This window comes from Malania oleifera, chromosome 4 (assembly GCF_029873635.1).
Source record: "Malania oleifera isolate guangnan ecotype guangnan chromosome 4, ASM2987363v1, whole genome shotgun sequence".
NCBI classification, from domain to species: Eukaryota; Viridiplantae; Streptophyta; class Magnoliopsida; order Santalales; family Ximeniaceae; genus Malania; species Malania oleifera.
Genome location: NC_080420.1, coordinates 12,135,210 through 12,207,298, shown reverse-complemented (window position 1 = coordinate 12,207,298; position 72,089 = coordinate 12,135,210). Strand labels below are relative to the sequence as shown.

General features: G+C 36.2%; 1 protein-coding gene and 1 pseudogene across 1 annotated transcript; one reads left to right on the top strand and one right to left on the bottom strand.

Moving 5' to 3' along the window:
• Positions 1 to 41,215: 41,215 nt before the first annotated feature.
• Positions 41,216 to 42,694, top strand: LOC131154139 (small ribosomal subunit protein mS79 (rPPR3b)-like). The gene has a single exon (XM_058106681.1). The coding sequence runs from the start codon at positions 41,303 to 41,305 to the stop codon at positions 42,554 to 42,556; it is 1,254 nt and encodes a 417-aa protein (XP_057962664.1). The 5' UTR covers positions 41,216 to 41,302; the 3' UTR covers positions 42,557 to 42,694.
• A 4,046-nt stretch (positions 42,695 to 46,740) lies between these two features.
• Positions 46,741 to 61,581, bottom strand: LOC131153266 (geranylgeranyl transferase type-2 subunit beta 1-like; annotated as a pseudogene).
• Between the last annotated feature and the right edge of the window lie 10,508 nt (positions 61,582 to 72,089).

The window sequence follows — 72,089 nt, the reverse complement described above, 5'->3', positions numbered from 1 at the left end:
ACGAAAAATCAAGGAAGAATAAAGAAGAAGTGATTGTCCCTTTAATTTTGGGGATTTAGACTGTAGGCAAGAGCAACTTTGTGGTTGCAATGGAGGCAGTGCCTGCCATAGTAAAAAGGGGCTTAGGTGGTGACTGGAGACTTTGTTGGTGGTTACGATAGCATGTCGAAGACAACAAGCTGAAGTGATGGCTATTGTGCGTGGGTAGCAATGGTACCATGGGTGCCTAAATGCTTGCGATAAGGAAGTCTAGTGCCCGATGCGTCATGGTTGAGCAACAACATGGTGGACGAAAAGCAAAGAGGGAGTGGTGAACTCCAACAAACAAGCATCAACTAGTCATGTTAAAGAGAGAAGCTCTCCCTTCTCTCTAGAAAGTGCATGACTACGGATTGAGATCTTGGGACTGATTTTGTTGCTCATCTCATTTTGTGATTTCTTGCAATCGGCTGTGATTGTGGGTGGATTTCTAAGGCTTTGGATTGTCTGAAGGTATTGGATTGATTGAAAGTTGTTCAGACAGATTGTGTTGTGACTGAAAAAGTGGAATGAGGTCATCTCTTCGTGAAGCTTTGAGACTCAGTAATTTATTAGGGTTGGCGATTGATTTGGACATTGATGCAATATTTGAGCTTCTTAAACTGATCAAAGAAGGAATATAGAGCTTAAATTGAATCTGGTACGGGGTCTTAATTCATCCATTTTCCCGCCCATGGTTTATTTTGAATTTTGAAGAGTTCTGGGAACTACGGGTCATCGAAATGATACCAAGGTTGCGGGTAAGGAATTCAAGGAAGTGGAGAGAAGGGAAGAAAGGGACCTTGCGCTGAAGTTCATTGATATCAAATGTGGAAATAAGAATGAGTGGAGTAAGAGGAGTCATGGTGAAATAATGGTAGAATTCAAAAGGCTGTCGAAAATAGCTTCGCAAAGGGCCAAAACACCTGTGAGTGGGTTGAAATCTTCAGAGGAGCTGTTAGGTTCTCTTCGTGCATAGGGGGCATGTAGGAGGCCCAGATTCATGAGTCAAACACAGAGATGAGATTCTAGAATCAAATAGGGGAGAGAAAGACTGGAAGTTCATTGTTGTCCAATAGAAAAATGGAGGAGGTAATGGGTTAATCTGATGCTGATAGCAACCGAAGTGAAGAAGGGGAGAGTCGTGGATTGAGTAATGGTAAGAAGATACAATGGGGTGATGAGGTTCTTTCTAAATTTGATCATGATCCTGTTGGAAACCTGTCAGCTCCTGAAGAGAATGGACAGAAGATGGCTGTTAATCATGAAGGTGATATGATTATTAGAAATAATAAAAAGGTCCCCTAGACAGAGTTGTTTTCAAATAATAAGGACCCTGCTCACTTGGTCCTTTGCCTGTGTTTACTGCTAGTGAAGACAAAGTTCGGATATCAGAGTCTGAGATGTATAGCTCTAAAGGTATTGTAAACAATCACCTTGTGGGGCTTTATGAGCAAATTCCTTCGTAAGGTGGCTTTTAATTCTCTGTTGAGAGCTTGGAATGTTAAGGTAGTTTATACACAGCATGATAAAGGCTAGATTGTCTTCAAATTCCTCAATGAAGATTATTTAAATGAGGTACTTATGAATGGGCCAAATTCAGTATATTGGAGAACTCTTATTCTAAAGAGAATGCCAAGGTATTTCTAGTTTGGAATCGAGTAGAGGATTGTAGTACCAGTATGGGTTCAACTGAAAGACGTTCCTTTCGATCTGTGGCATCCAAGTGCTATAGGAAGAATATCTTCACATATTGGGAGGCCACTATGTATGGATAAACTCACAACTAGTAAAGCTAGAATCTCCTACGCTAGAGCAATGATGGAGGTGGACTTAGCCAAAGAAATTAAATATAGAGTGAATCTTCTGCAACCAGATGATATAGAAATAGTACAGAAGGTGGTATACAAGGGATTACCAAGATTTTGTATGAAATGTAAAGCTATTGGCCACTCTTCTGCCTTCTATGACCCCAGGGAAGGCCCCAAAAAACCTGTTGGCCCTCAATATAGACCTAAAATGCCTCTGCAGATGTCAAAAAATGTGGAGGAAAAGGAACCAATCTGCAATGCAGAGGTCAATAAGGAGAATGAGGCTACTAACTTTGAAGATGACAGGGCAAAAATAGATGATGTTATTCTTGATTCTGTTGAAGAGGAACCGTCTGAAGACACTGATGTTAAAATGGACTCTGATGTAGATGCCATCAATAACAACTTGCCTGCTGTCCATAGTGGACTTGATCATGACAAAGAAGGTAGTTTCAATGCTAATAGTAGGTTCAATGAAAATCAAAGTGGAAAAGGGATTGAGGAGAGATCTGTGGGGAAAAATAGTGTTGATAGTGGCTCAGGTGTGGGAAAAGCTGGGTTAAAAGGGAATGGAAATGGTAATGATAATGTATCAAAAGATAACTTACAATTAGTACATGATGAGCAATCAGTGAAGGGGAAAGAAAAAGCTGAGGGTTTCACTACAATTTTGAAGAAGAAAAAAGGGAAGAATGCACAGTACAATCCTCTGAAAATTGGAAAGGGGTTGAAACCCCCTTCTAAACAAAAATGAAGGTGGGCAGCTGGAATATCATGGGTTTTAATAAAACCCTGAAGCATAGTGGGGTTGCTGACCTCATTAAAAAGAACTACCTAGATGTTTTTGGAATATTGGAAACAAAGTTGTCGCCTAATAAATTGGAAGAATTGATGAAAAAGAAATTTCCCAACTGGAATCAATTTGACAACTTAGGGGAGCATGCTGCTGGAAGAATTGTTGTGCTATGGAATCCACAAAAGGTAAGATTAGAGATGGTAAATAGTAATCCCCAACTAATCCACTGCTCTATCAGGTGCCTTATAGCATCAAAGTGCTTCTTTGTAAGCTTTGTGTATGGACTCCACACAATTTTTGCTTGAAGAATGCTTTGGCAATCTATCTATGATTTTTCTAGGGCTAACACAGGCCCCTGGATTCTGTTAGGTGATTTTAATAATGTACTTGACGCAACTGAAAAGAGAAATGGGAATGAAGTTACTGCATACGATATAAAGGACTTAAAAGGAATGCTTTCATGAATGTGGGCTTAGATCTTAATTCTACTAGTAGCTTCCTTACATGGTCTAATGGCAGAACATGGAGTAAACTTGACAGAGCTGTGGCAAATAGGGAATGATTTTTGACTGGCTTGTGTACTCATGTCGTGTTTCAAATGCCTGGCATTTATTTAGATCATGCATTCTGTATAGTCACTTTGTTGGATGATGAAGACATGGAAAGAAGGCCTTTCAAATACTTCAACATGTGGGGAAGTCGCAATAACTTTTAGGAAGTGATAAGAAAATTTAAACTAGATACATAAATAACAATGATAGATGCTCCAAGTTCTTCCATGCCTTACTTAAAAGGAACGCTGCTAGGAACCATATTTCAAAAGTGAAAAAGGATAATGTTGGAATTAGTGTATTCCCAAGAGGGCGGTGAATTGGATATTTAAAACTTCCTAAGTTGATTTCAGTTCCACAAGCAGTATTTTGCAACCTAGGGTTTGTCTATGCAATCCCAAATGCGCAGATAAATATAAAGTGCGAAAATTAAGTCATGTGCAACATTCATAGACTATTGAAAGTAACATACACATGCAATAAATGAAATGCAGAAATATAAATTGCACAAACGATATGTCATCAGGGTTCGGCCAATACTGCCTGTTAGCTTTACCGTGAACCCAAAAGGGGGGATGAATTGGTATTTTCAAAAATTAATGCCCTAGGTAAATCTCATAACAGCAGTATTACACAACCTTATGGTCAATTTAATGCAAATAAATTAAATCAATTTAAATATGCAAGGGAAATTAAATTGCACAATGAAATTAACCAAACATGCACCAGGAAGTGTTAAATAAGAGATGACACCCAGAAATGTTATCGAGATTCGGAAAACTGCCTACATCTCTACCTTGGCTAACAAGCACAAGGATTACCACTATAAGGCTCGCTTAAACAGGTAGAGTGACACCTAATACACCAAGTCAATTAACGGAATTGACCTCAACCAAAACAATCTTTCCAGGTTAGATTACCGCCCCCTCAGGCCACGCCTGAAATATAACAATATTTTCACAATATGACAAGGTACAGTGATTATGCTTCTTAGTAAAGCAAATATATACCAAACGTAATCAATCACAAGCACATCAACAGTATAAAATATGTAAGCTCAGTGATGTGAATATTTGTGCAAATAACACTCAACACAATGAGCACAAGAGTAGTTTGAAAGATATTATAGCTTGTAGAAAATATTTTTGGACAACAAAAACAAAGCTAAAGGAATCTTGCAATGACAATGTTAAGATCTTTAAGCTTGCTACTTTATCCCTACACAAGATTTATAAAATTCAAATCTATGAGATAAACCTTAGCCAAACTCCCCAAAATCAAATCAAATAATCAATCAATATTATGGAAGTCTTAGCAATATCTAGTCATCACAAGCACAATCAATAAGCTCTTACTACTAAGATGTATCAAAGGAATGAGTATTTGAGAGTATTTAGGCAAGGTAGGATTTTGAAAATTGAGAGAATTTTTTGCTAATGATTTTCTTAATTAATTACTAATCCACACAAATGAACCTATATATATAGATTAAGGTCAAATTATGACCGTTAAGAACATGTAGGGTATTATTAGGAAAGTTTTAAAACACATTAGGACTTTTAACCCGATTTAACCCTTTTAACCTTGGTAAATAATTAAGTAACTTGAGAAGATTCGGGCAGCTGAACTTCAGTTCGGTCGCCCAAATAGACTTAGCTGAAAAAGGCTTTTTAAATGCTTCAGGTGCCCGAAATTAAACTTGATCGGCTAAACAAAAGTCAGAAACTTTTGGTGCGCGGTTCGGGTGCCTGAGAATATGTTTGGTTAACCAAACTAAGAGATTCGGTCGCTCGAGGCCTATTTTGAACTAAAAAGTTCGACAACTTGAGTTGGTGAAAAATCACTTTCAAAGGGTTCGGTCGCCTGAGGGCGATAGGGTCATTTTAGGTTTGGTCACCTGAAGCCTGGTCAACCCATTGACATCCCAACTGTTTGGGCGGCCAAGGTGATTTGAACACCTGGGGTTCGGCCGCCCGACCTCTCTCATTTTAATGCCTATTATTTTCAATCCATTTCAATTTGATCCTATGATTAAGCAAGTTATTATGGGGAGTGCTTGTGCATTTATGTTGGGACCTAAGGTCTCAGTAGGGTCTTACTAAGCTTACAGTATATCCTATATGCATGACATGTAGGTAATTATTATAGACCTTATATCCTAATTACTATTACATACCCATATTACATAAAATGAATTACAACATGACACTAATTTTTAGGGTCTTCATGCTTTGCTTTCATGTATCATTACTTGATCTATTGAAATGAACCTGCACATACACTTGAAAGCGTTCAAATACCTGAGTATTTGTTATTATCAAAATCGGGTGTGACTTATAAGGTTAACACTGCCTACGTCCCTACCTTTTGCTCGCAAGCTCGAGGATTCCACTACGACTCACTTAACATGGTGGAGCGGCACCAATTACGACCAGGTCAAATTCAAAGGGTTGACCTCAACCTTTACACATTCTCCTTAAAGAGTGGAGAAGGCCCTATCGATCCTTACATGTTAGATCAATGCCCCATCAAGCCACGCCTGGAATACAACAGATATTCAATACAAATTTTGTGTACAAAGATATGTGCTTCTAATACAATCAGATTATGTACCAATATGCACAACCAATAATCAACGCATGTCGAATGATAGAACTATAAGCTCAATGCAGATATATGCAATAACACTCAATCTAATGTCAATAAGCAATCTAATGCAAGAGTGTATTACCAATCTATCTTTGAAACAATATTTAAATATATTTCAACCACAAGTAGGGTTTCAAAGATTTTTAGAGAATATAATCAAAATATCTCTAAGATAATTTTTTTCAAAATTCCAGCATAAGAAATATTTGAAATCAAGCTTGTTTGAAAAATATTTCACAAAGTACAAGAACAAGCCTTTGAATACTTGAAAAAATAATGCAAGATTCACAAGCTCTAGAGAGTATTCCCACTGAAGACTTATAGATTAAATCACAAGGGGACTCTCAAGCTCACTCTTAAAAAATCAACATCAAACAAATACAACAAGAGTGTGAGCTAATATAAATAATCTCAATAATACTCTTACCAAAGAATTTTAGCAATTAGGATGAGTAAGAGAAGGATTTATGGGTTGTATATGATAAAATAAGGATTTTGAAATTTAGAGAATTTTGGCTAATGATATTTGCTAATCCCTCATTAATATTTCCAAATGAACTAGTATTTTAGACATTCATAGAAATATAACCATTGAGGAATATAAGATTCTTTTTGGAAAAGATTAATGAAGTTTAGATGAAATTAACCTTGTTTTACTGTAGTTAAAAATTGACCAACCTGAGAGGTTTGATTGACCATTTTTAAGGTTCAGTCAACCTGGGTGTTTTTGAACTGAGGTGTTGGTCGACTAGACTTGAGGTGATTTTTGAACCTCTGAGGTTTGGTCGACCAGCCTAAATTCGGTTGACCGAATTTGGATGTTCGGTTGACTGGACCATTTTTCTTCTTCAAGTTCGGTCGACCAGGGCGATGGGATTTTCCCACGTGCCAGTTCGGTCGACCAAGGCGTTAACGCTCATTTTAAGCTTGGTCAAACTGATGATGGTCACATATATCATCAATTGAAGTTCACCCAAAATATTTTGGTGATGATAGTTGCCTAACTTATTAGGCAAAGGTTGTCCATCATTAAGCAACAAGATGAATAAATATAGGGCAAGCATGTTTTGACCTTTAATATTATGAAATGATTCCAATTTGTGTTAAGTTTTAAATGTTTTATAAACTTTTGTTGTTATTAGGATTTATTATTTTGAATTTATGTTTATCAATCCCTTCTTGAGTTTCATGGCTAAAAAGAACTTCTCATCATCTCCTTTCTTTGCAACGACTTGCACCATGCAAGGGTGATCTCTTATCAAACACAGGGAACTAGTAAAAAGCATCTGCACTGCCTTAGTCTCCCTTAAGAATATCCATTTCCAAAATGACTTTGAAGTCATCCAATGACACCGCTATGAAATTCGCATGACTTGCCCACTACCTATGCTTTGCAGTCATTTGCTTAGCTACTCCAGAGTTGGTTGGGCTACATAATTCACTACTTTCATGCTTTTTGGATCCTTCTCCAAGGATAAGTTGAGTCTCCCTACTTCTCCCTATGAAACAAAATTATGGGTAGCCCCAATATCCACCACAATGCGGGTACTCTTCCTATTGATCCTTAAGTCCACAAACATCAGTCTTTTCAGCTGTGTAACTTTTGGAGCTTTTGTATGCTTTTTCAATGCATTCACTAGCCACCTTGCATCCTTCTTGGGGGTATCCTCCTTTTCCTCGTCACTTTTCAATGCCCCCTCTATGAAGAAAGCTTGTAAGGCATTAAGTGATGACTTATGAGCACACTTAACAACTTTGTGAGCGCCTCAACATAAGTAGCATGAAATTTACCCTTTCTATTAGGTGTATTGAAACCTCGAAATGAAGAAGCTTCTTTTGAAGTTGATGCCTTACTGTCGGCTCTCGCACAACAGCTTGTGTGGTAGACAAGTTTTGAACTCTTTTCCCATGAAGTTTTGTCCTTGCCCATGGTTTCAACCCCTTAAGAAAATAGAGTAGTTTGTCCTTCCGACATGTCCTTAATATCCAACATCAAACTAGAAAATTTGTTGGAATTGGTGTGATCTTAAGAGGGGGGTGAATTGGAGATTTAAAATCTTTTCGACTAATTAAAACATTTTTCCGATTCACCACAAGTCATATCCCATTCAATGTACACGATTGTATGTAAAATAATTAAACTATAAGTGCAGTCATACACGTGTGGAGTATATCTCATTTAATTTTAAATGTGTGCATGCAAATAATTGTAACAGTAAATAAAGAAGCATACACATATAGAAATTTAAGTCCAGAAATTTAAATGAGATAGAGAAAGAGGAACACACAATATTTTTTATCAAGGTTTGTCCGAACCAGCCTACGTCCCTACCTTGGGCATACCCCCCAAGGATTACACTATCCCTACTCACTTAAAAGGTTGGAGCAGAAGTTACAACCTCTCCTTACGGGGCGAGGTAAACCCTAGCTCAATTATCATGTTGAGCCCAACTAGTCTCCTTTACAGGGCAGAGACTCCCCAGTTCAATTTTCGAGCTTAAGTAAATCGGTCTCACTTAAGGGACTAAGACTCTCCAGTTTAATTTCGGGCTAAACCAACCGATCTAATAAAATATTTTTGTACGTAATAATACTTCTAAAAATACAAGCAAAGATGCACACGTTTAAGCTCTACAATGCACTCTCTAATATGACATGATTTATGCTCAGGGAGTAAAGGTGTTTTACTCAAAATAATATTTTTATATCTTTAAAAAGGAATGTATATAATAAGCACATAAAGAGTTAAACCCTAATAATATTTGCTCAAACAAAATATTTTTTTAATAAAAGAATATAGGAAAACCTAGGGTTTTTGGCTCAAAAAGTGCCAATAAGCACAAGCGAGCTTATGAATCTTTGCAATGAGTTGTGCAAAGATTCACAATGCCATAAACAATTTCTCCACAAGAATATTTATCAAAGAAAATATGGGAGAAACCCTAAGTATACTCTCTAAATGATTTTAAAATAAAAGTTTGAGTGAGAGTATATGCTATGGATACAAACTATATGCCTAAAATAAAATACTCTCTAAAAAGATTTTTCAAAAGAAATATTGAAAGAGAGTATGAGAGAGTTTAAAATATTTTGTCCCAATAAAAATATTTTTAAATAAAAAATGGTATGGGGGAACTTTGATTGACAAAATAATTTGAGAGGATTTTGTAATTAATCAAAGTTGCTAATCTAAGCAAATGAATGGGTATTTATAATTTTTTCTAAAAAATATGACCGTTGGGGACACTGAGGTCATTTTTGAAAAAGATTAATAATGTTTAAATTGTTGGAATTGGTGTATTCCCAAGGGGGGGTGAATTGGAAATTTAAAACTTTCCTAAGTCAAATTCAAATCACAATCAGTATTTCCCAACCTAGGGTCTTTCTAAGTATTAACCAATTCAACAGAAATCAAACTGAGCAAAAATGTAAAGCAATTGAAGCAATCTCAGTATTTCTAAAACATTCACAACAATTAAAATAACAACTTTCAAGTGCATAAATTTAAGTACGGAAATTTAAAGTTGACGCAAGATATACTATCAAGGTTTGACCAATACTGCCTATGTCCCCACCTCAGCTTGCAAGCCCCGAGAATTATCACTATTATTCACTTAATGGGTGGAGCGGCAACGTATACAACACTAAGTCAAATTTCTAGGGCTGACCTCAACCTTTACAACAAATCCTTAATGGGTTAGATTAAAATTCCTCCAGGTCACACTTGGAATACAACAGATAATCAACACAATTTTGTGTACAATTTCAATGCTTCTAACACAAGCAGATTTGTACCAGAATAACCAATGCACTACAATATGATAGGATATTATAAGCTCAATGTAGATTAAATGACTACTCTCAAGGTAATGCATGTAGAGACTCAAAGAATTATAGTAATTAAATAATAAAAGAAAGGAGAGAAAATGACTTTTCAAAAAGGGATTTCAACAGGGTCTCGTCGACGAGTGAAGAAGTGCTCGTTGATGAGCAGGGCTTTGGGCTTGTTGACAGGGACGCATGTCTCGTCAACGAGAAGTTACCGAGAGGGTCATTTTCAGGGCCCGAATCTCATTTACGAGGAGCATGCGTTCGTCAACGAAACTATTGCTTGGATTCATCGACGAGGAGACATGGCTCGTTGACGAGGCCATGTGGACAACACTCTATATATAGCCCAAAATCGATTTCAGTGGAAAAAAATTTTATTTTTTCAATTCCTCTCTCTCTCTCTCTCTCTCTCTACACGATTTCTCTCCCTTCTCTCTAAATTTTTGGCTCTGATTCTCCTCAATTCGACGATCAGAAGCTACCACGGTGATCCTAAGCAGATTCTCTACAACATAACCGAAGTGGAAATTCAATTTAGGAAGTTTGGGAATCATCCCAAAATTTGGGTAAGTTAGTTAATTTCAATTTTATTAGGTTTTTCTTGTTTTTGGATTAAGGAGAATATGTTAGGGAAAATAATACTGAAGTTTTGTTGGGAAAAAATGTTAATTTCTGGGTGTTGTGTTGGGAACATTGCAGGTGTAGGATTGGGTGTTTTGTGGGCTTCTCAGTAAATTAGGTAAAGGGATAAATTAAGTTAGATTTTTTTCATGAATATATTTATTATTCTACAACATTAAATTTCAGGAAAATATGTATATTATAGAATTATGTTTGGGAAATACTGCTATAAACAAGGATATGATTTAAACGTGTTTTATCAGAAATTATGATTTTAGAACATATTTTATATTCAGAATGTTACCCATTTCTGTGTGGCATGAGTTTAAATTTCCATGTAATCATGTATATCAGTATAATTATATTATGATATGCCGACGTAGATGTCGTGATTCATGTTATGTTATGCCGGCGCAGATGTCGTGATTCAAGTTGGCGCAGATGCCACAATCATGTATGATAAAACAGAATTCATGAAATATTACCATGTCAGATATTATTATAATATATGAAACAGTTATGTTCAGTATATGAAACATATTATATGTTATCAGAAGCTGGATGGTATGGTTTAGTTCAGTTTTTAGGAGCACGATACTGTAGCTATATGTTCAGAATTATGATAGTGCTACCACACGACTAGTAGTATAGGAGATGACAGTCGATGTGACTTCAGTGTAGAGTGGAGTTGTTCCCATGACAGTATGGTACCAGGAGGGGCAGATCCATCATACTTACAGACTTATGTTTGATCTAGCATGGTCGGCAAACCATTGCTAGGTCCCTCCTTTGGGCTGCACAACCTAGTCATATGAGGATAAGACATGGCATCAAATAGCTATCCATCTTGGGTGTTATTTCAGTATTGTATAATTATATAAGATGATTTTCATGTATAGAAATCTAGTATGCCTTATTGTGATATGACAATTCCTGTTTTACTTAGTTTTGTTATAGACAGATTTTACCAAATATGCTTATTATACTGTTTATATGTATAACACGAAAATGCTCATAACGCTATACACTGATGTTAGTTTATTTCCCTTATTGAGAGGTGTCTCACCCTAGCATTTCATCATTTCAAGAAATTCAGGTAGAGGAGCAAACAGAGCACCGCAACAGTAAAGTCTGATCAAGCTACCCTATCAGAAGGGTGAGTTGTTGAGTTAGGGTTAGATTTATTTTTAGGAAGTGACCCTAGGTTACTTTTTGGTCTTTTGGTGGATGTTTGTATATATAACAAATTTAGTAGTACTTTGGTATTGTGATTGGTTTGATGACATGTTGTAATTATGTTTCCTGCTGTTTAGGTATCAGAGTTTAATGACAAGTTTATCCCTAGTACCTATGGGTCCAGGTTGATCATGATTACTTCAATTTAGTAGGTGTTAAGAGTTACTATGATTATTTATTATGGAAAAAAAATATATTAAAATAGACAGGTCATTACAATGCAAGTATTGCAATCAGAGTGTGAGAGTGTGCTATGATAATGTCTTTGAATCAATATATATAAATATATTAACCATAAATAGGGTTTCAAAGATTTCAAGCGTATAATTAAATATCTCAAAAAGATTTTTAAAAAATCAAGCACAAGTGATATTTAGAACACAAGCTTGTCAAAAACTATTTTCTTCAAAGAAAACACAAGACAAGGTCAAGAATCTTGCAATAAAAATGCAAAGACTCACAAGCCAATAAAAGTTTTCCCACAAAAAGGATTTATGAATTAAATCTATGGGGAAAAACTTTTCTGCTTAACTCTCAATAAAATCAGCAAGCAATCACAACAACGATAGTATAAGCTTATATGTACAATCTCTAGAAACACTCACAAAGGATATCTTACAATGGGAATGGGTGATAGCATGTTTTTGAAGCTTGTATGAGAGAAATAGGTTTTTGAAATTTAAGAGAATATTTTCCTAATGATGTTTGCTAATCAGTGCTAATCAAACCAAATGAGGGAGTATATTTAGACACTCCAAAAAATATAACCGTTCGGGACTCATCCGGTGTTTTTGAAAAAGTTTAAGTAAGGTTAATAAAAACTAAACCCTGTTTTACCACGGCAAAAATTGGGCAACCTGAAAGTTCCGGTCAAACATATTCAAGGTTCAGTCAACCGTATTGCTGAGTTCAGTTGACTATGGTCAGTTTGAACTGGAGATATGGTTTACCGTATTAAGATGATTTTGAACCGTTCAAGGTTCGGTCAACCAACAAAGAGGATGGTCAACTACTCACACAGTTCGGTCGACCGTGGCCAAATAGAACTAAAAATTTTGTCAACCGAGTGTAGGGGGTTTTAGGCACATAGAAGTTCGGTCAATCGAGGACACTGTGTTCAAACTTGGACGATCAACCGTATGAAGTCAAAATGTTGACTTCCGTACGGTTCAGTCAGCCATATCATTTATACTGCACAAGTTTGGTCAATCGAGGCTTAATCTCCTCAGCCAATAGTGGTTCGATCAACCAGTATAGTATAACTAGACTGGTTTGGTCGACCGAAGCCCTTTCAATGGTCATTTTAGGTCTTGATTTTTATTTGAATTTCACCCCTATTCACATAAGTATAACTTCTGAGTTATAGGGGACTTTTCATGTGATGTTTAGGGACCTAAGGTCAGTCTATGGCCTAGGCTTTTTAATTTAGCCTAAAGACCTGGTGTCAGTCGACCAAGCCTTTTCTATGGTCATTAATTTCCCTATGGTTATTTGAGCTTATAGTCTTACCATGCATTAATTATTACAGACCAAAGATTATTATAGATTCAAAGAAAAATAAAATGAAATACAATACAACTTGAAACAAACAAGAGACTTCATGCTCCGCTCCTCTGCAAATTCATGGATTGGCTGAATGGTGTGCTTATTTAAGTGCTATTCGGCTTCCATTGCTCATATGTCATCCGTGCTTAGAAGAATAAACCTGTTCAAACACTTAGCACATAAATGAGATACTATGGTTTTTCATAATCAAAACAGAGATCAGACTCAAAAAGTCAACATAATTAAAAATAACCTCATTTACTGAGGGTAAAAAATTGACCAACCCAAGAGGTTCGGTTGACCAAGGACAGGGTTTGGTCGACCACTTTAATAGGTTCGGTTGACCAAGGCGAATTTCAACTACAATTTTGATCGACCATCTTAGGGCGATTCTTAACCCTTCGTGGGTTCAGTCGACCAAGGACAGGGTTCGGTCGACCACTATAATAAGTTCGGTTGACCAAGGCAAATTTGAACTATAGTTTTGGTCGATCGTCTTAGGGTGATTCTGAACCCTTCGTGGGTTTGGTCAACCAAGACAAAGGTCTAGTCGGCTACTTATCTAAATCCATTCAACCAAGGCTAACTTGAACTACATATTTGGTCGACCAAATAGATGGGGAGTCGGACACTTTATGGTTCGGTCAAACTAGGGAGGTACATTCAAAACAGAACGGTCGACTGATGAAAGTCAACATGTTGACTTCTAGCATGTTCGGTCGACCAAGCCAATTTGTCCATGGTGGGTTCATTCGACCGAGGGTTCACAACACATGTCTCACGTGGCAGGTTTGGTCAATCGAGTCATTTAGTACATAAGGGGTCGGTCGACCGAGACTTTTTAACTAAGCCAAAAATCCAACGTCAGTCGACCTTCACCTAAAGTTGTTCCAAAACCTTTGTTTGATTTTAGTTTTTATGAAAAAGGTTTTTGGTTAAACTCTAGATGTGATGACTTGCTTAATTTACCACATAATCAATCGTATTGCATACCTTGATACCAATAACTAATGATATAGCAAAGTTGACCTGAACCCATGGGTAAAGGGGACACACCTGCCATACATAGCGAACACCTAAGCAGTAGTAAAAATAAAAATACATCTATAATAACAGTACCAAAGTTACTCACAATCCACAATAATTCTGTAAAAATATATATATACAAACCCCAAAACATTAAAAGATAAAAACTAGGATCACATATCAAAAACCAACTAACCCTCATTCAAAACTCACCCTCCTGGTAGGGTAGTATAAATTGCCCCTAACGGCGCGAAGCTTGGTTCGCCTGTCTCTATGGATTTCCTAAAATATTTTTTAGCTTGGGTGAGACACCTCTCAGTAAGGAAAATAAACTAAATACAGTTGTGTGTCAACATGAATATTTTCGTATTATAATAAATAAAAAGTACGTGATACATGTCTGGTAAAAAGCTGGTAATACAATAACTGAGTAATAAATAAATGATCTTAAGCATATTAAATCATACTGAATTTTTGTTATTATAAAATCATTTTCTATAACTAATAATACTAAAATATACCCAAGATGGATAGCTAGCTGATATCATGTATTACCCCCCTATGACGAGTTATGTAGCCCGAAGGCGGGACCTGACAATGACTGGCCGACCACTACCAAGTCAAGTATGTCTGTAAGTACGATGGACCCACCACCCTAGTTCGTACTGTCAGGGGGATGTCTACAACACTACACTGAAGCCACATCAACTTTCCATTTCCCACCCTCTCTACTGGCAGGGGTGGTAGCACAAGTCTGAACTGAACTGAAATGAATATCTATGGTACTATGCCCTGAATACTGATTTAAACTACCATCAGAGTTCTGATAACATATAGTATATATACATATACAAGTTTAACATGAAACTAGTTTGATAGCATTTCTTTGAATTATGACATATCATAGTAAACACGACGTTGCGCTGGATAAAGTATATAATTTTGGTATTGCGCCGGGTATCAATCACGACCTTGTGTCATACATATTATACATACTGATTTGAATAAATGTATGGTTTATCATAAATGTTGAAATCATAATTTCCTATAATGTCTTTGATTTTTTTGAAAATAACTGTAAATATGCCTCTATTATAAATCTGACTTAACACAATACAATATATGTGAAATAATATTCATGCCACACAAACTGAATAAAATCATGAATTCTGTTCTGAAATCACATTTCCTGATATTTTTATACTAAAAACATATTCCTGTGTAATAGTAGTATTTTCACAAGTACATTTTTCCAAATATACTCATACATAATACATGCTTTCTGAAAGTTAATATGCTATTAAATGATAATAATTTTCATAAAAAATTACTACTTTAGTTTATTCCCTTACCTGACCACTGGAAAGCCCCAAAAATAACTAGCCCTACACCCGTAGGGTTCTCATCTCAACACCCTAAAAATAACATTTTCCAAACAAAACTTCATTATTTCTCCAAATACTACTTTTCTATAACTTCAGAAATACCAAATATTCATTAAAAAGCTTAGGAAAACCAACTTACCCTGAATCTAGGATGGTGTCCAAGTTAGCCCTACCAACGATCTACTCTAGTAGAAATGAAGAGAAACTTCCCAGGAGTAGCGTCGCAGCTTTGGATTGTCAAATCGGTAGAAAATCGGCCCGAATTTCTAGAGAGAATGGGAGAAAACTATACAGGAAAGAGAGAGAGAGAGAGAGAGAGAGAGAGAGAGAGAGAGAGAGAGGATTTCTTTAGTAGAAAGGGTCATCTTGGCCTTATATAGACTGTTTAGCCACGTGTCTTCGTCGATGAGACACGTCACTTCGTCGACGAGGCCATGTAGGAATTTCGTCAACTAACACTTACCCTTCGTCGATGAATTTCAGGTCCAAAAATAGTCTTCTCAGTATCTTCTTGTCGACGATACACGTGTCCCCATCGCCGAGCCCAAGAAGCCCATTCATTGACGAGACCCTATTAAATTTCTTATTTCAATTTATTTTCCTCTCCTCCTCCTATTATTTAATTAATATAATTCACCGAGTCTCTAAATTCTCCCCTCCTTATAAAAATTTCGTCCCTAAAATTTACTATCTATATGTTTCACTATCCCTTAAAGAAAAGTGGTCTACTTATTTTATTACGTACCTTCACTTGTGGCGGAGGAATACCATGGTTACATTTAAGGTTATGGGAGATTACATATACATATATAATAAAATTCTCCCACAACCAAAACATTACCTACTAACAAAACTACTACATGTACTGACTAACCAGCAAAAGAAATATTACATAACCACTCACACTTTCTTGATTATAAATGAACCCCACTGAACAAATGCGGATATTTTTGCCTTATTTGATCATTGAGCTCCCAAGAAGCTTCTTCTACCATATGGTTTCTCCACAAGACTTTTACTAAAGAAATCTTCTTATTGCGCAATTCTTGTTCTTTCCTGTCCAAAATTTGTACTAGTACCTCCACATAAGTTAGTGAATCACTGATCTCTAATTCACTATAACTGATTACATGGGAGGGGTCTAGGACGTATTTTCTCAAGATGGAGACATGAAATACATCTTGTATCTTGGACAAAACAAGTGGTAAAGTTAGCCCGTAGGCAACTGGCCTAATTTTTCAAGAATTTCAAACGAACTAATAAACCTAGGGCAAAGTTTTTCTTTTCTTCCGAATCTCATAACTCCCTTTAACGGAGCTATTTTTAAAAACACATGGTTTCCAATATCGAACTCCAGTTTTCTGCGGTGAGTGTCAGCATAACTGTTCTTCTAACTCTGAGCTGCACTGATTCTATCTCTAATGAGCCAAACCTTATCATACGCCCGCTGCACTAACTCTGGCCCCACAACTCACCACTCACCCATCTCATCCTAGTATAAAGGAGAACGACATCTTCTTCCATAGAGCGCCTCAAATGGCGTCATGCCATTACTGACCTGATAACTATTATTATACACAAATTCCACCAGTGGCATGAACTGAGTCCAACTACCCCCAAAATCTAGCACGCATGCTCGAAGCTTATCTTCTAATATCTGGATCATCCTCTCAGTCTGTCCATTCGTATGAGGATGAAACACCATGCTAAAGGATAACTGAGATCCTAGAGCTTCTTGCAAACTCCTCCAAAATCATGATGTAAAATGCGGGTCTCTGACACTATAGACACTGGCACATCGTGAGAACGAACTATCTCCTGAATATAAATCTCTGCTAGTCTGTCCATGGAGTAGTTGATCTTAATGGGAAGGAAATGGGCGGTCTTAGTTAAACGATCCAAAATCACCTAGATTGCATTTTGACCATGTGATGCCGACGGCAAACCCGAAACAAAATCTATAGATATGTAATCTCACTTCCACTCTGGGATGAAAAATGGCTACAACAGCCCCGCTGGCCTCTAGTGTTTAGCTTTAATCTGCTAGCACATCGAATACTGGGCTACATATTCGGTAATCTCTTTCTTCATGCCACTCCACCAGTAAGACTCCTACAGATCTCTGTACATTTTTGTGCTACTGGGATGAACTGTGTATAAAGATCTGTGAGCTTCTTCTAGGATGGTCCTCCTAATATCAGCATCAGTAGGAACGCATAATCTAGAATGAAACCTCAAAGCTCCATCATCTAAAATACTAAACTCCTCTCCCTGACCATCCCGTATTCTGGCTATTACTTCTACTAATTCTGGGTCCTCTTCCTGAGCAACTTTTATTCTTTTCTACAATATAGGCTACACAACTAAGTTGGCAACAAATGCTTGAGGTTCACTATCTATTAATTTTATACCAAGTCTTTCCAGATCCATTAGGATCGGGTGCTGAACCTCCATAACTACCAGTGTTGGTTCCATAGATTTCCTACTCAGTGCATCAGCCACCACGTTTAGTTTTCTTAAGTGGTAACTAATAATACAATCAAAATCCTTAATAAGCTTCAACCACTTTTTCTACCTCATATTCAGTTTCTTCTGAGTGAAAATGTACTTTAAACTTTTGTGGTCGAAGAATATCTCACACCGCTCGCCATATAGATAATGCCTCCAAATATTTAATGTGTGTACTACTACAATCAATTCTAGATCGTGGGTAGGGTAGTTCTTTTCATATTCTTTCAACTGCCTGGAAGCATAAGTTACAACCCTACCATGTTGCATCAATGCATAGCCGAGCCCTTTGAAAGACGCATTACTGTAGATAACATAACCCTCACCCCCTGATGGGATGATTAACACTGGTGCCATGATAAGGCTTTGCTTCAATTCCTGGAAGCTCTGCTCACAACTATCATCCCATTCAAACCAGACATTTCTCCTAGTCAACCGTGTCAGAGGCCCTGATAATGCTGAGAATCCCTCAACAAAACGACGGGAATAACCATCTAGCCCCAAGAAACTCTTGATTTCTTAGATGTTTCTCGGTCTAGCCCAATTTACCACTGCATCAATTTTTCTGGGATCCACAGAAATTCCATCCTCTCAGATAATGTACCCCAAAAACGCAACCTTCTTAAGCTAGAATTCACACTTGCTAAACTTGGCGTACAACTTCTTCTCCCTAAGCGTCTAAAGAACCTATCTCAACTGTGCCTCATGCTCCTCATAACTCCTCGAATAGACCATCATGTCCTTAATGAAAACCATAACAAACTGGTCTAAATATTGGTGAAAAATTTTATTCATCAAATCCATAAATATTGCAAGAGCATTCGTAAGATCAAAAGGCATAACAAGAAACTCATAATGCCCATACCTGGTTCGAAAGGCTGTTTTTGATACATCTTTTGCCCTTACCTTTACTTGATGATAACCTGATCTAAGATCAATCTTGGAGTAAACCTGTGTACCTTAGAGCTGATCAAATGAATCATCTATACAAGGTTGAGGATATTTTTTCTTGATTGTTACCTTATTAATTTCCCCTGTAATCTATACACATCCTCATGGTCCCATATTTCTTCTTTACAAATAATACTGGAGCTAACCACGGAGATGCACTAGGTCGTATAAATCCCTTATCCAACAAATCTTGCAACTGATCTTTAAGCTCTCCTAATTCTACTAGCACCATTCTGTAAGGAACTTTAGAGATCGGCGTTGTCCCTAAAAGTAGATCGATGGGAACATCCACCTCACAATTAAGAGGTAAACCGGGTAGCTCGTCTAGAAAGACATTTGAAAATTCCTTCACCACTAGCGTATTAGCAAGCTTTAATTCATTCCTTGACATTTCTTTAATAAAAACCACGAATCCTTGACAACCGCTTAGAAGCAGTCTCCTCACCTGAATGGCTAATACTAATTGAGGTGGGGATTGCACTCGCGACCCTATGAACCTGAATTCTGGTCTTCGCAGAGGTCTGAAAATCACTTCTTTCAACCGGCAATCTGTACTCGGTGTCTAACAACTATGTTTCTGCCCCACATAATAATACACTCCATAGACACAAACGAGTGTGTGGTCCTTGAATCAAACAATACAATAACTTTAAATGAAAGCATGCTAAGCATACCTGTCACCACGTTGCCAGTTGTCTCAGTATCACCCGACATCAGGGCAAAAACTCTTGCCGAAACCGTATTCCTTTGCTGACCTTTACAAGGCACCTGATAACCTCCTCAAGCAAGTCTAGGAGCGAGAGCAGCACCAATCCGAGCTGACAATCTCTCATCATATGGCCTAACTCCCCACATTGGTAATAGATACCTCCCCCATTACGACATTCCCTCGGGTGCCTCTTCCCACAAGTCTGACAAAATAGGAATGACTGCATACCCTGAAACCCACGGCTCCCTGACTCCTGCTTCCAATCCCTGTAATCACGACCTCTCTTCCACGAACCCCGACAAGACCCCTGGTGAGAACTAGAAGGCATGGATTTCTTTCTCTGTTTCTGTTCCTCAGCCTCCAACCGCTTTTCAGCTTCTACCATAGCTGCTGTCTACCAGCTCGGCAAAATCTTGCAATTTCAGTATTGATACTTGCTTATGTAATTTTCACCTCAGACTTCTTTCAAACTATCTTACTTTCTTCATCTCATCCAAAATAATGTATGAGGTGAAGTGAGATAGTTCAATAAACCTCGCTATGTATTGTTGCACTGTCTGCTATCCCTACTTCAGGTTCAAGAACTCCTTTATCTTGGCTTATGTGGATGAGGCTGGAAAGTATCTATTGAAAAATACCTCCTTAAACCGATCCCATGTCATCTCTATAGGCATTGTCCTCTGTTGTTTCAGGAGTTTCACTGCCATCCACAATCTCTTGGCCTCTCCTGTCTGTTTATACATAGCAAATAACACCCTCTACTCCTTCGTACACTGGAGTACTGCAAGCACCTTTTCAATTTCCTGCACCCAGTTATCGGCGACCGTAGGATCAATTTCTCCTGAGAAAGCCAGAGGATTCATCTTGATAAACTTTTCAATCGAACTACTATGACCTGCAAATGAACCTCCCTGCTCCTTGGAGTTCCTGGCAATTTCAGTCATGACTTGTTGAGTCACGTTACATAGTACTGCATCTGAGTCGCCACCAACTACGCCTGAGGGCCCAGCACCCTCATTACCACTACCATGAGCACTACCACCTCTGGAGTCCATCATGAAAAGAAAATAAACTTAGCTTAGGACCCTATTACCATAACATATCCCACACAAATCATCTAACTAGTATATCATATCCTTAATTGGTTTATCATCCCTGATCTTAATTCAAGGTTCAATCCTGCAACCTAAATACCCAACCCGATAATATGTTGACCTTATTGGTCACGCTAGGTTTTGATTATGACAAATACTCGTTGTATCTAATGGGTATTTTGAAGTTTTGTGCAGGAACTCAAATTGGCAAGTCATAATGCACAAAAAGAAAGTGAAGTTGAAGACCTAATCTTTATTTGTACTGCCTTTTATATTTAGTCAAAGTTCTGTAGTAGTAAATAGGGTCTTTGGTTTGTAATAAGCACACACATCACATGCATGGTTTATTACGTAAGCTCAAACCAAATATAACCTAAAATGACTTTAGAAAGACCTTAGGATTTACCCTTCGGTCGACAACACTAAATTCTTTCGGTGTCTTTAAATTAGACATAAATGACCCTAGGACACACACCACTGCACCTATGAATGTTAGGCACTTGAATATGGTTTGTGTGATTCAAAATAGAACTGAAATGCACACATTGTGCACTTTTGATCTACAGGCCAAGGTAGTTCATTCTGCCCAAGTCGATCGAAACCAGCCTAGGTCAACAGTTGACCAAGGTCCTAGTCGATTGAACCAGTGTAGTTCAAATCGCCTGGTCAACCGAAACCTTTTGAGGTCAACATGTTGACTCTACGAGTCCAATCCGGTTTTGATAATGAAAAATCACTTGGTATTTGATCTGTGCATTGAGTTTGTGAATAGAACCTATATTAAGCATGTATGGAAAGATAACGAGTCATGGAAGCCATAAAGTAAAACTGATATATTTTGGAAAGCACCATGGAACTCAAAGAGTACAGGAATCAAGATGCAAGCAGCAAAGTTCAAGAATATCTTGGGAATGGGTATTTAGAACTCATGTATTAACATTTTCATATGATTTAATTTGAGGCTCATTATAACTTAAAATGGTTTTAGGATTCATGCATTTCATGTACATCATTAGGAAACTCTCATGGACCTTGAAATGTTTTCAAAATCATGAAAAATATGTTTTATGAAAAACCCAAGAAAAGAAGCCAAGCAAATTTTTTAGTTAGAAATGAAAATTTGAGAGAATGGGGAGTTCGGTCGCCTGAACTCAAACCTCAGTAGCCTGAAGAATTTCTTCGATAACCTGAAGATTAACTTCAGTCACCTGAAGAATTAAATGGAGAAAACAGAACCTAGACGAGGCTCTTCGGTCGCATGACCTTGGAACCTCAGGCGCCTGAAGTTGATACTTCAGGAGCCTGAAGTCGAGTTCGATTGCCTAAACTTGTGGGAAAGCCTAAAAATCAGCTCTTTATTAAAAAGACACACGAAGTATCTTATTGATCTAATAGCTGAGATTAATTCTAAGGGTAATATAATATATATTATGAATATGTAAACCCTAGAACATAAGCTAAGGGACACAACAAGAAAGATATACATCTCATTGCAAGATTTGAACCATAGAGACGGTTTTATGCACTTCAATCTTCTTCCATCTTCGTTTGGGAAAATCTCTACTAAAATCAAAAGGGCATTCATTCATCCAACTAAACTTTGATCCAGTATTAAGGTTTGATCTGTCAAGTTATTACTTTTCAAGAACCTCACATCTCTTTACGTGCTTATCATTAGAAAGAGTTTTTGATCTTGAGTGTGTATTCACATATAAAAACTGATTTTCGGGAAGATCATGTTTTAAGAAAAACTTGTTAGCTTGGTTGATTGATTTGGAATCAAGAGTATATAAATATATATATATATATATATATATATATATATATATATATATATATTGTTCATAGGGCTTCTTATTGAAAAACTTACTTTGATTAAAATATTGGAACTTGAAGGAAAACTTTGTGATTTTTGATTGAGTTGTATTCAAGTCAAATTTTTGTTAAATAGCTCACTTCAAATATACTTGAGCATCTTTACAAAGTGAATCAAGAGCCCTAGTGGACTCTAAAGCACTCAAAATATATTTTCACTTGGGAGTTTTTGATTAAATACAAATTTGTGTGTTGACACATATCATACATCAAATGATTGTATCGTTTTTTCATACATTCTTGAGCTTCAAGCTATATCATATGTTAATGTACTAGAAAATTGAATTGTACTCACAAACTTTTGTTAGAAGCATTGTTTTGAGTGTTATTTTCAGATTTCATAGTAAACACGGTTCTAGTTGTGAACCGGGTGTGAGGAGGAAGCTGTACCTCTTGTGAGCAATGGATAAGGGGGGAGCTGTACCTCTTGTAAGTAGCGGTTTGTAAGGGAAGCTCCATCTCACTTTAAGGAGCAGGGTTTTTAGTAAATCCTTGAGTGGTTGCTCAAGACGAGGACGTAGGCCAAGTTGGCTGAACCTTGTAAAATCGCGTTTGTCTTCTCTCTTCCTTATACTCTTTATTTTCCACGTTATATTTAAATTGAGTATATTGCATGCATAGATAGGATTGTCACACTCACACATAATTGAGCAACTAGAAGTAGTTGGTAAACTTATAAGAAGTATGTAAAAGAAAATTAAGTGAATCATTTTTTAATATCCAATTCACCCCCTCCTCTTGGGATTACACCTTAATCAACACAACAAATTGACCATCTAGTCGACTGAGCCAAATTTGTACACCAACTACCTGGTCAACTAAGGGTCCTCGGGAGAAGTCCCAACCGTCTGGTCGACCGAACCATTCAGTTCAAAATGGCTTGGTCGACCAAACCTTAGTGAAATGGAAAATCGCCATCTGGACAGGCACTTTCGATCGACTGACTCACTAATTCAAAAGTGTTCTGGTAGACTGAACCATATGAACTTCGGTCGACCGAAATGGTTCTGGTCGATCGGACCTCTTGGGTTGTCCTAATTTTTACCATGGTTAAACATTTTTAAACAGGGTTAATTAGGGTTAAAATGATCTTAAACAATATTAATAATACCCTACATGTCCTAACAGCTATAATTCTTCCAATATCTATATATGGTCCATCATTTGCTAAGATTAGCAAGACATTAGCAGATTTGATTAGGGAGAAATTTTTGAAAATCCAAAAACCTATAATACTCATATTTAAGCCCCAACCATTCATACTTGCCCTCTTCTATTGCCAAAAGTCTTTGTAAGTTGATTGAGTGTTTGTGTTGAAAGGTTTGCTCTCCTTGTGTGGTGATTATTTGATATGATTTTTCTTGAGAGCTAAACCTAAGTAGTCTTAGGGGACTTTGCTAATAAGTCTCTCCTAAGAAGACTTGTGTTAAACTTTTGAGTATTGCATATCCATTGCAATATCTTATGAAGTTTGTATTTGTTCATGGATTGCAAAATATCTTCAAAACATTTCCAAATATCTTGTGGGATTTATTTTGATATAACTTTGAAAATATATTTGTTTATGTGATAGTGATCTTTTTGCAATATTCATTCACTCATATATTATTTGCTGAATACAAAAATTACACATCTTTTGCAAACCAAGCATATACATTATTTGATATTTACATGCTTTAGACATCCTACTGATTGAAATATTTGAGATTCGATATCTTTGTGTGGACTTATTGATTGAATATCTTGAGATACAAAGATTGTCTGTTGATACTCTTACGCACTCATCACACTGATAGAAAATATATTTGAGAGCTGAAACATTAGACCACAATGAGCTTACATATTAAATCATTTTGTGGTGTATGTAATTGCGCGTAGTTGGATACACATCTGCTTTGCTTGAAAGCATAGTCACTGTACCATTTCATTTATTGAGCAAAATTTTTGTATTCCAGGCACGGGCCTAAAAAGAGAGACTAGCCCTAAAATAGTCTCGGATTAGCTTAGACCCGATTAAGAAAGTTAGGTGCGTCAGCCTGTTAAGGCGTGTAGGTTGAGGTCAGCCCCACTAATTGACCTGGTTAAGGTTGAGGTCAGCCCTGTGCTAATTGATTTGGTTGTAATCGGTGCCGCTCTACCCTTAAGTGACCTATTAGTGGAATCCTCGAGCTTGCGAGCTAGAGGCGAGAACGTAGGCACAGTTGGTCGAACCCCGATAACATATCATGTGTTTGTTTATATTTTCGCACCTTATATTTACCGCACGTGTATGTTATCATGTGAATGATGCGCTTGATTTAAATTTTCATATATTATATTTATCAGTGTATTTGGAATTGCATAGAAAGACCCTAGGTTGTAATATTTTGCTAACATCTAGTTCAACCTAGGAGAAAGGTTTAAAATTCCAATTCACCCCCCCCCCTCTCTTGGGAATACACCAATTCTAACACAATAGTTTACCATGGCTTTCCTGAAATCGTCACCCCAAGAAAGACACATAAACCATCATAGAAGTCCTGCATTTAGACTACAAAACGAGACCTCAAATTCCTTTATTCTAAGCTCTGGTATTGTTTCCGCTGCATTCTAAAGTCTACAGAACCTAACAAACTAGGCTCTGAGACCAAACTATAATGACCTGCTTAATTTACCACACAATCAATCATATTACATACCCTGATACGAATAACTAATGATATAACGAAGTTGACCCGAACCCGTGGGTAATGGGGACACATCTGCAATACACAGCGGACACCTCAGCAGCGGTAAAAATAAAAATACATCCATAATAATAGTACTAGAGCTACTCACAATCAATAATAATTCTATAAAAATATATATATACAATCCCCAAAACATTAAAAGATAAAAACTATGATCACATATCAAAAACCAACTAACCCTAGTTCAAAACTCACCCTACTAGCAAGGTAGTATAAACTGCCCCTAACGGCGTGAAGCTCGGTCCGCCTGTCTCTTTGGTTTTCCTAAAATATTTTTCAGTTTGGGTGAGACACCTCTTAGTAAGGGAAATAAACTAAATACATTTGTGTGGTAGCATGAATATTTTCGTATTATAATGAATAAACCAGTACGTGGTACATGTCTGGTAAAAAACTGGTAATATAATTACTGAGTAATAGATAAATGATCTTAAGCATATTAAATCATACTGAATTTCCATTATTATAAAATCATCTACTATAACTAATAATACTGAAATATACTCAGGATGGATAGTTAGCTGATATCATGTATTACCCCCCATGAAGAGTTATGCAGCCCGAAGGCTGGACCTTACAATAGCTGGCCGACCACTGCCAAGTCAAGTATGTCTGTAAGTACAATTGGCTCGCCCCACCCTGGTGATGCGAATTCCCGCCAAAATAACGAGATTCGACAACAACAAGGAACCCAAGATCGTTCTACGTTTAGAATTGAATGGTAGACCTTGACCCGTTGTTTACGACAAACAAGAACCTTGGTATATACGACCTCAACCCGTTGTTTAGTGCGAAACAAGAACCTCGGTATAAGGAAGACACCATAAACGGTGGTGGAAAATCGCTTGATAAGTCGTTGGTGAACGCCACCCGAATCCCGATAAGTTCGAATAGTTCTTCAAAGAACCGCAAAGAAAATACTTTCACAATTTTACTCAATTCAATGATCAATGATCTTACAATAAGAATGCTTTTTTAGGCATAGCTTAGGAGACAAAACATTAAACACTTCAAACCACTCTCAACAACTCACAACAACTTACTAAGACTTTTTGCAAGATTACAAATAAGACTCAACAACTCTCAACAACTTACTAAGACTTTTTGTAAGATTACAAATTAAATAGAACACAAAAGTCAAAGGTAGGCTCAACAACTCAACAACTTACTAAGACCATGCAAGCAAACAAGTTGTCTTGCATGATTACAATTATTACACAAAAGTCAAAGAATCAAATCCCATATTTAAGTTCCATAAAAAACTTGGATAAAGTTTTGTAAACCTTCATATTTCTTTGGGCCAAGCTTGGAGTGGCCCGTTTTTTTTTTAATCAGCCAATGAATTGCTTCTTTGATCTTCTTGGATTTTGCTATAGTAATAGGCCCAACTGGAACATGCAATTGGATCCTTTAACAATGCTTGTTGATTCTCATCATTGGCCTTGGTCAGATTCTTTTAGAGCTTCAATCATGTTGATGAATCTTGGTTGCTCACGTGGGTCATGCTCAATGGGCCTCCATGAATTTTCTTGAGTCCATTCCTCTTGAATCAGTCTATTGAGCTCAGCTTTAAATTTCCTTGCTCGTGCTCTCGTGACCGGCCCAATTGGCACTTGGACAAGTTCCTTTGAAGTTGTGCTAGGATTTGCATCAGCTGGTCTGGACTGCTAGGGGGACGTCTACAATACTACACTGAAGCCACATCGACTTTCCATCTCCCACTCCCTCTACTGGCAGGGGTGGTAGCACAAGTCTGAACTGAACTGAATAGCTACAGTACAGTGCCCCGAATACTGATTTAAACTACCATCCGAATTCTGATAACATATAGTATGTGTATACATGTTTAACATGAAACTAGATTGATAGCATTTCTCTAAATTCTGACATATCAGAGTAAACACGGCCTTGCGCCGGATAAAGAATATAATTACGGCCTTGCACCGGGTATCAATCATGGCCTTGTGCCGTACATATTATACATACTGATCTGAATAAATGTACTATTTTATCGTAAGTGCTGAAATCATAATTTCTTGTAATGTCTTTGATTTTTTTGAAAATAACTATAAATATGCCTCTATTATAAATCTAACTTAACACAATACAATATACGTGAAATAATATTCATGCCACACAAACTGAATAAAATCATGAATTCTGTTGTGAAATCACATTTCCTGACATTTTTACACTAAAAATATATTCCTGTGTAACAACAGTATTTTTCCAAATATATTCATACATAATACATGCTTTCTAAAAGTTAATCTGCTATTAAATAATAATAATTTTCATGAAAAATTACTACTTTAGTTTATTTCCTTACCTAACTACTGGAAAGCTCCAAAAACAACTAGCCCTACACTCACAGGGTTCTTAACTCAACACCCTAAAAATAACATTTTCCAAACAGAATTTCATTATTTCTCCAAATACTACTTTTTTATAACTTCAGAAATACCAAATATTCATTAAAAACCTTAGGAAAACCAACTTACCCTGAATCTGGGATGGTGTCCAAGTTAGCCCTACTAACGATCTACTCTAGTATAAATGAAGAGAAACTTCCCAAGAGTAGCATCGCGGCTTCGGGTTGTTGAACCGGTAAAAAATCGGCCCGAATTTCTAGAGAGAAGGGGAGAAAACCGTACAAGGGAGAGAGAGAGAGAGAGAGAGAGAGAGAGAGAGAGAGAGAGAGAGAGAGAGAGAGAGAGAGCTAAGAGAAAATGATTTCTCTCGCAGAAAGGGTCATCTTGGCCTTATATAGAATGCTTAGCCATGTGTCTTCGTTGATGAGGCCATATAGGAATTTCATTGACGAACACTTACCCTTTCTCAACGAATTTCAGGTTCGAAAATAGCCTTCTCGGTATCTTCTCGTCGACGAGACACGTGTCCCCATCAACGAGCCCAAAAAGCCCGTTCGTCGACGAACATGCTTATTTCAATTTCTTTTCCTCCCATCCTCCTATTATTTAATTAATATAATTCACCAGGTCTCTACACTAGGCACCCTAGGGTCTGTCTACGGTGAATCTGAGCATTTAAATATATCATGCAGATGCATGCTTTATTACCAAACAAAGTAATAAAAACTTAAATGCAATACAATTCAAAACATGTCTTCTTCTTTTTGCTCTTCTCTTAATGGAATACGCCAGGGTGTGTGATCTTTATGTTCATTCTAGCTTCCATGTCCTTCAACTCATGTGTGTGTTGAATCATTAACCTATTCTAAAACGTTAAATGCACACACGAGATACAAGTACTTTGTCAGCATCAAAATAGAGATTGGACTCAAAAAGTCAACAAAATTGTTTCACATATTCTCTTATTGACCCAGTATGCTTGAGGTCTCATAGCTTCCTCCTAACATTGTACTCAACATTCTCAGGAAATAATTAAGTCTTGGGCTCTTTCTTCAAGTCTGCCCAACAATCAACTACACGACATCCATTCTCAATTTCACTATGCTTAGTATGCACCATAGTTTGGTGTCACCAACTAAGTACATAATCACAATATCCACTTTCACCTGCTCTAATTATGTCCTTAAAGTGTGAAATTATTGCTCCATATCAAACAAGAAGTTCTCCAACTCCTTGGCATCATGGGCACCCTCATACGTCATTGGTCTAGTACCTTGGTCTTGCTAAACCTTGGAGTATTAAAGTTTCCTATAACAAGAACCATCACATTCATCTTTGCAGTTAGATCAGCTATCTAAACTTTAAAGGTCTCCACAGTGTGGTGAATGTCCTTTGACATTTCCACCAATGAACTTTGTTAATGCTTTTTTGTGATCCCTCTAATTCATCAACACTTTCGTCAGTGGGCAATCTCTACGGCCACATTGTTGGTTGTTGTCTCAGTCTATGCTTCCAACACATTAATTCTTTAAGCATTGGTCGGCATGGTCTTTTACCAAAGTTTTACCAAGCCCACAATGAAGACAACTAAATCCACGTAGCAACTAACCGAGCTCTTATACCAAGTGTCACGGGCCAAATATTTCACACCTTTGTGAAAGGACTGTGTGGCGCTAACTAAAACACTTTTGTTTAACTACATAGCCTAGCGTTTACCACAATTCACCAACGAATCACTTTCATTGTCATTCAAGAAAATATAAGCAAAAGCTTGCTTATATTATGAACACCTCCATTAACAATATGTGTCTGGCAAGGGAGGCAAATATGCTAAACATGTTTACAATAGCTAGTGAGTTTTACAAGTTGATGACCACTCACCCTCCCCTAAATAACTTTCTATGTTATTCTCACTCTGCCATTGAGAAACATCAATAAAATCAAGGAGTCATATTCCCCTTTTTAGCTTAAGGAAAATCTATCTCTAAAAAATAACCCTACACTAGTATTTATATGATAAAAACTCATCCCAAACGCATGAGACAAACAGTCACAAATAGACATAGTGCCCTAAACAAGCTTGGCTTGTGATATCATGCATCACGTGATGCATGGTAGTGGCAGAGCAAAACTTTTTTTTTTTTTTTTTGTAATTTTAGAACAAACTTTTGGAAAGTCAGTTTTGAGTTGGAGTGATAACACTCCATTTTTATTTTTATTTTTTCGTTTTACGGGAACCGACTTTTAAAAATTCAGTTTCGGCTTCACGTCCCCTCACCTAACATTTTATTTTATTTTTATATTCAAACTAACTTTTTAATAGTCAGTTGTATTCATTTTTTTAAATATAACATCGCCTACTCTACAATTGTGTGTTATTTTATTTTAATTTAAATATTTCTATGAAAAAACTCCTAATGGAGTTCTTTTTTCTTTCCACAAAACCTTGTCGTTTACCCTTTTCACTTTCCAAAGTCGTCAGTTCCCTCACCCAATATTTTATTTCATTTTATTTTTTAAAAATGATGCAGAAATTAATAATAAAATAAGTAGAGATAAGTAGAAAAATAAATGAAGACAAGATAGAAATTTTTATGTGGTACAGATATACCTACTCCACGGGCGGATTGGATCAAAGCTTCACTATTTCAGGAGGAATTACAATATGATATGGATATGACCTTATACAAAATATCTCTCCTTATTCTTTTTACTTCTATCTTTCACTCTTTTTCTTTTCCTACTCTTCTTTTCTCTACTCGACTGGCTGTGTGGGAGGAGGTATTTATAGCCTTCCCAAGCTAACTAATGCTGGCTTTATTAGTGTAAACATATTGGGCAGGTTCACATGTGGACATAATTAATGCAGACATATGGGTCAGGTTCATAGGGATATGAATTAGTGCAGCCCTATAGGACAAGTTCATAGGGACATGAATTAGTGCAGATATATGGGGTAGGTTCATAGTTGATATAGGGGACATCCACCTATATTTCATAACACTCCCCCTTGGATGTCACCCATATATTTACTCTTTTTTCTAAGATCCTTAAGATGCCTCATTCCGATAAGATGGACCAATTTCTTCAATGTTGTAGTAGGCAAAGCTTTGGTGAACAAATCTGTTATATTATCACTTGATCGGATCTACTAAACATCTATATTACCATTCTTTTGAAGTTCATATGTATAGAAGAATTTTGGAGAGATATTTTTGTTCTATCACCCTTTATGTATCCTCCTCTCAATTGAGCTATATATGTGATGCTGTCTTTATACAAAACTGTTGGAATATCCTTGATTGATTGAAGACCACAATTTACTTGGATATGAGAAAACATTAATTTAAAGCCACGCGCATTCTCTACTGGCTTCATGGATAGCTAGTATTTTAAAATGATTAGAGGATGTTGCTATAATCATTCGCTTTACTGACTTCCATTATATAGCAGTTTTTTTTGTAAAGAAATACATATTCAGTTTGAAAAATTTAGTATTGTGAGGATAAGATAAATATCCAGCATCTCTTAAATAGCGCAGAATGTGCTTAAATCCATTCCAATGCCACCGAGTAGAAGTAAAGTTGTATCGTGCTAGTAGATTGACAACAAATGCAACGTCGGGTCTTGTACAATTTTTTAAATACATCAAAGAGCTGACAACACTTAAGTATTATGATGCCAAGATTTTCATACCAAATTTTTCTTTTCCATATAATCAACATATATAACCATAAATCGTACACATCAACCACAGATACCACAATACATAACCCAACTTGAAAGTGGGTACTGGGTAAACAATCATACTCATACACAACCCTAACAGCGGAAGTCATTTCATATATACATACACACATACCACAGCGAATACACATACCAGAGTACTACCATCCATATATATATAAGTCAAACACAAAAACTATAGGGAAATCAAACCTCCCTAGCTCAAAATACTCACCCTGTTTACCCTGGGTATCTGCTCCCCTCTATCTCGGAGCTCTATCACCAAGTCTAGCTCAATTCCCTGAAATATTTAAATAATTGGGGTGAGACACATCTCAGTAAGACAGAATAAATTATCTACAGTGTGTGGCAATATGAGATTCATTATATCTTAGCATATATTCGTTTCAATAATAACATTTTTTGAGAAAATATATTATTTCCACAATCATAATCATATAGGTATAAAACACAAGATTCCATAAGCTTTTACTTCCAATTCCAAAATCATTCATTCGTAACCCAAATTTATTGGCAAAGTTCCTGAGAATGGGGAAGCTTACCCGCCCATACAAGTAGCTTCCCTCTGCCTTGATATCGTTTGCATCCTATCCGGATTAACTCAGGCTCAACTACAACTGATACTTATCAGAGCACTCACTTAGTAAGCCCTTAGGTAGTGTGTTTTACTTCGCTTTATTTATTTATTAACTCACACTATTTCTTTTCACATTTTCATTCTCATTATCATTCTCATTTCGTTTTCATTTCCATTTCCATTTCCATTTCTTTTCATTTTCATTTCCATATCTAGCTCATGAGTGTCACTAGTACCCAATACATCCGTGTTTGTACTCATGGTTGCCTTGAGGATATCGCTTCATGTCTTGCTTCTCCCTATGAATAGGATTGTGCAGCCTGAAGGCTGGACCTAACCGCGGTTGGCCGACTTGGTTAGGTCTAGTGTCATCATATATCTCGTATCTGTAGTACGACTGGCTGGCCAATAGCCTTGATCCTGACTCAACGGGCACAACTACTATACAGCTTAGTTGATTGTCACGTCACACGCTCCATGAGTTCGTGCGGTTGTACTAACTTCACTAACAACGGTACCGTGCTCTCAATATCACAACCCATTATTAGGGTTTCCATATCCATCCATCGGAGTTATCACTGCCACATACTAGTAATCATTATGTGGCATTGGCATTTCATCAATCACATGTCTGTATTCCCATTTCGAAATTTCACATTTCATTTCTCATAATTCAATATTCATATTGCAAAATTAACGTTGTAATATTACACATTTCTTATATTCACAATTCTCATATTAATATTTCTCATATTAATATTTCAATCTCTATATTGTAGGATTCACATTACAATCCTCACATTCTCAAATTCTCAATTTCATATTCTCATACCAGTATTCACATATCAATATACTCATTGTAGTATTAACATAGTAATGTTCACATTTTCATTATTCACAACTCATTTCATCATTTCAATGATATTATCTTAGTTCATAATTTATCTCATCTCATACTATCATATACACATATCATTTCATGTAATTCACATATATCAGTAAACATTTTCATATCTCAGAAGATATACATTTTTCAGTACATTCCTCTTTCATCATTTTTCCCATTTCATAACTCATATCTCAATGCACATTTCATAATCTCATATTCTCAGGGTTAATCATTTAACCCAGTTATAAATAATTCTCAATATAAATCATATGCCACAAAAATTGCATCTGATATTTATATTATAATAAATTTCAGGTAAAATAGCATACATCATTTTCACATATTTCTCAACCCATAATTTTCATAAAAAAACTGTTATAATTTATTCCCCTTACCTAGCTTATTGAGATTTCACTAAAACACCCAATTTCCTACGCCCTTCGGCGTTCACAACCCAAAAACTTGCAATTCACATTTACCCCAAATTTATTCAACACAACTCCCTGAATAATCTCCATTTAACATTTCCTACATTTCATATACTCCAAATTAACTTAAAAACCCTAAAATACACCACTTACACTAGTTTGGGGATGGTGCCCCGGAACCCCAAACTAAATATCTGCTCCACATACGTTGTGGAGAATCTTCCCAGGAATCTCGTGGTGGTTTTTGATTGTCAATTCGGGCTTAAACGGATTTGGAATCGAAGGAAGAAAGGAAGAGGTTCGTGGGTTTGCATGGGAGAAAGAGAGAAAATTTATGTTGTTTAACCAAAATGCTGGTAGGATCTTTCATATAAACCTCACTGCAGAGAAAATCGTCATTAGTTTTCTCTAGCTTTTAGAAAGCCGTCACCGAATTTCTATTTAATTGAACCGATTTTTACCGTTTATCCTTTACTAACCCATGGTAAAACCCCGAAACATTCGTCGGTTTTCTTCCTCATTCAAAAAACCATCGCCCGTTTTCTCCTTCCTTAGCCAAAAATTCATTTTTCCCAATTTATTTATTATTTTATTTTCTCGGGTCTCTACAAATATGGTACTTCAGGACCAAGTAATTCCTCCCCCTTATCATGAGGCTTAAATATGATGCTTCATGACCAAGTAATTCCTCCCCCTCATCACAAGGTTGAAATTGATCTTTCTTAACGTAATCGCACCATCATTGGAGATCCCAAAGGATGAATGTAATCCATATAAAATTACCTTAATACATTTTTGGTATATTTAGATTGATGAATAAGAATTCCCCTATTTACATGTTCAATCTATAAGCCAAGACAATATTTTGTCTTTCCTAAATCTTTCATCTCAAATTTCGCCATTAGCAATTTTAGTGAGCTTTTTAAGAGTCCTAACTAATTTCAAATTATCAACATAAACAGTAATGATAGCAAATCTGAATTCTAATAAAAGTGCATGGACAAATTAAATCTGTTATAAATCCTTTTTTCACAAGGTACTCAATCGATTGTACCACATGCATCCATATTGCTTTAATCCATATAAGGAACGTTGGAGTTTAACTGAACATAAATTTCTTGCATCAGGCAATTCAAATCCTTCAAAGATTTTTCATATAAATTTCACTATCCAACGATCCATGTTGTTACTACGTCCATATGACGCATGCTCATACATTCAGCGACTGCTAGCCCAACTAGGAATCTGAAAGTGATTCCATCCATCACGGGAGAATATGTTTCTTCATAATCAATTCTAAATTTCTGCGAGAAACCTTATACCACAAGCCTTGCTTTATATCGAATAATTTCATTATTTTCATTTCGCTTGTGTACAAATACCCATTTGTATCGAACGGGTTAGACATCTTCTAGTGTCTAGACTACGGGTCCAAAAACTTCTCTTTTTGATAGAGAGTTCAATTCTGATGTGATAGCCTCTTTCCATTTTGGCCAATCATTTCAATATCGACATTCATTAGCAAATTTAGGTTTAGGATCTTCATTACTTCTGGTAATGTCGTCATTACTTCTGGTAATGTCAGTAGCTACTGCATATGCAAATGTGTTGTTGACAACAACTTTATTTCTATCCCACATTTCTCATATATAATGAATTGAGATCTCATTATTATTTTTCAGGTACTTGTCCCTTTACAAGGGATGTCTCTTTAGGAGTTTTCTCTTTAGGAGATTCCTCTTTAAGAGGTTCCTCTTCAAGAGGTTATATAATAGGGATTTCATTTTCAAGAGAAATGAGTTTGTTAATGTTGAATGAATTATCCACCTCTGTAACCTCTTCTGGAGTGTTTACAAATTTCAATTTTCTCCTTCTCAAAGCTTTATCTTTTACACCAACAGGCCTTCCACGCTTAACTTGTGGTTTAGGTTCATTAGCCGACCGTTGTCCTTCAAGAATATCAATACGTGTTGGAATATTTACAGCAGGTATATGAGATTTTAATATGACCTTGGTATCTGCAAAAGAATCTGGTAATTGATTTGCAATCCCTTTCAAATGTATAATCTTTTGAACGTCAAGTTCACTTTGATTTGTGTGAGAATCTAAATAAGATAAATTCATGACATTCCATGTGATTTCATGTTGTGCTTCAGGCACTTATTTTTCTCCCCCTAATGTAGGGAATATTGTTTTATTAAAATGACAATTAATTTCCTAAGCAGTACACATGAAATCAGTTGATAAATGGATCTTCTGGTTCTTTAGTGGATGATCATGTGAATTTTCAATGATTATTTGCATCGTTACATCTCCATGATGTCCAAGATATTCAGGTCAAAGTGTAAATAACTTTGGGTCATTGCACTTATGGTGCAAGACATTATATGATTTCATTGTTGTTTTTAATCTTTATATAATACAATCCAGAAGATAAAATTGGAAGCTTTTCTAAAATTTGTTTCTTCTCAGAAACATTAGAAGTAATATAAAGGAATTATTTACTACCTTCATTTGTAATTTCAATGTGATATCTATTGAGTTTTAAATCTTTAAAACTCAACATATTTTTTCAAGATCTAATAGAATATAAAACTTCATTAATTTGTAATAAAGTACCATTGGATAACTTTATATTAGCTCTTCTGAAGCCTTCAATCAAATTTGTAGAAACAAATATTGTATTGACATTTATTGAAAATATATTCAAGTAATTGAAATATTTCCTATCTTGAATAATTATGTGTTATAACACTACTAGCTAAAAACACTTTTCCATAGACATTTTAGAATCAATCAAAACAATGATGAATCAAAAACATAATATTGCTTCCGTCGCATCATTGTTTGATTTGCAAGAAAATCAACAAAATTTATTTCTATTTTTTTTTAATATTTTTCTTTTCATTTATAGATGCTTGGTATAGGTCTATCAAGTGTCTGGGCATAAAACAGCTACACAACCAATGACCTTTTACTCCGCATCTATAGTATCCATTTTCATGATGCGTGTCATTGATTATTTCGCTTCTAGGGGTCATCCCTCTTCTAGTGGTTATCCCTCTTTTGGGGGATCGTAACCTTTTGTCTCGATGTTAGTGATTATTTGAATCACGGTCACAACCATACCCACGACCATACCTTTGTCCTCGTCTTTGACCACAAAATGTGTTCATATTCACTTCAAAGAATAAGGTCGAACCAGTTAGACGAGTTTGGTAATATTTTATCAAATGCTCGTTATTTTGCTTAGCAATAAGACATAATATGAATTCAGAAAATTTACTAAATTTCTTATCCCTATAATGCTACTGCAGGAGCATATTAGTGGGATGAAAAGTAGTAAAAGTTTTTCTAAAATATCTTCATTAGTAATATTTTCACCATATAATTTTAATTTCGAGCTAATTTTAGGTAGAATTAAATTATATTTACTGATTGTTTTAAAATCTTACAACTTCAGGTGCAACCATTCATATTGAGTTTTTGGTAAATTTTGATGGTCAAATAAATTTTTTCGCAGGATAAGTTGGTCTTTAATAGTGAGGTATTCAATTTTTAATTTTTCCTCTAATTAGAGAGATAACAATTATGAGAGAGAAGAATTATTAATTATATGGGGAGTTAAATATAAAATAAAGGAGGCAAATACGTTTGAACCCAAGCATGATTATATATAAAATAATATTTAATATTTTCTTAATAAGCTACTTAATCCATACACCTTCCACACACCATTATACATACACGTGTGAGGAAGATCATAACTTTTACGTGATCCTGCAGGGATGTGACATTTCCATCTAATATATTATTTTCCAAATTCAATGCATTTAGATGTATTTTGACATCAAGAATATACGATATATAATTATTGCCTTTCGATGTCAAGTAAAACAAATTTAATTTTACTTATATTTGACATGTAAATAAATTAACAATAATAATAAGACAATTTGTAAAAACCAAATGTAAAAGCTGATATAAAACTGTAAAAATAATATAATATTATTTTCACCCTTTCTGGGTTACTTAAATATGTTTCTTTAGAAACATTATTTTATTTTTCTCAATTTGTACTCTTCAAGAGTATGATTCTAATTTACAATATTAAATTGGATAATAAATTACCACCTCTTCCGAAAATTAAATATACTATCTCATCTAAAGGATAAACTTTTCACCTCTTTAGAAGGTCAATTTGAACATCTTTCGAGAGGTTAAAAGCATACTCCCTTCGGGAGATAAATATTTACTCTCTCTTCTGGAGATTAGATATATATAATGTGATGACCCAAAAATATATACATGATTAAAGCACAATAATAATAAAATAATAAAAATGGTCATTGAGTTAATATCAATACAGAAGTGTTTTTTTGTAGGATCCTTGATTCCATGTTTGATGCCTAAGAAAGACCTTGTCTAAGCGAGTGCTTAGAGACCATTGCGGATCAGTCGCTCCCTAGAGGTCGGCCTGGTCAAAATGGAATTTCATAGGATAAACAGGATAGACACTGTTTGTACACGTAAATAAGTATATATATACATAAAATAGCGTTTTGACAGACATAATTTGTAGAAATATATAATAAGATGATAATAATATAGGTATTATATGTGGGGCCCACAAGACTATGTGGGGTCCACATGAGTCATGGAGCCACAAGATACTGTTTATATACGTAAATAAGTACATAAAATAATGTTTAGACTGATATAATTTGTAAAAATATATGATAAAATAATAATAATATAGGTATCCTATGCGGGGCCCACAAGACTATGTGGGACCCACATGAGTCCCGAAACCGTATAGAGGTTTATACAAGTCTCAAAGCTATGTAGGATGCATAAAATTGAATAGGAGTTATTCGAGTTACGTAGGATCCATTCGGGTCTCGAAGTTGTGTGGAGCCCACAAGACTATGTGGGGTCCACATGAGTTTTCAAAATTTAAATTTAATTCTTATTTAAAAATAAATAATAAAATAAATAAATACTAAAAATAGTTTAAAAGTAATAACAATGATAAATAATGATTAAGAAAAATAATAAAATAATAAAATAATTAATTAACTAATTGATTAATTAATTAGGTAAGTAGTTAATTAAAAATTTATTTAATGGGAATGGTAGAAAGCACTCCCACATGGCCTCCATTACCATCCTATACTCAACCCATACCTTACCCATCCCTTGCCCATTCTTTAATTTTAAAAAAATTATAATTTCACCCATCTCTCCACACTTTTATAAATTTCATTTCTTTCCCAAAATTTTCCTATAAATAGGGAGCTCTCAACCTTCATTTTTCACAACAATTTTTGAAGGAAGAGAAGAATTAGTGAGTGAAAGAAATTATGGTGGAGAGAGAATTTTTGAGTAAGTTCTCAATCACCCACTCTTTCTAATCTTATTTCTTAGAGATAGTTACAGTGTTCGTAAGGAAGAAGGTAAGTAAATTTTAATTATGTTAGTTTTTTTTATTTAAATTTATACCCAATTTTATTTTATAAGTAAATTTTAATTATGTTAATTAGTTCCACAAAATTTCCATGAGTTTATTTTTACGCATATTTAATTATACTAGTTCTATCTTTAATATACTTGCATTTATTTTTGGGTTAAGAAATGTTCTAATCCCCTCGGGTAAAGTTTCAGCATCTTTTTCTATTCAAAAATAAAATTATATATATTTTTAATACAAAAATTGTGTGGCATGAGTTTATTTTTACGTTGCATTTTTTTTTTTAAATATGAGTAAAGATGAGATTTTTACGATATTATTTTAAATTTGCATAAATTATAATAAGATGATTTTAAAACCCCTTATGGCAATGAAAGTTCAAAGTTACAGATGCTCGGTACCGCAACTTAAAGTTTATACGGATTAGAGTGCACCAACACTGTTTACAGAGTGGTTATTTATGTTAGTAGATTTCTCCTGAGTGCACACTTGGTTCCGGATCAGGACTTAATAAGGAAAATCTCACTTAAAGTTTACGTACGTTGATTTAGTTCGATCGGCCAGCCAGCTAAGTCCATTCTTCAGACCGTACAACCCAGTCATAGGGGTAAACATGACTTACGGCAAACAGGCCTAAGTGTGGTTTTTATAATATATGTTTATACATATTTAATTACGTGTACAAAGTTACTGATGATTTGAAGGAAAAGTGTAAGTTTACGTGAAAATGATCATTTTGGTACTTAAATGACGATCTAAGGAAAACGTATAAGGAAAAGTATATGTATGTTTATCATTAAATATTTTTACAGTTTTAAAGTTAAAAGTTTAATTTAACAGTTATAGTATATAATTATAAAATTATACTGTTGAAATTAATGACAAAAATTTTATGCAGAAATTTTTAAATTTATATTTATTCTAAAAAAAATTTTGAAGTTATAGTATTAAATATTATTTTACGAAATTTTTTAAAAAACTCATTTTGGTCACACACTAATAATAATCTTATTTACTTACTGAGCGTCGTCTCACTCCAATCATATTTTTATTTCAGATAACTCTGAAAAGCATGTTGGAAATCAGGCTTAACAAGCATGCGGGTGGGGATAGAAAAATAAAGATTTGCTTAGAAATATTAGTATGATGTCAGATATCTATGCTTGTGTAAAATTTTCTTCTTTTGAAATAAATGATTGTAATATGGATAATTAACGCTTTGGTTTAATAAAAATTGAGTTTATTTTGCTTCCGCTGTAAATTAGTAGTAAAAAGTTAATATCCCAGACCCCTCGGGGTCGGGGTGTTATCTATAACCTATTCAGGATGTTTATCTCTTCAAGAGATTAAATATGTAGACGAGATATTTAAATATTTTGCCTCTTCAGGAAGTCTATCTCTTCGAGAGATTATATATATATATATATATACAGAAGATTCAAATATATATGCCTCTTCAGGAGGTCTATCTCTTTGGAAGATTTAAATATATGGATGGAAAATTTAAATATATAGCATCTCTTCTGGAGATTAAATATATATAGTCTCTTCAGGAGGACTATTTTATCGTCTCTTTTGGAGATTGGTACTTTAAATAAATATAAATATACATATATATATATATGCGGAAATTATAAATATACAGAAATAAAACCATCCATTAAGGCAATATAAATATATAGAAATTATAAAGATACATAAATAAAATCGTCCATTAAGGCGGTTTAAATATATAAAAATATGTCAGTTGGTTAGAGCCTAATAAATTAAATAAGAATTAAAAAAATATATCAATTGGTTAGAGTCTCATGCTAATAGGGTGTTATAAAAATAATGCGTAAATTAATAATAAATTAAATAGAGATGAGCAGAAAAATAAATGAAGATGAGACAGAGATTTTACGTGGTTCGGATATACCTACTCCACGGGCAGATTGGATCAAAGTTTCACTATTTCGGGAGAATTACAATATGATATGTACATGACTTTATACAAAATATCTTTCCTTATTCTTTTTACTTCTATCTTTCTCTCTTCTTCTTCTCCTACTCTTCTTTTCTCTACTCCACTAATTATGTGGAAGGAGGTATTTATAATTTTTACAAGCTAACTAATGCTAGTTTTATTAGTACAAATATACAAGACAAGTTCACATGTGGACATAATTAGTGCAAACATATAAGACATGTTCATAGGGATATGAATTAGTGTAGAGACAGGTTTATAGAAACATGAATTAGTGTAGATGCACGAGACATGTTCATAGTTAAAATGGGGACATCTACCTATATTTCATAACATATTCATGGATCATATTCGTTTTTGTAAATATAACCTCAACTACACTATAACTGTGTTTATTTTATTTTATTTTATTTTAAATATTTCTATGAAAAACTCGTGAAGGAGTCCATATTTTCTTTCTGCAAAACCCTGTCGTTTACCCTTTCACTTTGCGAAGTCGCCAGGTTGCGCAGGAAGCAATGTCTACCGTCTATCGCCGTCTCCGCGGCGCCTTCAGGGCTCCCCGAGCTTCTGTGCCTTCAACGCCGAAAGCCACAACCGCAAGCGAACGCAATGATAATCGCAAATCCAAAATGAAATACCTCTTTAAAGAACGCAAGCTCCGAACTCTTGTCGAGAAGTTCAAGCAATCTTCTGAGACAAGCTGGTTCCGCGCTAGGCACGCCATCTACTTCGACACAGTTCGTCGGCTTGCATCTGCCAAAAAGTATTCTTGGATTGAAGAGATCCTCGAAGCCCAGAAGAAATATAAAAACATCACCGAAGAAGGCTTCGCGATTCGTCTCATGATTCTCTATGGCAAGGCGGGCATGTTCGATCACGCCCACAAGTTGTTCGACGAAATGCCCCAACTAAATTGCGAACGCACTGTTAGGTCTTTTAATGCCCTTTTGGCTGCCTGCGTTGATTCGGTGAAATTTGATAAAGTTGAGGAGATTTTTCGGGAGTTACCACAGAAGTTGTCCATCAACCCGGATGAAGTTTCGTATAATACGTTAGTTAAGGCGTTTTGTGGGAAGGGTTCCCTCGACTCTGCGCTTTCAATGATAGACGAAATGGAGAGGAATGGGCTGGGCCCAAATTTGATCACTTTCAATACGCTTCTCGATGCATTTTATCAGAGTAGTCGGTTTTCAGATGGTGAAAATGTGTGGGCATTGATGGAAAGCAAGAGTATTGCACCTTGCATTAAGAGTTACAATGCAAGGTTGCGAGGCTTGGTTTCAGAGAAGAGAATGCCAGAAGCTGTTGAATTGATTGAGGAATTGAGAACTAAGGGACCCCAAACTGATGTTTTTAGTTTCAATGCGTTGATTAAAGGCTTTTGTGATGATGGGAATTTGGAAGAAGGTATGAAGTGGTACAGGGAACTGATGAAAAATGATGATTGTGCCCCCAATCGAATGACCTTTGCAGCACTTGTTCCTGCTGTATGTGAGGCAGGTGATTTTGATTTGGCGCTCGAGTTGTGCAATGAGGCAATCACTAGCAGTAGTGGTGCAGATGTGACATTGTTTCGGCCTGTGGTGGATGGCTTAGTCAAGGAGTCGAAGGTTGAAGAAGCAACGATGCTAGTGAAGCTAATGAAGCAAAATGGTTATTCTCGTTGCAAATTCAATTTGCCATCAGATAGTGGCTTGGTCGAGTCAAAGGTTGAAGAAGCAACAGAGCTTGTGAGTGAAGCTAGCCTGAATTTGCCTTCAGATAAGTAGTGTGCGATTTCTCATTTGCCTTTGATTGATCATGTAAGCTGGGTTAGATGACATCTCTCTTGTTTGATTGTGTTGCTGAGATTTTTGAAGTTTGATTCAATTTTCTAATTTACATCTAAATGCTTTTTAACCTCCTGATATTTTGTCTCTTATCCATATTATTGCTAGCACTTCAATGCAATTCAACCTTGAATGAATTGGTTGATGTCGATCCAAAAAAACAACCAAGAAAACTCTTCATGTTTGTTATGTATGTATTACATTTAACTTCAAGAAGATTGCATAAGCCTTTGTGCCTTTACTTAGGCTTGCATAAGCTTCAGTTGGTGCACTATTGTTAGATTTTTCATTGGAACTAGTATTGAACCATAAATCCTCACATGATTGGGTTTTATGCTTTAGTTTGAAATGTTTAAATCTACTAAACTCTATTCATAAAATGTTAATTAATTAGTTTTACGTGGGCAATGGAGACTAATATATCACCAGTGTCTAAAAAATATCCCAAACATCGCCAAAAGATTTTGTTCTCACAGGTACACCTGATGCACACATTATGCTTGTTATTTTTCCCACAAATTATCTGTTGCAATGCAAATAAATCAGCTGTAGCAGTCAGTACTGTGTGTTCGCATCTCTCTCTCTCTCTGTGCATGTTTGTCTGAATGTTGTAGACTATTGGCAAGGGTAAGATAGTGTGCATGCAGCATGCCACACTTCGAGCGAATGCTACCATCATAGTAACATTGTTAACTGAAGTTTCACTTTGCCATTTACTGGTAGTTTCACTTTGCCATTTACTGGTCTTATCCTCTTGCATGCACAAATCATACCCTACAACTACTTGGAAAGCCCTAAACCCAATGCATTGAAAAAGCCTTAACAAAACTATGAAAAAGAAATGATTCCTTCTGACATTGCATCATTATTAATTCCTAGCAAACCTAGTTTGAGAGCCAATTTCCCTTCAAAACAATTGCAAGTTCCAATCTATTGTGTTTTATATTGTCTTTGAACCCCCAGTTTTAATTCAAGCAGGGATGTCTCTTTTTTAGCATATCCAACTCTTCGTGAAAAGAAATGAGTTTCATGAAGATAAACTACTAGATTAAGAGAGACAATCACTGTGCATAGGACTCGTGACCTACAATTCATGGTTTGTCACATTAGTGCCTAGACCAACACGAATATTTTGGGACACAACATAACATATCTCCAATTTGCAAGTCCAATTGATGTGGCATTCTGTCGTTTGTGTATCCCACATGAAGGGATAATCCCTTTTAAGTCTATTTTTATTATGGTGGCGCCACAAATATGTTCATTTTTAAAAAAAAAAAATTTAGGGATCATATGTGATCTTTTTTTCCTTTATTTATTTTTCTTGTTGCGGGAAAAGTCAAGGGAACTAAAATTGACAACCACAAAAAAATCTATCAATCAAATCATCAAACTTCATGAGGGTCGGGGGAAAACTGGAGGTTCAAATTTCAGATCTGTTCATCAAGTGACCTATACTAGCTAATAAATCTTCTTCCCCGCAACATTCTTTGTAAACATGGTAGATCCTAGTTTACACAGCGTTAGCTTCCATAATGTTCCAACAACCTTATTAGGCTCTTGATCGGGGCAGGTTAGCATGAAATTAACAGGTAGGAACATGTAAATCTGGGTGTTCAGGTTATGCTTTAATATAAATTCAACTCATTTGGAACTTATTTAATAAAAATAAAAATAATAAAATTTTAAAAATTGTTTCTTTTAATCCCCCGATCTAAAAATGCATTTTCCTGTAACAAATTTCACATTGCTTTCAGAGAAGGTTCCTTGGCATAAAGGGGATTAGAATTTAGGTTACTATGAAGTATGAAAAGATTTTGGGGCCTAAAATGTGGTAACCTTAAGCTGGAGTATACCGAGTGTTTGATAATTGGACAGCAGATAAATAAGATGATAGGTTGTGCCTGCTTGATCCTTGTATAGTTATAGCTTGTGTTTGCTTAATTCTTGTCCAATAGTCTTCCAGCTCAAGCTAATAGATCTTCCAAGTAGTGTTTGAAAGCATGGATGCGGCGACTTAAATTTAGATTCGTGAATTTGGAAGAAATTCAATACAATTTTTTGCTGCATGTTATCCAAATTCACACAAATTCAAATTAAAAAATTCTGAAATCCATGCTCCTAACAAAGATAAAGGTTCATTTGATCCAAGCCTAATGTAGTAGATTTGAGTTTTGGCATTTTGAAAGCTGCTTGGCCATTTTCAGCAATAACATTACACTTTCAAACCTTCTCAAGCCTCCACAAGGTATATATTTCACCCGAAAATCAAATTTTATTGGGAATTAAGCACAAAAATTTCCAAAATACACACAAAGATAAACATGAGGAAATACAATTTAGTAGTAAGAGTTGCAAGTTCAAGCATGGTACTTCATTGTTGCAAATACAATTTACTATCTCTATGGTGCAGCAAGTGTTCAAACCCTAATCTTCAAAATTTGATAGCATATAATTGGTTATAAGCTCTACACAAAATAGCTTAAGAGTGAAAAAAAAAAAAAAAAATTAAGGATTAAATAAGAAAACAGGATTAAATTAGAAAATATGCTAGTGTAAGTGAGAATGGAGAGGGCAGGGAAAATGATTCTCCCACAGCTAAAAAAATCCCCTTATATAGGTGTCTCACGACTAACCAATAAAAGTTTATAATAAGGTTTTAAGCCTGTAAAACTGCTACCAAGACTGCAAATAAATTTGAGCTTTAATAGTCAAGAAAGTAAATTCTTAATTTAAATCCAAAAAACTGTGCCAAAATTTGAACAGGATTTGACACTAGTTATTTGCAACAAGTCGATCTAAGTTTCAATTCTAAAAAAACTGGATGCTTTAAAACTTGAGTTTAAAATAATTTTTGAATTCAAAATTAGGACAATCATGATAGCGGAGTTCAAACCAGTACAATAACTGTCGCTGGAAAATGAAAAGGAATTTCAGAGGAAATAGTCCATTCCATGCCATATAGGATAGCCAAATCTCTCATAAAATATTAGAAAGAAAATATAAAGGAATTTTCATCATTGATTATGAGAAATATATATGTATGTATATACACTAAATCTTTAATTGATTCTAAACATCATTAATATTTTATTTTATTTTTTATAGTATTTAATGGAGAAAAAAATATAAGGAAAAATAAATTTTCTCCTTATTTTTATTTATTTTTTCTTTTTTTCACATAAAATGCTTGATCCAAATGGGAACCTAAAAAACGAATTATAATTATCATATCCGTGAACTCTTCTCCCAACTAATGTGAAACAAAGACACCCTTTCAATTTAGAATCGTTGCATGGATAATTGGAGAAACCCTGAAGTAAATGCTTTGAGCACAGAGCAGCCAAGCAAGAAGGGATTATGTCATTTGCCTCTGATACTAAAATGTAGTTAGAAGCCAAACGAAGCAACACGGGACTGGTCTTCACCTCTGATATTAAAATATGTACTTAAAATAGTGTCCATGAATGCTTAAACAAAGAATTCTAAAACCTAATTTCCATTAGGCTTGGCCACACCACTACCTTAATTAGAAGTCACCGTGCATGGAGGACCCCCTTGTAAGGCTATTTCCTCTTGTTTGTAACAAGTGTTTGGGGGTCTCGACCTAAGCATTTGTTGTTTGGGGTTTGCTGCTATAGCTGCTGCCGGCGCTGCCCACCAACTAAACTGAAAAACTGTGATCTCATAAAACCCTTGCCAATGAAAGGGGAATGTGGGGGTGTAGAGGGAGGGAAGGGATACAGATCGAAGAAAAAATCATGAAAAATCTTTATATACACTATCGGTGTAAGTTATTCAAGAAAATACAACACAGAGGATCCAACTGACTTGAGGGAAGATAGAATGCGGGAAAAATAAGGAAATTCATCAACGGTTTCAACTACTGCTTGCTCATATTACCATACCATATGTGAACCTATGGTGTTCGAATCAACACAAGACACTAGAATAATTGTCTGGCAACCACAGTAAATAGCAAGAAAACTTGACGCTAGACTGAGCTGTGACATCACATGTCAAAGAATATATATATATATATATCCTCCCAAGTCAGCTTAGATCAGGAGAGGTTGCTCCAGTCTGTTTGGTTTTTTCAGTTGTTCCAGCAACTATTCCCCAGTTCTGCCTTCTGGCATGGGTCTCATTATCATTCACTTTCACAAATGGCAAGGTACTGATCATTACCCCAATTGTAACGGCCAGTAGTCCAACCCATATAAAGAACAGGCCGGACGACCTAGCTTGGTTATGCAGGTTTGACCAATCCATTTATTTTCCTATGAAAATCCGATTCACTACATCAACAGGCATAGCATAAGCTGGATCTATTGCCTTCAGTCCTGGGTGTTCAAGAAGTGAGAGTCCTGCCCATCCATTATCATATAAATTATGAGTATATTAAACCTAAACAAAGACACATCCACACACCACACAAACACAAATATGGAATCAGGATCCCATGATACTAAAACTGATGACTAAAGGGTACTGATGCTCCAGCATAAACTTTGATCTTTGCTTGTTGTTCGAGTCACCAAATCAACAAGCAAGCAATCATTATGCTCAGAGGAAAACTCAATCACAATTTAGTTACTAATTACTATATATGCTTGGTTTGCATAATGGAGTTGAAAAAATGATGGAATTGAGAGGTGGGAACAGAATCATCTTCAAAATGCAATTATTGTGCTTGGTTTTTTTTTTTTTTCAAAGAAGGGCAGCACCTCCATTTATTTATTCATAAACCCTCACTTTTGACGGAAAAATATCATGATTACAAAACAAGCAATGAGAGATTATAATAGAAAAAAAAAACTTTAAAGACCTCCCAAAAAATAATACCAATATCCAGCCAAAACAAGACTACAAGTCCAAACAAAACAAAATAAGGACCTACATACCAATCAAACACCCCCACGCAACAAAACAAACAAAAGAAAAAATATCTCATATAAGTATAAACCAATACCAACAGGAAATCAGTTAAACATACCTCATATAAGTCGTACCCATATTCTCCAGTTTATACAAACCATTGATAACTCTAGGAAGTTGATTACTATTTGTAAGCAAAATATTCCTCCCCATAACACATTGTCGAGGCAAAGCATCTGTCACTTTGTTCCCTTCTCTATACCAATGATTTATCGAAAAGTCTACTCCCTCCAATAAATCAATAAGCTGCTCCAAAAAATCTCACAAATACCACAAGGAGCACTTATTGGATCTTATCCAATTTACTATACTATAATATTCGAATCACATTCAATATCAATACTAAAATAGCCCAAATGTTTGCAAATCTTTATTCCTTCCAACACATCTCTCAATTTAGTTTCATTATTTGAACAAGAATCAAAATATTTTGAAAAACCAAAAATAAAAGAGCCTGTATGGTTTCTAAGGATGCCACAACCACCCATCGGCCCTATGTTCCTCAAGCTGTAGTCATCCAAATTTAGTTTCAACTTCCCTTGTCTCGGTTTTAGCCATCTCACACATTACATAGTTTTAATTCTTTTATTCACAATTTACACTTCCAGATTCTGCAATATCCAAACATCAACATCTTTTAATTGAGTCATTCCTGTCATATTCTTACTCAAAACCTCCACCCAATACTTAATGGATAGTCACACATCTATACTACTCTCTAATTTTCTCTCCATTCTAGCCGCACATCTCCTTCTTCACAACCTCCAAACTACTAAATAAGGAATCAAATCCATCAATGATCCCAATTGAGAGTTTCTGGAAGCCCTATTAAATCACATTTGAACTCTTTCTTTCCCTTTATTAGTGAAGCAGAGCGTTGTATTCCTCATCCATGGCGGAACACCATGCGGGAAACTTGGAAGCAACGAAGAAGCTGAGGGTACCGTCGGGAGATGTGGCTTTAGTGAAGAGGCAGTGACGAGGAGGGTATGGGATTGTTCCGTCCATGAAGATACATGGCCGGGAGGAAGAGGTGTGGGAGCGAGTGATGATAGGGGATCTGGGAGGAAGTAGGTCGTGCTGGGTAAGGCGCGGTGGGTGGGGGGAGGGGGAATCAAGGATGGGAGATGTTTGAGAGAAAGGGAGGGACACGGGGGGAAGGGGAGTTGGTAGGAAAGGTGAGTGGGCTGGGTCAGGAGAGGGAAGGGGGGAGGGACCTGGGCCGAGAATTGAGGGAGGGAAGAAAGGTAGGTGGGCAGTCGGTGAGGTGGCAGGGGGAGGAGTGGCCTGGGCCGAGATATGGGCTAGGGGAAAAGAGGTTTCATTGAATAAGATATCTCCAGAAATATAAAGCCTATTTAAGGAGAGGTCCAGACATCTATAGCCTTTGTGGGATGGGCTGTAGCCTAAAAAAAGGCAGGGTTTGAAACGAAAATGCATTTCGTGATTGTTATAGGCCCGAAGGTTGGGCCAGCATTCACATCCAAAAACTTTTAGAAATTTGTAGTCTGGGTCTTTGTTATAGATGAGGGAGTAGGGGGATTTGTTGTTTAGGGTAGGTGAGGGAAGACGGTTTATTAGATAACGGCGGTGTCGAAAGCATCAGCCCAAAATTTGTATGGTAGTTTTGCATGTGCCAATAAGGTTACGCCTGTTTCAACAATGTGTCTGTGTTTGCGCTCCACACGGCCATTTTGTTGATGGATGTGTGGGCATGAGAACTGGTGTGTGATGCCAAGGGTGTGACATAGGGGAGTAAGGGATTTAAATTCACCACCCCAGTCAGTCTGAATAGAAATTAATTTGGAGCCAAATAATCTTTCAACAAAAGGAACAAAGGTGGAGAACACATGGACAACATCAGATTTATTTTTAATGGGAAAGAACCAACAAAAACGAGTGCATTGGTCTACAATGGATAGGTAGAATTTGAAGCCAGTCCTAGATAAACAAGGGGTGGGGCCCTAAACATCCGCACAGATGAGCTGAAGGGGTTTGGAGGCCTGCTGTTGATTGGAAGAGAAGGGATGTTGATGACTCTTGGCGAGAGGCCAGGCCAAGCAGAAGGAGGACGTGTTTGAGCGACTGGAGGGTAGGTGATGTTGATGAAGAATGTGAGCCACCAGACGAAGGGAGAGGTGACCAAGGCGGTGATGCCACTGAGCAGGGGAGGTCCGTTCGCCGACATGGGTGAAGGGAGAAGACGAGAGTGCTGACGAAGGTGGAAACACGTAGAGACCATCAATATTGGGACCGGTGAGGAGGATCTTCCCAGTCAGTTTGTCCTTCACAGAGAAAAAAGAAGAGTGAAATTCAAAATAACTGTGGTTATCAGAACAAAACTTACAAACAGAGACACGATTTTTTGTAATGGACGGAACATGAAGTAAGTTGTTTAAGGTGAAGGAGGAAGATGAAGTTAGGAAATTAGAGTCACCGATGTGTTGAATGGGGAGAGCATTGCCATCGCCTACGCGAACCTGATCACCGTCGGTATAGGGATGGGAGGACAGATTAAGATTGTCAAGGGAGTTTGTGATGTGGTGGGTTGCTGCAGAGTCAGGGTACCAAGAGGTGTTAGGGAGGGAAGGGGATGGTGTGACGGTGTTTGTGAAGTTGGTTGAGAGAGATGTAGGGGCTTCAAATTGGCAGGAATGGTTGAAGCGATAGCGACATTGAAGCGCAACATGGCCTGGTTTGCTGCAAACTTGACAGATTGGGCGAGTGGATGGGGAGAAGGTGAATGGTGGGGGAATTGGGTAATTGTTGCTGTTGCCTCCTCTGTTGGAGGAGAAGGGACGACCTCTGGTGTTGCCATTTCTCCCAGATCTGCCACCTCTTGAAAAGCTTCGACCACGATGGCCATGGCCACTGGATATTGTTACATTTACTGAAGGTTCATAAGGGAGCATGGATGTGGATGAGTGAGCAAGCCGGCTCTCATGAACAAGCAGAAGTTGAAAGAGTTCGTGAGAGGAGATTGGTGTAGATCTCATGGTGATTGAGGTGACAAACGATTCATGGGTTGAACCAAGTCCAGTGAGCAAATATGTAACAAAGTCTTGGTCAGGAAGGGATTGCCAGTGGAGGTAAGGATGTCAGCCAGTGCCTGCACTTTTGAGAAATAATCTGTGATGCAGAGCTCTCCTCGAGTCAGGTTAGCAAGTTGGAAACGCACTTGAAATTGTTGAGCTTGGGATTTTGAGGTGAAGAGAGAGACGAGGGAACTCCACAGTTTGTGTGCGGTGGTTGAAGACAGAACATGGCGCAAGACAGGTTCAGTGATCGAGGAGAATAGGATGCTGAGGACAGATTGATCGGTTCGTATCTAGGCTAAGTATTTGGGGTTGACAGTGAGTTGATCAGAAGAAGCTGTGGGGGAGCTTGGAGACTGCCATCGACATATTGATACAGATCTTGGCCACAGAGATAGGCACTGATCTGAACCCGCCAGAGAGGGAAATTGTCGGTAGTGAGTTTACTGGTGACAATATGGGAGAATGATGTAGTAGAGGGAGCAGCAGAGAGGTGGGTAGCAGAAGGAGAGGCAGCAGCTGTGGCGTCGACCATTTTGATGACTGCTATACGCTAGCTCTGATACCATGTCAGAGTAGGCATTGCTGTAAACTTGCTTTTCATTATTGTATTGTATTGTATTGATGTATACAATGTATTTATACAAGAAGAAGAATCAAATATGTTGTTACACAATTGAGGATAAAGACAAGAAATGAGAGAGGTTCCCCTACGGTTACAAGGGGGGAATATAAGTTTGTTACAGAGGGTTATGTGCAGTGCTGATAGGTTTGATGATGGCAGTTAGCTATGGGTGGTACTAGTGAGCCATAGTGGTAAGCAGTAGAGGTGGTGGCACTGGAGGAAGGAACATGTGATTGATGGGAAGGGAAAGGATTGGGAATTTAGGATTGTATCAAAATTCACAAAAAGCATGATTAGACTCCTAAAACATGGGTGTTTTCAAGATACAAACCTAAAAGCAGATTTGCAAAATGACTAATCAAACGTTTTGTTTTGTTTTATTTATTATTATTTTAATATTTCCTGAATGGTTTGTTTTCAAATAGAGAATACCCTACACAAAAACTCAACCAAACAGGGCCTTAACTTTCAACATGGCAACACGAGCCAGTCGATCAAATCTCTGGCAGCATTCAACTAATTCTTTGAGAACCACGGATTCTCATTCCCAGTCTTATCATTTTTGTCGAAAATGCCAAATTCAAGAGAACCTTGATAAAGGAAAATGCTTATGGTAGGAAGGCAGCCAAGGAGCACTACTCATCTGGTAGAATCACATGCAAAACAAGTAAAACTCACCAGCTAATAAAGTAACAGGGTGACCGTAAAGAAAAGCTCATTTGACATTGACATTCAGTGCAATTATCTTCCTAAAGAGAGCTTACAATTTGATAATCATGATCATCTGATCAATTCAATTATTTAATTAATTAATTTTACACAATGTCTCTCCTAGTTTAACCCATTGAATGCCAGATCCTAATAGCCCTAAATATTTCGTAGATGGCTAGATGCATTAATATGGAAATATTCACATCTTAATGGCAGCAATAATGATATAGTAAATAAGTGTCATTATACCAGCAACTCCAAAGTACGTATGGAAAACATCAACAGCATCATTTGGCCTGTCTGAGATTCCTCCATTTTCCTTGTCCTGCAAATTTGAAATTACAAGCACTGACATGAACAAAATTGTAGAACTAAAAATTTTAAGATAATGAAGCCACAGCTAATGCCCCAGCATCTTAGATCAAAAGTTACATTTGAGAACTGCAAAAATACGTCATTCAGTTGATTGGAAGTGACCTGGCAATCCAGAATGAATCTAACAAGCTTTTCCTTGTCTATCCAATGCACCCTGTCAATCATGATCAAGCTAGAGAGCACCCACCAAGAGTAGCAGACCTGTAGAATATAATATCAACATATATAAAATATAACTAAATCATTTCAAAAATAATTTTCTCAAACTTCATTAAGAAGAGCTAACTGTACAAGATCTCACATCTGTGGCTTCTCAGGGCGGCCATTCAAGATTTAACCTGCAAGAAGATCCTTATATATCTGTTGTGAAACTTGAGATTGTTCTACCTAACTTTACCACAGTTTACTATTGTACAGGTAAATAGAGAGTTAATAATTGTACAAAATTACATCAGGTAAATTCCCAGAGAAGTGGGGGGGTCACAACGGACTGCTTAAATCCCTCTTTCCCAGATAAAATTTTCCTTAAACATGTAATTCACATAATATATTACTACAATTATACCTGACAAAAGTTAACTACTGAATAGATAAAATGAAGAATACCATAATTTAACAAAGTTCGGCTAATTATGCCTACGTCCTCGGATACTATCAATCAATATTTCTCTATTGTAGAAATATTACAAAAATGAGAGAGAGAGAAGAGAAAATGTGCCTAAGAGATAATTAGGCAAATTTGGGGATGAGATTACAAATGGAGGTGATGGGTTTATATAGGTTAGGAAAGACCACTAATCACCTACCTTTAAAAAAATAGCCCACCATTGAAGACTTCAATGGAAATGGTAGGCTTCTAAAATGAGCCATAATTCAACAAATCTCCACCTTGGCGAAATTTCATCTCTTAACATCTCTCATAGATTCCATAATGTCTTCAAACACGCTTGTAGTGCAAATCTTTCAATTTTCAACAATGTTGATCAAGTTTAAGCAATGTTGAAACTTGATCACAGTCACCACTTTTGTCATCATATCAGCAGGATTCTCAGTGGTTCGAATCTTCTAGATTACTCCACCTTATTCCAGAATTTCTCGAACAAAGGATATTGAACGTCGATGTACTTTGTCCTTGAATGGTAGACTTGGTTCTTTGCTAGATCGATAGCACTTTGGCTATCATAATGCACCTTGATGTGCTTTTGTTCAATTCCCAAATCTTTCATCAATCCTTGAAGCCAAATTGCCTCCTTCACAGCCTCCATGACTGCCATATACTCTGCCTCTGTAGTGGACAAAATAACTGTTGACTGTAAAGTAGACCTCTAACTAACTGGTGCTTTTGCAAGAGTAAAAACATAGTCAGTAGTCGACCGACGCTTATCCAAATCACCAGCGTAGTCGGAATCACAGTATCCAACAATACTATGATCATCTTGCTTATCCTGCTCAAATATCAGTCCAACATCTACCGTATACAAAATGTATCATAGAATCCATTTCACAGCTTGTCAATATTCCTTTCTAGGATCATGCATATACCTGCTCACAACTCCAATGGCTTGAGAAATATCAGGCCTTGTACACACCATGGCATACATCAAGCTACCAACAGCACTTGAATACGGTACTTTTGACATGTATTCTCGTTCTGCTTCAGTTTTTGGAGACATAGATGCATTCAACTTGAAATGTGGAGCAAGAGGAGTACTAACAGGTTTTGACTTCTCATCCATACCAAAACGCTTCAGTACTTTCCTCAAATATTGTTTTTGAGTCAAACAAAGCCTCCCCAATTTCTTATCTCTACTTATCTCCATACCGAGAATATTCTTTGCTTCGCCTAGGTCCTTCATCTCAAACTCCCTATTCAACTGAGCCTTTAGTTTGTCAATTTCTATCTGACTTTTGGAGGCTATCAATATATCATCAACATAAAGAAGAAGATATATGAAAGATCTATCTTATAGCTTGCAAAAATACACACAGTGATCATATTTGCTTCTTCTGTACTTTTGCCCCATCATAAACTTGTCAAATCGTTTGTACCACTGCCTTGGGGATTGCTTTAATCCATACAACAATTTTTCAAGTTTGCACACCATATTTTCTTTTTCAGCAACTTTGAAACCTCCTGACTGAGTCATGTAGATTTCCTCTTCCAAGTCTCCATGTAAAAATGCAGTTTTTACATCTAATTGAACTAGTTCCATATCCAATTTTGCTACCAAAGCCAATAAGATTCTAATGGAGGAATGTTTTACTACTGGAGAAAATACCTCATTGTAATCAATTCCCTCCGTTTGTGCATGGCCTTTAGCCACCAACCTTGCTTTGTAGCGAACACTATTCTTGTCAGGAAATCCATCTTTCTTTGTATATACCCATTTACACCCAATTGCCTTCTTTCCCTTCGGAAGACTAACAAGCTTCCATGTTCGATTCTTATGAAGGGACTGCATTTCTTCATTTATGACTTCCCTCCACTTTTCTTCTTCCGAACTTTGGATTGCTTCATTGTAAGTAATAGGAGTATCATCGTTTGCAATTGGAGATGCGTAAGCCACCATGTCAACAAAGCAAGCAGGCTTTCTAATTTTTCTCTTTGGCTTACTCAATGCAATAGATTCATGTTGTTGTGGAGGTTCGTGGGTTGAAACCTCTTCTACAGGCGACTCTTCTTCTACCATAGGAGAGTCTTCATTTTCTATGTAAACAATTCTTCTATCAAACTCCACCTATTTTGGAGCACCATCTTTTTGCTCAACACTTTCTGTTGTCACCTTTCTTAAAAAGGTAGATTCATTAAAGGTAACATCCCTGCTGAATATTATTTTCTTTGTCTCTGGACACCAAAGACGATATCCCTTTACTCCAAAGGTGATTTCCATAAAGATTGCTTTCTTAGCCATCAGATCCAGCTTTGATTCCTTGACATGATAGTAGGCAGTGGAACCAAATACATGTAAGGAATCATAATCTATAGCAGGCTTTCCAAACAATTTCTCCAATGGTGTTTTACCACAAATAGCAGTAGATGGTAGGCGGTTGATGAGGTGGCAGGCATATGTTACGGCCTCAGCCCAAAATTCTCTACCCAACCCAGCATTGGACAACATACACCGAACCTTCTCCAACAGTGTTCGATTCATACGTTCTACCACTCCATTCTGTTGTGGTGTACTTCTCACTGTGAAGTGTCGAATAATACCTTTATCTTCGCAGACTTTAAGAAATGGATTACTTCTATATTTTCCACCATTATCTGTATGGAAGCACTTGATCCTTCTGCTTGTTTGAGTTTCCACCATATTTTTCCATCTGAGGAAGACTCCTAACACTTCATCCTTAGTTTTCATAGTATACACCCATACTCTTCGAGAAAAATCGTCAACAAAGGTCACAAAGTAGTGTTTTCCTCCCAGTGAAGTTGTCTTGGAAGGTCCCCACACATCAAAGTGAACATAATCCAAAATACCCTTGGTATTATGGATTGCAGTACCAAATTTCACTCTTGTTTGCTTCCCTTTGATGCAATGTTCACAGAAATTTAGCTTGCAGGTCTTTGCTCCCTTTAATAATCCTTGATTTGTAAGAAGTCTCAAGGATTTTTTACCTGCATGCCCCAAGAGTATATGCCATAACCTAGTTGCTTCTATTTCTTTATCATCAGAAGAAACTGTTGCTGCCGTTCCAATAACTGTATGGCCTTAATAGTGATACAAGTTATTGTTCTTCCGAATTCCCTTGATTACCATGAGTGCACCAGAGATGATCTTCATGACTCCGTTTTCTGCTGTTACTTTGAATCCCTTTGATTCTAGGGTTCCCACAGAAATAAGATTTTTCATCAAACTTGGTACATATCTAACGTCCGTCAATATTTTGATTGATCCATCTTGATTCCTCAAGCGGATTGAACCAATCCCATGTGTGGTAAGAGGGACATCATTTGCTGTGTAGACGACTCCACCTTCTAGTTCTTTAAAATCAAAGAACCAATCCCGATTGGGACACATATGATCGCTACACCCAGAATCTAGTAGCCATATACTCGAAGAACTAGTTGATGGTGTAGCAGCAAGAGAAAGATCTGAGCTTCCCATCTTCGTACTCAGCCACATTTGCGATGGCCTTTCCTTTATCAGGTTTGCCTTTATTCTTTAGCTTCAGACAGTCTTTCTTCCAGTGCCCCTTTTCCCAAAAAAAGACACATTCATCTTTGTTTGGTTTAGACCTTGACTTGGATCTCTCTTTCTTTCTACTATTCTGGCTTTGTGAACGGCCTCGAACTACTAGAGCCTCATTGGCTCCACTTGTGCTTTCAAGCTTGTCCTTCTTCCTCAATTCATAGCTGTACAAAGCAGCACAAACTTCGCCAAGAGGCACTTTATCCTTTCCATGGAGCAGAGTAGTTTCAAGAAACTCAAATTCCTTAGGAAGGGATCCCAACAACATCAAAGCCAAGTCTTCATCTTTAAAAGTCTCATCCAGATTAACTAGATCAGTAACCAACCTATTAAAGTTGGTGATATATCATTCATAGTGATACCCGAGACATAAGTGAAGCAAAATAGTCTCTTCTTCATATGGAGTTTGTTCTGAGAGCTTTTCTTCAAAAACTTTTCCTCCAGTGCCTTCCACAACTTGTTTGCAGAAGTTTCCCTACAAAATGCATGCTTCTGCTCTCTTGAAAGACACGATCGAATTGTACCACATGCTAACCGATTAATAGTCCCCCATTCTTTCTTCTCAATATCTTCTGGTTTCTCTTCTTCAATGGCAATGTCTAGACCTTGCTAAAAGAGAGCGTCTAGAACCTCACTTTACCACATACCAAAATGACCGGTGCCGTCAAAAATCTCCACTGCAAATCTGGCATTTGTCATAGTAGTTCTTGCCAAAATAGACGAGTTTGATGTGGATGCTTTTGCATTATCTGTCATCTCTGCCATAAATGCTATTTAATAGCTGCCGATGCGGAATGCCAATAGCCCAAGGAAAACTTTTCTAATGTGGAAGATCAGACTAAACTGCAACCACAGAGCATACTAAGAATAACCTTGACTCTGATACCAATTGTTGTGAAACTTGAGATTGTTCCACCTAACTTTACCACAGTTTACTATTGTACAGGTAAATAGAGAGTGAATAATTGTGCAAAATTATATCAAGTAAATTTCCAGGGAAGTGGGGGGTCACAACGGACCGCTTAAATCCCTCTTTCCTAGACAAAATTTTCTTTAGACATGTAATTCACACAATATATTACTACAACTATACCCGACAAAAGTTAACTACTGAATATATAAAATGAAGAATATCATAACTTAACGAGGTTCGGCTAATTGTGCCTACGTCCTCGAACACTATCAATCAATATTTTTCTATTGTAAAAATATTACAAAGATGAAAGAGAGAAGAGAGAATGTGCCTAAGAGAGAAGTAGGCAAATTTGGGGATGATATTACAAATAGAGGTGATGGGTTTATATAGGTTAGGAAATACCACTATTACAACCACTAATCACCTACCTTTGAAAAAAATAGCCCACCATTAAAAACTTCAATGAAAATGGTAGACTTCTAGAATGAGTCATAATTCAACAATATCATGTGAAGGGACCTGCTATAGCAAGAGCACCCACAACAAAAAACTGCATGCAGGCATAGCAGGCAAGTCAACCCATTGGGCCAAATTACAGAGAAAAAGTTGCAATGAGGTTGACATAAAGAAAAAAAGTTGTTTCATATCTATTAACCACGTCCAACATCCTTCGGTCCTGGCTAAAACATTTTAAGCCTTCAACTTTTTATGTTTTCAAGACAATCATAAGGAAACTAATATTAATTTCTGCAAGTCTTTACAACTCAGATGCAATTATGAGATTGACTGGAAGCTTTTTCCTTCTAATTTATACCATTGCAATCAAAATCTTTCATTAAAAAGAAGCTACTAACCAAAACTACAACTATAAGGTTTAAAATGTTCATAACATACTCTGACCAGCATGAGATTCTCCACCAGGTGTGCATCCAAATCCACCGTCCATATTCTTGCAGCTAAGGACATATCTCACGGCATTCTCCACGTTAATCTTATCCAAGCAATTTAATAGTGAAAGACAACATATTGCAGCATATGAGAACCTACAAACAAATATATTGGTAAGAAAATATTAACACACACTGCAATTGAAATATAGAAAAGAATGCACAGCATAAAGATGAAACAGACCGGGTTTCTCACCCCACATGTCACCTGAAAAGGAACCATCTTCATTCTGCAACCTAGCAATATCTAAGTCCCTCGTTAAAAGGAATGCATAAGATATGGGTACTCATAATTCTTTGATCAATGATTTATGAGAATTCAATGATAGAAACTTGGTGGCCAGAATGGTAGATAATAAATTCATAATAATATGCAAGGGTTTAGGAGTGGAGGACACAAACTAATATTAGCACGAGAAGATAAAATCCACAGGAAAATTTTATTCCATAGGCTGTAATTGATGGTAGAAACATACAACTTCAAATATCACGATCAAAAGGAATATTTTTATGAATCTCAAAATGAGGCAAGCTCTATTTCATAGGATACAATTTGATACTGTCTCAATGTTGAGAACATCTAGTTTGTCAAGAAGAGCCAAAATTTGAACAGCGCTGAGAGTATATAGTATGTGTGGATCATGCCCTATATTACCACCAAAGCCACCTGCATAAAAAAGAAAAAATACCAATCCATATTAATTTTTCTATGTTCATAAACATCCCCATTGATATTGTTTCATCTATGAAAGATTGACATCAATAACTGCTGCAAGGACAATCTAAGGGGTTGTTTGGTACCGTTGCTGTTTTTTGTTTCTATTTCCGTTTCTATGCAGTGAAAAAACAGATTATAAAAATGTATTTGTTTCTGTTGCTAATTTTCTATTTCTATTGCTGGTTATTAGTTGTTTGCTAAAAAACTGAAAACAACATTTTATGGTTTTCAGTCGTTTTGGCAACCTGTTGCCAGAAATGTTAATATCAAGAAATAATTTTTTTGAATTAAATTATTCATTTTATACACTTTAAAATCAAAATATATATATATAAATAAAATTTTAAAAATAATAATAATAAAGCCAATTACAAAAGACTTTTATGATTTTTCAATTGTCATGTCCAATAAAATTTTTATTGTAAAGCAAATTTTGAAAGTAGGACAATTAAGTAAAATTTATTATAATAAATTTTATTTTTAATATAGTAATTTTTTAATGTGTATTACTTGTAATTTTATTATTTTAATCATATTTTTATAAATATTTTGATTTAACAATGAAAAAGTGTATTTTTTTTAAATTAATTATTTAATTTGTATTAATTTTATAAATGTTAACCAAACAGGTTAGTGGTTTCTAGTTTTTAGTTTCTGTTTCTGGTTTTTGGTTTTCATTTCTCTAATTTTTGACAATGACAGCTGCTAAACTTCACATTCAGTTTTTTATTCAGCTTGAACAAACCAACATACAAAGAACATGCAGGCATTAACACCTTTAGTCTCTATTTGTTTTGTCTTAAATTAACAGGTTGGGAAAACCATAAGCATGTTTGACACTAACTCTAATGTAGGTATTCATGTTATACAGCTAAAAATGACATGATATTGGAAATTCATTTATAAAATTACATAATGCAATTTTTCATAACTTTTTTAGAGGGCCCAGATGGAACCATAAAATTATATCTCAATTGTTAGACTGTAACTTTACCTTATCTCATGCATATTGGTCAAATTTAGATCTCAATTTATCATAAGTTGCACCAGTCAAAGCAATCAGAGTGTGAGCTTTTTTTAAGACTCTAAATTTTCTGTAGGATTTAAAGTTTGACCCACATCACTGGACCCTTGATTGGAGTTTAACTTTGATAGGCAGGATCCATGATACAATCATCTACATCAAAGGTAGAGATCCCTTTTGTGGTCACTACAGTGGTGTTGCATCATGTGATTTCAAGCCTCCTCATATATAGAGTATATCATGAGAGTGATAATGCAAGCTTCACATGAGCTTAGAGACATTTGCACTATCAAGATATAGGTTAAGTAAAAATTACCGAGATGAAAATGTTTAGATGAATGAGTGGTATAACATTGAAAGATAAATTAAAGAATGAAAATATTTGCGATAAATTAGGTGTAACTCTTATAAAAGATAAGATTAGGGAGGAACGACTCGAATAGTATGGACACTTGCAACGTAAGTCACATAATGTACTAGTGAAGAAAAGTGAGTTAGTTACTATGAGGGACATTAGAAGAGGTAGGGATACATTTAAAATAACTTGGGAGGAGATAGTAAGTAAAAATTTAATATCTCTGAATCTGTAAAAAAAAAAAATGGTCCATGATCGCATAAATTAGTGGAAAATGATTCATATAACTGACCCCACCTAATGAGACTTAAGGTTTGGTTTTGTTGTTGTTGTTGTATCCAAATCATAGTTTTAAAACCCAAACCAACGACCAAACCAGTAAAGCCATTGGGTTGGTCAAGCTGGTTATATTATTGGGTCAAACGGACTCTCAATGTACCTACACATACACACACAAATGCAGAAAACAATTTAAAAAAAAACCATACGAACTTTTTAATACTATTCTTCCATTATTTTAAACTATTCTTAGATAACAAAAAATTCCATTAAAGACTAAAATGGTGCAAAAATGGAGGATAAGACACCCTCGACAAATCAAACGATTCCAATAACGCTGCCTTCCAAACCTTTTGAATATCAGCCAGCAGTAACACCGCAAAAATCCCAAAAGAGTGTGTGCCCATAGAGAAGAAAGAAAATTAGGGCGGGTTTAGTTGTAGGAAGCAGTTCTCATTGTCCATTTTAGTTTTTTAAAAAATAATAGAAGTTAGATTGTTACAACATTTGTATGAAATAAATGAACAATAAACATTACAAGTTAATAAACAATAATTTGAATCACAAACCTGATTCATGTTGGCACTCCATGACCCATGAAACAACTTCATCTGGATCGATGGTTCGTAGCTTCCCAAGAAGATCCAGAGTAGTCAATCCCCAGTATCCTCCATTCATCCTCAAATGCTCCATGGCAACTGATTCAAAGCTAACCTTGTTCTGACACAAATTTACTCATTAAAAGAGGGTATGTAAGGCATCGTGAATCAGCAACTTAAATTCAAAAAAGTAACAAACCTTTTCAACTGAGAGAATGTATCATGCATGTTTATCAACTTCCAGCTCCCCCATTCTAAAAGACTTCCAAACAGAAATTTCATGCAGCAACACACAACCACAGATACAATAGAGGTCATCAAAAATTTGCTATAATTACTACTGGAAATGATCAATTTCAGTAGGTAACTTCCATTACTCATACCAAAACCAGTTAGACAGTTGAACCACAATTTATATCAAAACCAGTTAGACTGTTAAACCACAATTTATGCCCGTTTGCAAAGAGGAAGAGGAAGAAGAAGAAGAAGAAGAATAAGAAGTGTATAAACTTCAACTTGCAATATATTATGCACCTGAACTTTACAAACTGTTTCACTGTCATCCAATGTACAACAATCATGAATTGGTAACTAACAAAATGCTTGCTAGCATCCAGTCAGCCCTTGCATCCACCAACACCCATTTACCAATTCATTTACTCTTCGCTTCCCCTCCTCCCTCCCCATCTCTTTTTCTGATGATGGTGGTGTCTTACCCTTTCTTTGATCCTGTTCTCTCTTTGGAGACGCAACAGTACACTCTTAACAGCACAATTAGCATTGAAGAGTATTATAATACTTACTTATTCTCACAAAAAAAAAAAAAAATTTAAATTAAAAAAAAAAAAAAAACCAGTAGACTTCAGCGATTCTAATGCCTCTTACATCTTGTTTTAAGTTCTTGAAGCCATTCTTCTGTTCTACACAGAATAGTTGAAATGCAAAGTCAGGCCTGTTTTGACATTGTTTGCATCTTGCACAAGTGCCAGCAATATCTTTCTTAAGTTTATATTTAAATTACTGTGTAAACATATGCATTTTTATTAAGTGAAAAATTTACAAATTAATCGCAAAAATTATGATGTTGTGAATAATATCCAGGATTAATACATGGATTTTAAAATATTTACTTGCATTGCTGCCTATCTCCCCTAAGATGTTTGGCTTGGCCTCAATTTGTGCCAACATTCATGGAGTATCGTGAAATTTTAGGAGGCATTGATTGGCATTTGACCTACTAGGAAAATTCGACATCTCTAAACAGAACAGAAATTATTCATTCCTGAAAACCCAGACAACCATTTTATGAAGAGTTGAATCCCTGAAGAACACATGTTGGAAATATCTCCTCACGTTTTCAAATGAAAACTCTACGTCTCCCAAGAAAGACTTTACATATTCCAAAGGAAACATAAAAATCTTACATACATGTACATGTATTTATTGGATTAGAGAGTTGTTACTGCGTGGCCTCTCTTGCTTCCACACGGTAGCACCAAGTGCAGTCAGCACCAATCGTAGTCGGGCAACAAGGCTTACACTTATTCACAGTGTTCATCCTACCATATCCTGGGCCTTTTGCCCTTCTAATGTAAAGGGTGGCCCATGGCCAGAGATTCATCAAGGTTAATTGCTGTTACAGTAAAAAATTGAACGATCTTTACGATCTCTGATCACGATCACCTGAAAAAAGATAAATAAGTAAGTCTTACAGGACTCGGGATGTACTCTAGGGGATCTCTCTGATGCCTAAGTCAGGGATTGACTGTAGAGATTTTTTATGCAACAGTAAAGAAGAGTTTAGAATGAGATACCTTAACATCTTCTCTAAATCCCCATTTATAGTGATGGAATTTGACCTAAGGGTGATGTGTCATTTATTGGCGAATTATGGCGCAAGCGTTAATCGCTCCAATTGTTATAGCGTTGGTGTAGATTGCTCTGGTCATCATGGAGTTAGCATCAATTGCTCTTGCTGAGCAGTTGACTTAAGTGGTAACTGCCTTTAACAATGCTGGGCTCTAGTCTCCTCTGAACTTATGGTAAGTGATATATTTGAGGTATATTAGATGCCCCCCCTTCAGTTTCGAATTTTTGAAGCTTGTTCCCAAAGTTTGAAAGTTGTTGTTGTTGTTGTTGTTTCTTTTTTATTTTTTTTTGTCGAGCAACTCTTCTTAAAGCATTTTGGGCTGCTTGTGGCTTAATGAGTCGTGTTCTTCTTTTTTCCCATTTCTGGCCTAATGAGCTATGCTCATATTTTGGGCCGTTTCTGGGCCTCACGAGCGTTGCTCGTCAGTTGGGTCGTTTTTTCTTTGCCTAATGAGTTGTACTCATTTTTTGGGCAGTTTTCTGGCCTCACGAGCATTGCTCGTTAGTTGGACCGATTCTTCTTTGCCTAATGAGCTATGCTCATTTTTTTTGGGCAATCTTCTGGCCTTATGAGCGTTGCTCGTCGATTGAGCCGATTCTTTTTTACCTAATGAATCATGCTTATTTTTGGGCAGTCTTCTAGCCTCACGAGTGTTGCTCGTCAGTTGGGCCGATTCTTCCTTGCCTAATGAGTTGTGCTCATTTTTTGAGCAATCTTCTAGTCTCATAAACATTGCTCATCAGTTGGGCCGATTCTTCTATGTCTAATGAGCTGTAATCATTTTTTGGTTAGTCTTTTGGTCTCATGAGCATTGCTCGTCAGTTGGGCTGATTCTTCTTTGCCTAATGAGTTATGCTCATTTTTTGAGCAGTCTTCTAGCCTCATGAGCATTACTTGTCAGTTGTGCCAATTCTTCTTTACCTAATGAGTCGTGCTCATTTTTTGGGCAGTCTTCTGGCCTCATGAGCGTTGCTCGTCAGTTGGGCTGATTCTTCCTTGCCTAATGAGTTGTGCTCATTTTTTGGCCTCATAAGTGTTGCTGATCAGTTGGGACGATTCTTCTTTGCCTAATGAGTTGTGCTCATTTTTTGGACTATATCTTCAGTAATATTTTGGTAACTTATGATGTCGGGATGGTTGTTCAATTCGACAAGTTCTTGCAGTTTTGATTTCATTGGGATTAAAGATGTGAGTTCTGGTATTTTCAATATCAGTTAGGATTCGAAATCGGTTCGGGATGGATTTGTTTCAAAGGGTTTGGACGTGTAGGCACCAAGTGTTCGATCATTTGTGGAAAAAGAGAACTGCAGGTGAGTGTGTAGTGTTATAGATTTCACAGACTATTTATGTGTCGTCTGTGTCATTTGTGGGGTCTATAAACTCAGATTATTCAATTGTATCCCAGTTGATCCGTGAATCCCATGTTAGATTTTTTGGACATGGGGTTGTGAGTGCAGTGACAAATTGAAGTTTGAGATTGAGATCTACGAGATGTCTACCATTGGCGACGGTGATTTTGTTACTGTTTGTTTTGATTATGGTGTGGATTATTCAGCTAATTGGGCTCTAGGTGCTCGACTAAATGTCACTAAGGAGCTCGATTTTGCTGTTTGGGGTTTTGCCGATAGCAATTGCTACAATTGTGCAATTTCAGTGTACGTTGCAATTTCAACTCAAATTCCCAATTGCAATTTCAAATTCACTGTTCAGAACACTGTTCAGCACACATGAATGTGCAAGAGTCATTATTGCTGACCCCATGGTGCATTTGGCCAACCCATTGGAATTTCAAAGGTTGGCTTTGTTTATTTGACTAGAAATGCAGCTGTCATGATCCCTCTATACATTTGGTGCATAGGTCATTCTTCAATCAATTAAATAACTTGAACATCCTATTAATTATTATTAGCCATTAAGGCGGAGCCTTTAAGCATTGAAATTGTGGCATCTATTTGTTTTTTTTTTACCTTACGCATAGGTATGTTGGCTACATAAATCTTGCGCATAGAAACATCAGTTGTAGTTGCATTCACATTAGATCCAAAATTTCCCAATATCGCAAGCTGGGTCCCGATTATTCGTCCGTCAATTTTCTTACTTAGCTTTTTCGACACAAGCAAAGCTTTATTGATGTGCTTGAACGTAATAAACTCGTACCTTTTACTTTTCTTAATGACCTTGCTAAGGATCGCGACGGCTTCTTTGAGGTCACCATAGGGGGAGAAGAGATTGCAGAGGTTCTTGATAGTAGTGTCCCATCCAAGGCCGCAAATGAAGAGTTTGCGCTGGGTAGGGTCTTGATCGGCGATGGATCGGACGGCGTCGAGTGCGTCTAGGTGTTAGACAGCGGCATTTCGGACTATCTCAATCGAGCTAATGCATCAACCTTCAATTATTTAATGTAGTCATGATCAAGGATTGAAAGAGAAAACCTCTCATGAAGTTTCCACAGACGGTGCCAACAATTGCAGCCAAAAATTGAATAACCTTCACGATCACTAATCACGACCACCTGAAAAGAAATAAATAAGCAAGGCTTGGAGGACTCAAGGTGTACTCCGGGGGATCTATCTGATGCCTAAGTCAGGGATGGGCTTAAGAGGTTTTTTATACAACAGTAAAGTAGAGTTTAAAATAAGATACCTTAGCTTCTTCTCTAAATCCCCATTTATAGTGATGAAGTTTGACCTAAGGGTGATGTGCCATCTATTGGCAAATTATGGTGTAAGCGTGAATCACTCTGGTTGTTATAGCGTTGGTTAGATTGTTCTGGTCATCATGGAGCCAGCATCAATTGTTCTCATTGAGCTGTTGACTTAGGTGGTAACTGCCCTCATCAATGCTGGGCTCTAGTCTCCTCAGGACTTATGGCAAGTGGTAACTGCCCTCATAAATGTTCTTAATGATGTTTCTTTGATGGGAAGAAATCTTTTAAGTTTCCATGCATAATTAATAGGGTCTCTGATCCTACAGTTACAAGTAGGTCTGTGATACATCATTAAGAAAAAGGGTCATAAAAAACTATAAGCATTAGATGATCGTTATTTTTCATAACTACTCAAGAGCTTGGATCATTTCATTACTGCTCCAGACATGGATCAAACTTGGAGCTAATCATTTGAACAACAAATAGCTGGAGGTATGTTTGATTATTCCGCTGCATATATACTAGAATATCCAACATAATATCTCCAGTTGGGTTTGGATGCCTAATGGATGAAATCTATAATTTTCATTTTGGATCTGACCTATTATCATGCATCATTTGCTTGATTCAATACAGGCTCAGTTTCAAGCAAATTCACAAAGTTGTTGACACAAACAACACACTGAAATGAGCAGAACACTACTAATGAAGAGGAATTTTTTGTTTGAAATTTCCATTTGTCATAATTCACCGTTGGAGAAGAGTTGCTGTGTCTCGAAAAGAAAGAGAGTATGATAGCAAAGAAAGGGTAAGTTACTACCATGATCAGACAATAAAGATTTGGGGGAGGGTGGGTGGAGGGGAAGGGAGAGGAAAAAAGGAAGGTGTTGGCCTAACATGGCTTTCGAATCTTGTTTTGATGATAACAAATAAAGGTTAATTTAACAAAGTTTTTGTTTAAGTGATGATATTTCAGGTTGTATGACAAATTTCAAAAAGCAGGGGGGAAGGGAGAGGAAAAGAGGAAGGTGTTGGCTTAACATGGCTTTCGAATCTTGTTTTGATGATAACAAATAAAGGTTAATTTAACAAAGTTTTTGTTTAAGTGATGATATTTTTAGGAAACCTTGTATGAAAAAATTCAAAAGGATCAAGAAATGAAAGTTCAAGATCACAAGTACTATAAAGCCATACTCTATCAACATAGTGATCAAAAGAAAGCTTAAGAATACCAAGATGATCAAAACATGTGGAAGCTTAAAGAAGACTCAAGCTCAAGTCTAAGATGAGTCAAAGTAAAGACATATATGAAGACTTCAAGCTTAGAGTGTTTAAGTCTTTAAGATGACTTATGTAAGTATATCATTACAAATATCATTTTGAAATGCTTTGAAGCTCATTAGGGGTTGATATGGACTTAGAGACCTTATTTTGAAAATCCCGGAAAAATCTTTTTAAAGTAACAAAGTAAGATGGTTAAGAGTTTTTGAAACTAAACTGAAAAATTAGATTTTATAACTATTCGAGTGACTGAACTTTAAACCTCTGGCGCCTGAACAGGTAGTGTAGGTCCAGGCGCCTGACCTTGTTTCATGTAAAAAATTTACACTGTATTCAGAAGGCTCAGGCAACTGACCCCAAAGCCTCAGGCGCCTGACCACTGTTAGCGTCTATGATTTTTAAAATTTTTAAAATTCAAATTTATATTGCTTGTGCCCCAAATTTCATATAAACTTAGGAAACACTCCAAGTAACTTGGGCAACACGAATTAAACACTTTTTGAGCCTATAAATACATGATTTCTCAAATCAAATTAATACCAAGAATTGAAAATTTTGCTTTCAAGCCATATTGCTCTTTCTCTCTCAAAGCTCTCTTGCTTACACATTCATACTGAAAATTGCTGAGATATATTGAGTCTCTGATCAATCTTCTCTAAGCTCAAAGCTCTGAGTTACTGGTGTCGCGGCGTCCCGGGAGCGCGGGTGCCCCGGGCGGCGAACTAAAAATCATTTTAATATTTTTAAGGAAAAACATGGATATCGGAGTCGCCACTAACCTTTAGTGCGGTTAGAACACATGATTACTACCCCGTTAGGGGTAGAATCGATCTACATTACCAGAGTTGGGGTCGGGAGTTCGATTACGCGAGGGGAAGGTACGAGCACCCCCTACGCGCCCATTCTTACGAACGGTACCTAATTAATTTGAAATTATACCTAAATTAATCTAATAATTCTTTAAACTACTCCTTTTATGAATTAATAAACACACATGAAAAATGAATAAATAAATAACTATATACATATATTCCCTCAGAGCTTAAGGTACGTGAAGCCCGAAGGCTCATACCCCCGCAATAAAATCATAGGGATATACACACATGAAAATAAATAATAATAAAAATAAATACCCTAATATGCAACACAAAATATAAATATACCAAAGAAACAAAAATACTAAACATATTTAATATTAGTAATTAACAAAACAGAAATAATAGTAACAGCACTGAAAACAATATAATAACAACCTTGTACTAATAATATTATTTAATAATACAATGCAATACTATAATTGTAGTATATAATATCATAATAACATCATACTAATATATGTCGTAAAACTTCATAACAATATAATAATAATAATAGATAATACATAATAAAATATCATAACAAGAAACTACATAATAAACTACTATGAAAATGAACTAATATAATAATGTATAATACTAAACATACCATAATAAAAATACCATAATGTACTAAAATACTAAAAATAATATAATATATAGTACTGAGTATAAACATAATAATACTGAAATACCATAATATCATATATATACATATACACTACCATAATAAGAAACTACCATAAACAATAATAATAATTACATAATAACAATCTACCATAGTAATTAATAAAATACCATAATAGTAAACTACCTTCCTACATAATAATGATACCCTAATAATAAACTAAAAATGATAGTAAATACAAACATAATACACTAAAATAAAGATAATAATACAATAATAAACTAAAATGCTAAACTAACATAATAACACAATACGTAACTCTACACTACCATAATATATAATAATAAAAAGAATCATAACAATAAACTACCATAATATACAATAATAAAAAGAATCATAACAATAAACTACACATGATAATGGATGTGAATATAATAATAAACATAAACATAATAGTAAATGTAAACATAATAATAAATATAAACACAATTAATACTATAATAATAAAGAAAAACACAATAGTAAGTATGAACGTAATGATAAATATAAACATAATACCAACACATAATAACAAATATAAGCATCACACAATAAACTAAACATAATAATAAAAAAAAAGATAACCACAATAATAATCAAGATGACAACAATAATATATATATATAATGAAAACTAAGATACTAAACCACCATAATACATAAACTAAACATGATAATACTATATATAATATAAACATAATAATAATAAATACAAAAAAAAATGTATATATATATATATATATATATATATATGTATATATATGTATTGCAAAGAGCAAGTGGGTGTGCTATGTGTGTTGTGTGTGTGATGTGTGTGCTGTTTGTGTGTTGTGTGCAGTGTGTGTGCAGTGTGTGTGTGCAGTGTGTGTGTGTGCAGAGTGTGTGCGTGCAGTGTGTGCGTTGTGCAGAGTGTGTGCGTGCGGTGTGTGTGCTGTGTGCGGGTCTCTGCTGCTGCCCACCGGAGATGGCTGCTGGGGTGGAGTTGCAGAGGGGCTGCGGCTGTGCTGGCCGTGGAGTTCTGGTGTGGAGAAGAGCTTGCTGCAGCGGTGCTGTTGTTGCCGGTGGTGGCGAACTCTACGGCTGTCCGACGTGTGGCGGAGAGAGTTCACCGGAGTAGAGCTGTACCACGCTTGGTCTGTGTATGAACTCCGGCGACGACGACGGACTGGAGATAGTGAGGTGCGTGCGACAGTGGGGCTGCCCTGAACTTCTGGTTGCGAGGAGATGGTGTCGTGGCCGTCGGTGTTTGCAGGGGAGGCCACCGGTGGTGATTACTGCTGGTGCTGGGCTCTTGGCGCTCGGGTTGATGCTTGAGGGATGCTCGGGTGTTGGAACCGGGGAGTAGAGGATGGCTGGGAAACAGAGCAAAAGAACCGAAGGAGGCTGGCTGGGATGGAGATAAGAGAGGGATGTGAGAGTAAATGGTTGCTAGAGATAGAAGCTAGAAGAAGAAGAAGAAGTGGAAAAAGAAAAAAAAATTTTCTTTGCAATGTAGCCTCCCCGGCTGCGTTGCCGCCTCCCCTCTTATAAAAAAAGTTTGGGAAACCCTAAAACAACTTCCCTTTTTTGATTTTCTTTTTCTTTTTTCTTTTTTTTTTATTCTTTTATTCTTATGGTAATAATGAAAAAGGAAGTAATAATCATAATAATAATCATAATAATATAAATATCAATAAGGTAATAATAATAATACTACTAAATAAATAATTGTAGTAAAAATAAAGATAATAAAGATAAAAAATAATAATAATAATGATAATAATAAATAAATAATAGTGATAATAATAAATTACTTATAATAATGTAGGAAAATAAATAATAATAATAATAATAATAATAATAATAATAATAATAAATAATAAACAAATAACAGTAATAATAATAATAATAATAATAATAATAATAATAATAATAATAATACTAATAAGAATAATAAAAATAATAATAAAAAAAATAATAGTAATACTAATAATAATAATAATAATAATAATAATAATAATAGTAATAATGGAAAATAAAATTTAAAATAAAAGTACTAGTAAGGATAATAATAATAATAATAATAATAATAATAATAATAATAAATATACTAATAATATAGGAAAATAATAAAAATAAAAATAATAAAAAAATAATAATAATAAAGTATCAATTTTGAAGAAAATAATAATAATAATAATACTAATAATAATAATGAAATAATAAAACAGAGGGAACCCCTTGTTCTATTTGGCTAGGGCAAAAATAGGGTGTCTACAGCTGCCCCTCTTTGTAGGCTTAGTTGCTTCAATGTAACGGTAGGAACTCTCTTACGTTTTTGTAGCAACAAGCCTGCAAAGATAAAAGACACCTATTTTAGCCAAGCCATTCAACTCTCTATGGCTTTTCAAGTTAATCAAGAGTTGTTTATTTCTGCCAACCAGAGACGATATGCACTGAATGTAAGGATCTAGGTTGAGGTACACAGGGATGGCTTGCTGCGAATGTAAGAATCCGAGCCGTAGGGACACGATGATCCAGCCATGGGATACAATGATGGCTTGCTTCGAATGTAAGAATCCGAGCCGTAGGGACACGATGATCCAGCCAGGGGACATAATGATGGCTTTCTTCGAATGTAAGAATCCGAGCCGTAGGGACACGATGATCCAGCCATGGGACACAATGATGGCTTGCTTCGAATGTAAGAATCCGAGCCGTAGGGACACGATGATCCAGCCATGGGACACAATGATGGCTTGCTTCGAATGTAAGAATCCGAGCCGTAGGGACACGATGATCCAGCCATGGGACACAATGATGGCTTGCTTCGAATGTAAGAATCCGAGCCGTAGGGACACGATGATCCAGCCATGGGACACAATGATGGCTTGCTTCGAATGTAAGAATCCGAGCCGTATGGACACGATAATCCAGCCGTGAGACACAATGATGGCTTGCTTCGAATGTAAGAATCCGAGCCGTAGGGACACGATGATCCAGCCATGGGACACAAAGATGGCTTGCTTCGAATGTAAGAATCCGAGCCGTAGGGACACGATGATCCAGCCATAGGACACAATGATGGCTTGCTTCGAATGTAAGAATCCGAGCCGTAGGGACACAATGATCCAGCCATGGGACATAATGATGGCTTGCTTCGAATGTAAGAATCCGAGCCGTAGGGACACAATGATCCAGCCATGGGACACAATGATGGCTTGCTTCGAATGTAAGAATCCGAGCCGTAGGGACACGATGATCCAGCCATGGGACACAATGATGGCTTGTTTCGAATGTAAGAATCTGAGCCGTAGGGACACGATGATCCAGCCATCTCAACCAGTAGCAAGGTGTGCAAGCAAAGTTTGGAAAGTTGTTACTCTATTTGGAAAATGCACTTGGGGTAAAGTCTGAATGTCAATGAATGAATCCCCTATCTTTGGGATTTGTTGCCCTAGTTC

Bases quoted from the DNA above. Each gene is read 5' to 3' on its own strand.
- LOC131154139 (XM_058106681.1), top strand. From the start codon at position 41,303: ATGTCTACCGTCTATCGCCGTCTCCGCGGCGCCTTCAGGGCTCCCCGA.